The sequence below is a fragment of the Ambystoma mexicanum genome, chromosome 2q (genome assembly GCF_040938575.1).
Source record: "Ambystoma mexicanum isolate Mex_15411 chromosome 2q, UKY_AmexF1_1, whole genome shotgun sequence".
Taxonomy (NCBI): domain Eukaryota; kingdom Metazoa; phylum Chordata; class Amphibia; order Caudata; family Ambystomatidae; genus Ambystoma; species Ambystoma mexicanum.
Window position 1 is genome coordinate 176,406,660 of NC_090924.1, and position 72,089 is coordinate 176,478,748.

The following is a 72,089-nucleotide window of genomic DNA, read 5'->3' on the forward strand; positions in this document are numbered from 1 at the left end:
GCAAAGGGACCTCGTAATTAGGCACTAATAGGTTAACAGCGCCACAGCCTTTTACGGCGCCGTTAACCCATTAGCGCCTGGGTCGTAATGAGGCCCTTTGTGAGCTATCCTAAGCACGAATGGGAGAAGGGAGAGAAAGGAAGATCTAGTGCAAGCACTGTCCAGAGGGCCACCGTGAGGGTGTTTTGCAAAAGCCAACCTGAGGAGGAATCCTAACCTTGCTGTGTCAAGGCACACGCTGAACCAGACATCTTCTAAGTGAGCATGAAAATTATAATTCAGGTGCATGTAGCCTTCAGATCACAAGTGTAGTTATTGGTTTTAGGTGGGTTTCTACATATTAGGCATCCCAAAGTCTGTTCACTCCCCATTATACGGAACAGAATTTGTTGCCAAAAATAGTAATTGCCAAGAATAGAAGTTATTGCTTACAGAACCAAGTGGCTCAAGGTCGTTGCATAGTATTCTCTGCCAAGTTAGAGGTGGGCAAGAGTGCTATTGTAATTCTCTGAACTTTTACACAGATCGTCAGCTCGGCTAGGAGAGAGCAAAACCTGTGCTAAATATTGCTGCTGGAATTGTAAACGCAATGTATTATTTTAACAGAGTGTGAATTCAGCATGGCCAGGTGAACAAAGTCACATGTCACTTTAGTCCATTAAATGTGCTGTTTTATTTTATTCATGAATCTCAATTACTTAAATAATTGCTTGCAAAAAACAAGTCAGCTCTGGTATTTATGTATGTGCCCTGGTTTCTTGTGCTATCATGCAGGGGTGAAGTAAGTGGTAATTATATTTTATTGCATGTGGTATTTCACTGTATCACATGTGGTAAAATGCAAAGCTAAGATTGACACTTTAAATTGTGTTCCTCTAAGAGGCTCTGAATGAATGTAAATGTTTGGTTTACATTGTAAATGTACTCTGAGATACTGTCAAAAGGGTGTAATGTGATATTGTAAATAAAATATTGCAAGGGCATACATTACTCATTTAGAGTGTACTATATTCAGTCTTTGCTTACTGTAAGCTGCCCCATTTTAGGAACAATTATTAGGCAGTACTCTGAAGTTAGGCTCACCACTATACCATGAAATACCCAAAATACTACCAACCAATAATACCACCAACCAAAAATACAGCCAAAATACTTCTAACATCTTGATGCGTTGGCCGGGAAGTGGAAAAGTCATTACTGGGCGTGGTCTTGCATCATAAAGCATAACCATATTGTGCACTCATTCTCTTAGTTAGATCTGTGAGGTAATGCATTGCTGTGTACACATTTGACTTTTGTTATACTTTCATTGGCAATAGTACCGCCATGTCTGAGATTCAGGCTGAATTTTCAGATTACCTCGAGGCAAAACTCTATGCTTACACAACCTGTTCATCTGAAAATCTTATAACATGGAAAAATAGGATTAGCACTCAAGTGGAAAAAGAGGCATCAGAAGGTGTTTTCAATGATGGAAGTATTGTGTAAACATTCTTCCTTAGATTGTTCCGTGCGTCAGAGCGCAAGGAAGAGAAGAATTGCATTATTAGGCTGTGTGCAAAACTTTGGTTTCTGCTACACATATCCATGAAGCTGCAAAAGAAAGACTGCAAGGGCATTAGCAAGTCGCAAGATGATTTAGATGCAGAACGAAAACGGTTGCTCCAAATGGAAGAACATTGAGAATTATACACGCAATTGCATGCCAAATGTAACAAGTTTACTGCTCGACTGGCTCAGAGAGATAAATAATTTGCTCAAAGTGAGCAATAATGAATCCATTCAAAAACAGTATTAGATGATCTAAGACAGGACAAAGAGGTCACTATTTCAGAAATTCAAACCCTTACAAAAGATAATAGTGAAAGAGATCAGCAATAACATGCCATGGAGTAGGAAATATATAAAGTACTGGATGAGAATGATGAAAAAGCAAAAATAGTTGACTGTTATCAGACACAAATTGAAGAATTGCAAGGTATAGTTACTAAAGTCAGGATGCAAATTCTCATTTTTGCCATGAAGCACAGCAGCTTCATGCACATTGCAGAGAATGGAAACAGAAAATCTTTGATCTTAAGTCTAAAAAAAAAGAGCAATGCACCAGGTTCACTGAAGCTGCATTTGGTCACGGGGCTAGCCAGTAAAATTTACCAGCAGCTGTCCACATGGCAAGGTCTGATCATGACCAATTATAGGATCCGAATCACCTGCAACTGCTCACACACATTCTCACCCACAAGAGAACAGGAATCAGTGATAAAATGGCACATACCAGAATGCACCATGTAGTCCTTTAAAAATGATGAAATCTATCAAGACCTTGATTAGACCATTCAAAAATGGAGGAGATTGTTGCATAGAAGATCATTTGGAGATGGTCCATGATATATTCAAGACCCTTCAGATTCCCAGGGAACAAAATGGACGGTATTTTCACCTCTCTCTATTTGCAGATTGTGCTGGTAATATATGTGGTCTGAATGAACAGGAAAAATGTTCATGGGCAGACTTTGAGAAATAAATAAGACACCAATTCTTGCCCTATCAGTCTATACAGCAAACTAAGAAAGCTGTTTATAGCATGGCTGCACAACAGAATGAACCCCTTGGCCAATTCTTTCAAAACTTAAAAAGAGCATTCTCTTGTTTTGATGTGACCGTTAACCCTTAAAACTGCATATTTCTATGGGATCCAAAAAGAAATTGTCTCCCAATTAATCCGTGACTTTGACAGGGAAAAACCATTAGAATGGATAATTGAACAGACAACCAAACTGTATGGGGTGATATTTAATCAGAAAGAGGAGAGACCTAGAAATAAGGAGACAAAATCAAAGTGTAAGGAATCCATACCAGTGATTTTGGAGGTAAAGTCTGTAAAGATGCTGCAAGAATCAGCCCAAACTCAGGCAAAGAATGACATGACACCTAATCAAAGGGTCGTGGCTCCACAAAGAACACCACCCCAGATGCCGATCTTTCCGTCCATTGATCCCAGCGAAAGAAGTTCTTACATTAGTCCTTGTTACCTTTGTAGTTCTCCCAGACTGGGGTTTCGCCATTATATGCCAGGCCTAAATAACAATAAAAATCAGATGTACAACTGCCCATACCAGACATTAGGGGCCCAGAGTAGATTTGATCCAAACACAATGGTCTACGGCCACCAAGAAAGACCAAGGTATGTGGATAGATTCATTGAAAATGGAAATCAGCATAGGGAACAGTTCCCACCAAATGAAATGCAAAATAAAAATTATGTACCCCACCAATATAGTCAGTCCCCACCACGGGTTGACCATGGTCAGAGGATGGTCACCCCATGTACTCCACTTCCTGTGTCAGGAGATTACAGGGAAAAAACAAAAAGAAATCAATCTCCTGAAAGGTACCAGAACAAGCCTAATCAAGGTGAATTTAACCATTACCGGCCAGTCCACAAACAAATGAATTCCGAGATATTGGCAGTTTTCAGTGCTTTAAAGCTCAAGTTAAAATGTTGTCTGAGCAAACAGGTAAATTATGTGCAGTTCAAAAGCAACAACAAAGTGAAGGTGCAGAAAGTCATAGGACTGATCTTGCACGTAGTGACAACAAGTGACTAGCTAGTCGCCTATGCCACGTAGAAAACGCAGATGCCCATGAATCACCTTTGAATACAAGAACTGAATTGCTTGCCGATTTAAACATACGAAAGAAAACAAATGAAAGTGAGACAGGGAATTATAACACACACAAAAAGGGAGTGTGGTTTAACTTGGAGTTCAACCAGACCATTTAGGTGTGTGAAGATGAAGAGCAAAAAGGAGAAAATGAACAAGAAAAAGCCAAAGAACAGAGAAGTAGATTTAAAAAGAATATCTAATGTGAAAATGAAGCACACAATGAAGAGTCAGGATCAACAGACATTTATCCTTACTTGATAACCAAAATAATGTTGATACACCCACAGAAAAAAACTATTACCCAAAAAGCAGGTGCAGGTCTGTCACATGAGGAGTATTCTGAACCACAGATATTCTAAGAGACACAAATGACAGGCCCCGTACAAAATGCAGATAAGTGTCACACATCAGAAACGTAAATACTGTCATGTGACAATTGTGAAAAGATACACCCAATAGGTTCCAGGGTGGAGTTAAGTAGAGAGGAACCAGACAATGGGGAAAGAACAATGATACATTGGGTTGTGAACACTGGTGGTCCCAAATCAGAAGGGCAATTAGTGGCTATACTTCAAATGGGTTCTGAGCCCAGGGAAACATGCAAAGAAATTCAAAAAGAAATGGGCAAAAAGGAGGGTAAAATGTCACTTGATATGCCACTGTGCCTAGCAAAGAGCAAGGCTTATTTGCGAAAAGTAAGTCCTGAAATACTTAACAATTCACACTTTCTATGCATACTAGAAGAAGTTGAGGATAGATAGTATGCTCCCATCACTGCTGAAGTGAAATGGAACGCGTTTGCTATGATTCACACAGGTTCCTAAGCACCAATAATATCAAAGGAACTGATGCAAAGTATCAATGAGGTGAGATCCCCACAAAACGATGTAAAGGTGAGGCAAAGTGAAGGCCCTGTGCACACTTTCAGTTGGAAAGAAATACCTACTGAAGGTGTCACTGAGGTTGACATAAAGATAGGGAAGCATAGGGTGAGACAGGAAGTGTTAGTCACACCCATTAAGGAAATATCCTTCCTCATAGGGAAACATTGCCGGAGGAGACTGTCGCCCCTCATTGATGGGGTAAATGGGGTAATGTGATCTTTAGCCAAAAAAACATTGAAACCTAAGAAAATAATTACGCAAAGCAACAGCATAAAATAATGCCACAACATTGCTAAATCAAAAAGTGCTGTGGGAGTATATCCTGAAAATGGCTGTGTGCCTAGCTTCACTATTATTCTCATGTGTCAGGATCTTTGGAGATTTTTTTGTACCCTAGGAATACCTGGTAAACTGAACTAGATGAAAATACATTACATTTTCATCTAACTGAAGAAACATACAAACCAAATATGACTCCATTGTCATGACAGGAAAAATGCATTTCAACAATTGCAGAAATACACATGGGAGAAGGGCAGCTATGGATCCCTATTAATGTGAATGTGCATCCTGAAATGATTCAAGCCACTTTGGCACTTGAGCAGGAAAGGAGTTTCATTAATAAAAAAGTACTCAGGCAAATATTTGACAGAGAGGATATCCCAAATTATAAAATAAAAAAATCAACACATCTTTGGCCTAGATGACCCTGAATTGGAACACTGAATTGTAGGAAGATGTATACTAAAGATTACAGTTGGCTCTAAAAGCATTCATCACAATGTGTGGATCGTGAGCGTAACACAAAACACATTCTATCTGGGAAATGACATAATGCACAAAAAGTGTGTGGTGTTGGACTTTCTAAATCAAAAGGTCTGGTGCAGATTGGGGGCGGCTGCATCTCAATTTTAGAGCCAAGCTTACCATTGTGCCCAAGTGATGCCATATGCACTTGAAGTGAAAAAGGATATTACCATTCCCGCATTTACCACACAATTTACTGAAGCATTAAAATACAGGAAAGGACAACAGATGAAAGATTCTGATGCATTTGTGTGCCTAGATGAATCCATAAAGCAGCCAGGATTAGAATGCAAATATACACCTAGATATTGGGGATGGACCCATTCAAATCATGGTGGACAGTCAAGACATTCATTTGTAAGAAAATACAGTGTTAGGAATGGCAGTACAGAAATCTTACTACACTGCTGATTTCAGTAACCCAGTGGTCGGGAATATTCCTGAAAGCTATGTGACTGCACAGGGTGAATCACCAGAATCATTGGATTCTAAGCCGAAGAGAATCTTTAAAGTTCAGTCTGTGTACCTTTATGAGCCAAGTGAAATGATATGCTGTCATCAGGATGATTGTATCCTATTCGAATTAGGTGAATCTAAAAGAGAAAAGCAGTATATTAAAGTGCAGGTCAATATTCAAAAATATTTTAGGGTAGCGGCTCTCCAAAGAGACATGCCCACATGGATAGAGGAAAGCACATAATCCCTCCTTTGGAGTATTTCCCAGAGTTCTCTAAAATGCCAGAGCAGATTCAGGCTACAGATGCGTGGACAAATGAAGAAGAAAAAAAGACCAGTTGAGGAAAATATTTATGAGTTCAAACAAGTTTTTGCCAAAGATGCCTATGATTGTAGGCTGACCGATATACATGTTGCCACACTACCAGAAGGACATGTTAGGGAGACGGTATTTGAATGACAATTTAGGTTGCCCCAGGCATATTTAGAGTCACTGACTAAAATTATAAAACATGTAGTATCTAGAGACATCATTAGGCCCATTCATAGTACATCAAATACTCCCATATAAGGTGTGCTAAAACTCAATGGCCAACAGCGTGTGTGTTCACACATCAGAGAATTGAACAAGAGGGTACCTGTTTCACAATGGCTACTGGCAATTATTGATCAGGGCATTGCAGAGGTTCATATGTCAAAGGTATTTACCACCTTGGAACTTTCAGCTAGATACTGATGTGTGCCAGTAGCTGAAGACATGAAAAATTTAATTGAATTTTCATTTGACAAATCACAAAATGCATGGTTCCGGATCCCTTTTAGGTATGTCAATAGTGGGAGTGAGTTTAGGATATTCCTAAGCAAGGCAGTCCTAGATGGAGCTAAAAGAGGAGCAATCGTTTTTGTGAATGATGAAGATTTTAAAAGCCATTTCAATAAAATTAGACATGTACAGCTACAGATGGCTGGGGCAAAAGTAACTCCACAGAAAGCCCAGTGGTGTAGAAAAAGAGTAAACTTCCTAGGCCATGAAGTGACAGAACATGGCTTAAACCCACAAAAGAAAAAGGTGGAAGCAATTCAGAAACTAAAAGATCCCACTAATTTGAAAAGTTTAAAAAAGTTTGATAGGAATGACAGGCTAGAACAGAAACTGTATTGAAATTTATGGAGAGATTACACAACCTTTGACTGGGTGACTGAAGCAGGGTGTGCCCTGTAAATGGGAAAGGAACAAAGTGAGGCAGTGGCCAAGTTAAAAGACTGTGTAATGAAAGCACCATGTTTGGCATATTCAATACAAAAACAGAATGTCTTTGTAGAAATAGGATACACAGCAGCAGAGTTACACCAAAAGCGTGATGCAAATAACAAAGACATTGTCAGAGGTAGAGACCAAATTTAGTGGATGTGAAAAAGCACTTTCTGACCACTTTCTTGGCATTGCAATATTTGTGTCCCCTAATTTAAGAGGAGCAGGTGATTGAACAAATCACCAGCCTCTTTTCTCAAAGTAAACGGATCAGATCATGGAATTTGGCCCAGACCAGAATCACGTCATGGACATTAGTAGTACAGTGATTTCCAGTGGAGGTGAGATATGAACAGAACAAAAAAAGCCCAGTTGCTGAAGGGCTAGCAGAATTACATGACTGTGCAGCTATTTGTGCAACTGAAGACACAGAAATAGAAACCAAAATCAGTCAAGTTGCAGAATTGGGTGCATTTATAAGGCAATATCTACAGCGGTGGAAAATGAACTTAAAGAAATAGTTTTAGACGCTGATTCTGAGGACGCGCAAAATAGTTTTGTGGTATATTTACCCAGCCGGAAAGTGAGGGGAATGCTTGCATATAACAAGAAATCACTGACACATGCCAAAATGATTCAAGCTATAGACAAGCTTGTTTCAGAAAATGACATGATCATCCATTGGAGGAAGATTCATGGTCATTTAAAAACACCAGATGAAGACAAAGAAGGAATTGACAAGATTTGGTTTATCTCAGAGCATAGAATCTGACCATGGAAGTCATTTCACTAGTTCAGTAATGACATAAATGTTGGAAATCTTGGGCGTGAAAAGGTAATTGCACATTTCATGCTGGCCCTCCTCTTCAGGGGGAGTGCAGCTTTGTAATAGATCAATAATTGACATGATAAAAGATTTTGTAGCTGAAGCATGATCTAGCTAGGATCTGCCATGCCTTTGGTATTAATGCTCTCAGGTCGACATCATCGACATCGACAAAAGTCAGCCCCCACGAAATGTTGACAGGTAGGAAAAGGGTTTTGCCACAACACCTAATTTACAGAACAAATGAACAGTTCCTTGTAAATGCATCCATAATCCATGAATAAGTGGAAGAACTGAGAAAGCATTTGCAATATGCTTTTGCATTCGCGCAGCGAAATTTGGAAATCGCCGCTGACAGTGCAAAGTCATATCATGATAGGAACACATCTGTGAGAGAATATGAAGTAGGTGGCCAGGTATATAAGTTTAATTTTGGAAAGGTAAACATAAAAACTCCAAATTCCTTGCATCATGGTGCGGCCCATTTGAGATTGTAGATAAGGTTTCACCTGGTGTCTATAGAATCATCAAAAAGGAGGGAGAGTTAACAGTGGAACAATTTGTCCATGTTAACCAGATTAAGCCCTCCCGCCCAAAACATGAAGGCAAAAGCCTCGAACAAATTGGAGAAACCGGGGAGTGAGAAATGTAGTTATATTCTGGAAATAAAGTGCTTGCATATCAAATAGATTTACCATAGCAAGTATGTAGGTGTTAATATTTTGAGAAATATCAACTTGGAGTATAAAGGGGTCAAAAGGGGAAATACATTAGGTGGGTAACTCCGTATATCTTTATAATGATACGTCAGAAAAGGAGGGATGAAACAGGTAGGTACATAAATGGAAATATGAGTCCAAAGTGTTCAGGAAATAAATAAATAGATAATTAACCTTTTAACTGCCATGTAGTTCTCCCCCCCCAGTGCCAAAGCCTTTTTTGGTGATTTTGGTATTTAACCATTCAAAGCCTTCTAACATTTTCTCCTTCATTAACTCCTTAAGTGCCAAGGACGAGCTATCTCGTCCTTGGCACTGGGGAGGTAATCCAAGGATGAGATACCTCGTCCTTGGCACTTAAGGGGTTAAGTAAGGCGGTATAGCAGATAAGGTACATATTTCAATATTAGATTGGTAGATTTGGTGAGTATGATTAGTGTGGCTGTGATTTTGGATGGAAAAGAATTTTGTAGCAATGTTTAGTTAATTTGTATTATTTTTCCATTAGATGCTGTGTTGAGATGAGTTGTGTTTGAAATATATGCAAGGAAACGTGTTGTGTTATATTTTTGTACTTAATCCGTGTTATTTTCAGATGGTCCTGAAGAGGTGTCCTTGCTGCATTATATTGCTTTTTTGTGTATAATCTGTATTTGAATGCATAATTCCTTTTTAATTTCAGATATCCAATGAAAATGGAAACATTTATGGATTTGTGTATTTGATTCTTAATTTGTATTTTTCTCTTTATTTTAGAAATTAACAGATTATCCCAACAGCGCTCTGGAAGTTGGAGTGCGCCGGATCTCCGGACGATGCCTCTGGAGTGGAGTGCACTGGAAAAGACCCCCTGGACCAAAAAAAAATGGATGAAGATGGTAACCCCAGAAGGAATTCTCACTTGCAGAGGATGGAGGTTTACTTCACCAAAGACCATTTCCTGGACAAGAGTCTGAATGGATATTCCGACTTAACTCTCGTTTTGGTTTGGAGACTTTTTAAACATCATATTTTGTTTTTATTAGTTTTCCAAATATTGACTTTTCAGTGTTAGACTGATACCACTGGTACAACTATATGGACTCATTGTTGTTCTGAAATTAATGTTACCTTTCTTTTTAATGTTTTATTTATAAACAAAACATCAGAAAGATACAAACAATTCTAAAAACTAAAATAAGTGATTTAAAAAAGCAGAAATCAAACAGGAGATCACTAATAAAATAAAATCTAAAAGTGATCAGAAGATGAATAATGTATGTATATACACACAATTTTTCTTTTTTTTAAATATGTGAACATTATCAATTCCATGTTGTTTAATTTTATACCTTTGTTTGATTGAGTTAACTGTTAAAAGCAAGGTACAATCGAGTTTGTTTGTGTGCCCAAGATCACATGGAAGTATTGAAGCCTGGATTACTGCATGTTTGTTTTTTTCTGCAGTGATTTTAGTTATGTCCCAGCAGAAAAAAAGGAGGGAATTGTAGGAAGAGGTGATTCTGAATGTCAATGGTGATTCCACATTTTAGTTCGGGCTTCAGATTTCAATAAAGATAAAAGATTGATTCCTGTAGTGAGCAAGAGTGTGAGACTCAGGTGTGAGACTCAGGCTGAATCTAGCTAATACCAGTATTTGGAATGCCAGACAAATGAAGGTTTTGAATTTGGCATTGCATAACGGGATGTTATCACTTTGTACACCTACACCAAAGTTGTGGGCTGAGTTGCACAGAAAAAAAATTAGACAAACTTTCGCTAACCACTAATGCCCCCTAATAATATTCAGAACAAGTCAGTTCATAATTTTCATATAAACTTGGTGCAGATTGATAAACCCAATGTGCAAGGCATTTGAGCTGTGCAAGGTTGGCTTGGAAATTCAATAAATAAATGTGCAAAATTAAGGCTGCACTGTATTTAATCGAAGACGTGACAAGTCAGAATTGTGGAATGCAAATCCATTTCGCTCAAAACTAGCTTATTGTTTAAAAGACTTTCAGAGCAGGAAACATCACTGAGATATTGCTATGTGCTTCCGTTGCTATCATTCTAATCAGTCAGGGTGAACACGGTCAGAACATTCGAGAGGGTTGGCTGAGTTTCAAGGAAGGTGGTTCTTCCTGGCATGTTACATCACAGAAAAAGGCTGGCACCCTTACATTTCATATAGGTGCAACTTATATACATGGGCAGGCTTATTGAGAGAGCTTTAAAAGGCTGGCAGGAAGAGGTTGGCTCTAGCTTATGCTCCTGGGCTGGCAGTTGTCTCAGAAGAGTTTGCATTTTCAGGCACTCTTAATCTCAGGGTAACCCTGAGGACGTGTGATAAGTGCTGACAGCAAGGCTGGGGAAAATACTTTGTGAGCTATCCTAAGCATGAAGGGGATAAGGCAGAGAAAGGAAGATCCAGTGCGAATGTTGTCCAGGGGCCACTGTGGGGGTGTTTCGCAACAGCCAACCTGATGGGGAATCCTTAACTTTGCTGTGTCAAGGCACACACTGAACCAGGAATCTTCTATGTGAGCATGAAATGTATAATTGAGGTTCGTGTAGTTTGAGATCACAAGTATAGATATTTATTTCGCATGGGTTTCGACATATCAGGCATCCGAAAGTCTGTTCACTTCCCATTATACTGAAGTGAATTTGTTGGCAAAAATAATAATTGCAAAGAATAGAAGTTATCGCTTCCAGAGCTAATGTTGTTGTATAGTATTTTTTTCCAAGTTAGATATGATATGATCGTGTATTTACATAGCGCCTATACACAATGTGTTTCAAAGAACTTAAGGTGGGAGAGAGGGCTACAGTAATTATCTGAACTTCTAGATGGATCATCGCCTGGGGTGGGAGAGAGCTAAACGTGTGCTAAATATTGCTGCTGGAATCGTAAACGCATTGTATTATTGTAGCAGAGTGTGAATTCAGCATAGGCAGGTGAACAAAGGCACATATCTCTTTAGTGCATTACATGTGCTGTTTTATTTTAGTCATGAATCTCAATTACCTTTAAATTGCTTGCAAAGAAACAAGTGAGCTCTGGTATTTATTTATGTTCCCTGGTTTCTTGTGTTATCATGCAGGGGTGAAGTAAGTGGTAATTGCATTTTACCACAGGCAGTTTTTCACTACATCACATGTGGTAAAATGCAAAGCAAAGATAGTCACTGTAAATTGCGTTCTTCTAAGAGGCTCTGAATGAATGTTCATGTTTGTTTTACATGGTAAATGTATTCTGAGATACTGCCAAAAGGGTAAAACATGGTATTGTAAAAATAATACAGCAAGGGCATAAATTGATAGTTCAGAGTGTACTAAGACCAGTCTTTGCTTACCGTTAATGACCCCGGTATAAGACCAATTATTAGGCGGTACCCTAAAGTTAGGCTCACCACTATACCACTAAATACCAAAAATACCACCAACCAAAAATACCGCCAAAATACCTCTACATGAACTAACCACAATAAAAAAATATCTATGATATGTTTGCATGGGTTTGTAAAGTGCAATCCTAGTTGCAAAGTAATGGAGTACTGTACATGGGGTGCCTTCCCATTGGGTTACAAGAAAAGGAGAGTTTCTAAATGTAGGTAGCAGAAAAAAAATACACACACGTATATAGAATTTACATTACATGGACACTGATGGCATATCCAATTTCACAGCACAAACTAACACATAGACAAGACACTGCCAATATAAAAAAAAATGAAAATAGATGTTTTCTGTACTCAGTTTGCAAAGCATTTAATATGATACATCCATCACAATGTGTCTATATAAAACACAAATCTAATTCACAAATAATGAATCTGGTGTTGTGGAAATGCATCTTATAAAATGTCACCTTAAAATGTTTCACTTGTTCAGGGTTGATGATGGTTAGAGAGTGGAGATCCGTGAGGCAAGGGGCTAGGCCATGGAGAGACTGAAAGGCAGGCAGGAGATATTTGAAGAATAAGTGAACATTTCATTGATAGCCAGCCAGCATGCTGATGGTATGCAGAGGTGATTGACGATCTGGGTAAGTTGTAGAGGGTGTATACAGAAAAGCTGAGTATTTTGATTAGGTGAGTGAAGGAGTGAATGGGTAACCAAAGAGTTAGCTGCAGCAATATTTAATTTTTCTGAGGAGCACAGTGGAGATTGTAATTTTAGCTGAATGGGGGTGGTGTTTAGGCTGATATTCCTGATATTTAAAGTTTTGCCCTTTATCGAGCAGCAGTTGGTAGCCTTGGGTGGTAATATGAAGTGGTTGAACAGAAACAAGATAGGAAACAGGAACCTGAAATTGCCACGTGATGCTAAAAGAAGGATGACTTCCATCTCAGAGCAGTTCAGCATTAGACAAAGTATAATGCCATCCAATGGTTAATGTTGGAAAGGCAGTTGGTGATGTGGCCACAGATGTCTGGGGTATAAGAAGAAATTAAGAAAAAAGGTATACGTGTTGTTTGCAAAAGGTTAGCAAAAGAAGTCGTAGGATGAGATGAGTTTTCTCAGAGAGGTGGTGTATAGGCTTTAACTATGTGGGCCCAAATGTGATGGCACCCGATCTTCTGGGCCGCCGCTACTGACCTGGAGGATGGCATCTCCTACCCCATTGGTGGATGGGATCCTGGCTTTATGGTCACTCAATGGCATTAGCCTGGATGCCACTGTGTCATGCATGAGGGAGCATGGAATCTCTGTCTGTGTTCCCCACACATACCCTTCACAGTATCTGGGGTGCTGCTTTGAAAACAGGCAGAAGCAGCAAGGCATTGTTTCATATCAGCAACCCAGAGCATTGTTTCCATATCAGCAACCCAGTAAGAGTGAGGGCTGGAATCTTAGTTTCACATCACAAACACTTCTTGTTCTGCTGCTTTCCTGGCCAGCACTTCCTTGCTTTTATTCCACTTATATTGGTCTTGTGTTTCCACAACATCATTATCTAGTGGCCAGAACTCCTACAGCCATCTACTTCCAGCGCTTGTCCTGCCCCGTGCCATGGGTGGCTCTTCTATGCTTCGTTGATTTGGGGACCTTGCCCTGCCTTTTCTTGGACATTCTTGAACATGGTCAGTTACTGTTTTTTGTAGTCTTCAATGCTGCCCACTGTCTGACCAGAGAGAGGCAAGATCCACAGCAGACTCATTCAGATACAAAGGTGAACATGGAGCACACACTGATAGTTTGAAATGCCTATTCACCTGACCCGACCTTAATGTGGATGGCTTGCAAGGCCTCCAGGATGAACTACAGTCACACCGCACAGAGGTGGCAGAACTTAAGTCTGCTATGACATGTTAGAGGAAGCCATATCCACATGACCTATCATCACTTTTTCAGAAAGTGCTATCAACCAGTCCAGTGCCGTGCATTTTGATTGGGGTTTCAGAAAACTAACCAAATTCTTCAACCATTGCACTATCCAATTTATGTTTTGGTCTAACCATTTTATTACAGATAGAGCCAAGATTGGATACATTTTGGACCCTCAGACTGGTAACAATCTGGCACTGTCTAAGTTCCCGACATCACCAATGCAGATCAACTAAATGTAATGTCCTTTGTCAGAACTCAGAAACAAAGGCGAAGGAGAAATTGCGTGTGCCTGTACTGTGGCATCCCTGCTAACTACCTGAAATCCTGCCTGGTTTGTCCCATGAAACATACAGAACACTTGAAGGCCTGTTATCTGACTGGAATGGGATGGCCACCAACCCATGGATAGAAATCCACTCCTTTTGCCCTGATAATACAACTGTATTGGGCTGCCCCTCAAGGAAAATGTATGGAGACCTTTACCTGTGAAGCATTAGGGAACTATATGGATCATACATTCGCCAAGCCTCCCCAGGGATCCCATGTGAGCTGATAGTCCAAACAGACATTGTACAGGGTATAGATGACTCCCCCCCTTGGCCTCAGGACCTACTGTGAACCATTCCATCCCGTACGCCATGTTTATCAATCTGATAAGGAAATTAGTGCTTTTTACATTATCAAAACTACATCTACCCCATTGTTTTAGGCCTACCCTAGTTAATGGTCCTTAATCCTGCCATCAAATAAACTACTAAAACAGTCTTATTTGGATTTGAGTGTACCATCAGCTGTTGTCAAGTTGATTCTCAGTGCTGTTGCTTAAGCTTCAAGCTCTGAGGGTTGGAAGGGGACCCGGAACCAGATTTTTACATGCCACTCCCTACCCCCATAAACATTTTTTACCAAAATATTTTCTTCTGAACTTGAACAAATAGCCTTGATCCTAACCTGCTCATTCGTCTCTGAGAGGCAACTGCAACTGGATTAAAACATACCTAAATCTTGAATATATTCTCTCACTGAGAAAGAGCCAAACGTGCTGAAAGTATATATTCTAGAATGCTTAGGCGTGGCCAGCGGGCGACCGATGGAGACGTGAGCCCACGGAGCTCCTGGAGCCACCAACTATATCCTGGATAATCCTGGGGATTCTGACCTAAGACACCCTTAAAATAATATATAAGGGTAGGGGAAATCTAGCAAATGAGTTGCAGTAAACCTGAATTCAAAACGAAGAGCAGAAGAAAAGATAACTGCAGTGCGAAAGAAGTAACGTAGACACCGCCAAAACTGAAACAAGATGGCCCACAGCAACGTGGCATAACTTCCCAACTGACAACAACAGAGCGAGCGGCAGCCCGTGAGAGGCGGTGGGGAGGGAAGTGCCTGCACTCCGGACAGAAGTGTTGTGGCCCCTCCTGGAGGCGAAAAGATGCTGACACCGAGCGAACGGACGGCGGGGAGGCGAACAGCGCTGAGGCCCAAACGGACGTGCCCTGCTGCGGGGGTGCAGTTTCCCTCCCCCCCGGCTGCTATCTCCGCAATACCACTCCAGCAGCAACCCCAATCCAAGGTGAGCCGAACGACCGAGGGCGCTCCGCTTAGCGTCAAGCACCTGCTGACCCAGGACAGCGGACGGCGGTGCGGAGAGCTGAGACCTGGATGTCGAGGCCCACAAGGCGGTAAGGAGAGGGGAGGGCGATGAGCAGTGGAAACACAGAGACAGAATAGACTATCCGAAGATCCCTCCCTGCCTGCCCATTCCCCGCCGTCTATCGCATAACCTACATCAAACCTCCTTGTCACCTCTCGATGGTGACCCTCCTCAAGGGACCTGCCCCCGATTTCACTGTGTGCGGAAACTGAACGAGGGATAGGCTGGACACATACAGGCTGCCCGCCACGAGAGCCTCCCGTGTAGAGGATGAATCCTGAGAAATAGTGCCCCCCGAGCGGCAAAAAGACACAGCGGCAGACATAGAGGGGCTGAATAATAGAAGGAACCCCAACTAGGCCTCACCTTCTCCCTCCCAGGCTCCAACCAGCCCACGGTGAGGAGGTGAAATGGAAACCTCTGTCTAGAACGACACACAGAGAAACACAAGCACACTGAATTAAAACGCAGGGGAGGCAGGAAAGAAAGCCAAAAACAACATCCAGCCACGTGGAGACCTTGAAAGTGGCAAGTAATCCCCCACCTAGTGCTGCACTAGGCACAGAGACAGACATGGGTAAAGATAAGGGCAGAAGAGGCACAACACAAAGCAAAATGGAGCAATATGCAGTACCCACAATGGCCATAGACCCGACACAGGAGAAAACCATTGCTGCTGAAGACGAGGAAGCCAAACCCTCCCTTAAAGACATTATGAATGCCATAGCCAACTCCAGAACCTCCATGGAAATAAAAATAGATGGCATCAGCACGGAGGTATCCCTCTTACGCCATGATCTGCAAAAACTCACATCTCGCACAGGAGAGGCAGAAACTCGCATATCCAATACAGAAGATGGTCTCCGGAACATAGGGCAACAGATGACCAGAGTACTGGAACGTGTAAAAATGCTAGAGGAACGGGTGGAGGAGGGAGAGGGCCGCTCTAGGCAAAACAATATACGAATTTTGGGGCTCCCCAAGAAAAGCGAAGGCCCCTCCATGGAGCTATTTACTGAACGACTGCTCATAGACCTGTGCGCCCCGAGGACGTTTTCAAAACTCTTCTCCATTGAACGTGCCCACCGAGTCCCAAAGGGCAGGCCAGCTCCTGGGGCCCCACCACCGCGCAGTGATTGCCAAGATTCTAAACTATAGAGACCGAGAAACAGTACTACAAATGGCAAGAACCAAAGGTCCTATAACGGCTCTAAAATTGCCTTCTTCCCAGACTTCACTAGGGAAGTACAAAGAGCACGACGATTCTTCGACCAGTTTAAAAAACGACTACAGATGAAAAACATCAAATATGGCCTCCTGTTCCCGGCACAGTTAAAAATCTATCATAATGGCACAACTGTGCATTTCAATGAGCCTAAAGAATCATGGAACTGGGCGGAACGTAACCTGGAAGGAGACTGGGGCCCGCTGAACAGACGGGAACGCGAACGGATCCGACACGTCTGAATGGGCTACCGAACGCACAGCCAATACAAGAGCAAGAAGAATTACTACCGAGAGAAGCCGACTGATGTAAATAATTACAATCAGACAAAACAGGACCACCGATAACTACAATGAAACCCAAACCAAGGAACCCACCAACAATGCACCATCAGATCTCCCCACAAATCAACAGTATGGTGGCCCAAAACAGGGCCCCCCCTCCAGAAAAAGTGTCAGAAAAAGTGTCAAAACAGACTGCGAGAAACACGGACACAGTTACACAAGTGTCCTATCCAGCATCCCTAATGCTGGAATAGCAAGAGACACTAAACAAATTGACTAATTGTTAGAAAGTTGGTTGAATGGGCGACAGATGCTTCAGTTGGGGAAGGAGTATAGGGAGGGGGAGTTGGGAGTTCAGTTAAAATTGTTATTTTATGTTCACAAAACATGCACGGCACACCTGCTCATATCAGAAAAAAAAGGCAAAGAAGAACTCCAGACTATACCAACAATTGATGTCACACACGGAAACCATGCTTTCTGAAACACAGAATAACAAGAAAAACACAATGCCTCAAACAGAATCCAACACTAGAAAGCTATCCCTCCTAACGTGGAACGTAAATGGCCTAGGCAACAGCATCAAAGGAAGACTGGTCACACAATACCTAAACAGCATCAAAGGAAGACTGGTCACACAATACCTAAACCGGCAGAATTCAGATATAGTCCTCCTAACAGAAACCCACCTGGCAGGCAGAATATGCCAGTTCTTTAAGAGAACTAAATATCGCACAGCAGTGCATGCAGGATTCTCCATGGGATCGAGAGGAGTATTAATATTGATAAACGAGAAAATTCCCATTACGGTATCCAGCATCCTCCAAGATACAGGAGGAAGGTATGTACTTGTGCAGGGCACCTTATAGAACCAAACCTTCGCCATACTAGCGATCTATTCACCCCCGGCTCTCATGACGACCCTACTAGAAGATATCACACCAATAATAGCAAATAACACCGCTGACACCTTAATAATAGGTGGAGACTTCAATGAAGTAATGAATATTAATATGGATCGGACACGCATAAGAGTAAGAAACCCAGCGGTACCAACCAAACTAGCTACCTTTGCAACAGCACTAGGATTAAGAGACGCATGGAGAGATCTCCATCCAACTGAAAGACAATACTTGTTTCTATTAGGTGCACACGCATCACTGTCTAGGCTGGACTACTTCTTTCTTCCTGCTGTGAATATACATAAAGTAGTGGAAGCAACCCTACTCCCACGAGGGATATCGGACCACTCACCCCTACTGCTACAGCTGGAAACTGAAAGGCCACAGCCCCCACCAATCTGGCGACTGAATCCATACTACTTAGGCCTTCCCGAACTAGTGGAAGTAATTCAAGAAGCAACAACCACATACTTCGAGATAAATCAAAAGTCGGTATCCGATAATGGGATATTATGGGAAGCCTACAAAGCAAGCTTGATGGGAGTGGTCCTGAGCTGGACAGCAGCATACAAAAAACAGCATAGAAAAGATGTAGAAGATGCAGAAACCGAGGTGCAATATACAGAAGAACAATACATTAACTCAGGAACAATTGAAGACAATAGAGCCCTGATCCTAGCGCAAAAGAAACTACAGAACATAACCCTAACTTGTGCAAAGCAGGCACATAGAACAATGGGAGCCAGGCTATACGAGACCGGGGACAAAGCCAGCAAGATGCTAGCATGGCTAGAGAAACGAGATGAAGGGCACCTTCAGGTCAGAAGAATAAATAAGGAAAATAAAGAGCAGACCTCGACTGACTCAGAAATCGCAGAATGCTTCGCTGCCTACTGTGAAACAATATACGCTGCCCCGCCAACCCCAATAGACGCCGCCATACTGGACGAAATCACCCTCCCGTCCCTGGACGATACTCAAAGACTGAATTCAGAAGCAGAAATCACAGAAGAAGAATTGACAATGGCCCTATCCCATCTACAAAACAGGAAAACTCCCGGCCCCAATGGCTTCCCAGCGGAAAGGTGGAAAAAAAACAGGGAGTAGTGAGGTAGCATCACACATGCTCAAGATGTTGCAACACGCGAAGAAAACAGGGACTTTCCCTCCAGATCTAAGAAAGGCTTGCATAGTGGTAATACACAAAGAAGGTAAACCACCAGATACATGTAGTTCCTATCGACCGATTTCGCTTATAAACACATAGGCTAAAATCCTAGCAAAGATACTCGCAAATAGGCTGCAAAAGGTGATAATGACCCTCATCCACCCAGACCAATGCGGCTTTATGCCGCAGAGATCCACGAGGGTGAACATCTATAGATTACACGTTGCCATTGAAAGAGCACCAACACTAAAAGAGGCACTTGCGCTTCTCACAATTGACTTTGAAAAGGCATTTGATTCCGTCCATTGGAAGGTTCTGTGGGTCATAATGAACAAAATGGGATACAGCGATCAATTTATGAGCTGGGTCAAACTCCTACAGCGATAAATTTATGAGCTGGGTCAAACTCCTATATAAAGCCCCGACAGCTGTGATTAGAGTAAACGGATGGTCCTCACGCAGTATTAATTTAGGGACGGGAACAAGGCAAGGATGAGCCTTATCCACAATGCTGTTCGCGCTAGTGATTGAACCCCTGGTAATAATGCTGAGGGATACACAGTCACGGAAGGATTCCACTGGGCCCAGGGGTGGGAAGACAGGGTGTTCCTATACGCTGATGATTTGCTCATCTATATGAGCAACCCGAAAGAATCATGTCCTATTGTCACTCAACTACTGAATAGATACGGGACGTTTAGTGGGCTGAAGGTGAACTACCACAAATCCATATTATTCCCAATTAAGGGATCAAACGAGGCAATCCCAAATAACTGTCCATTCCAAGTAGTAACCACACAATTCAGGTACCTTGGCGTGCAAATCATGATTGATCTTACAGAATATGTCCCCAAATTCCTTTACCCGATCATAGATAGATTCACTAATGATGTGAAGCACTGGATGGCCCTCCCCCTAACTATACTGGGCAGAGCGGCCTTGTTTAAGATGCTAGCTCTCCCGCGCTTTCTATATATCCTGCAGAATGCACCGCTATCCATACATAAAACAGAATTCTCCAAAATTGATGGAATTCTTAGGAAATTGCTGTGAGGAGGTGGTCACCCTCGAATAGCCCTGCACACGTTGCAACGCTCCACGTGGGAGGGAGGGATCAGACTCCCCCATCTTCAGACATATTATTGGGCTTCCCAGATGACAATAGTAAATGACATCCTACACAGCGACCCAGAGCAACCACATATTCGAGCGGACACACGAGCAAGACAGGGATCCTCCCTACTAGAGAGCCTATACCAACATACACCACGACAAACCCCAAACACAATCAAAGTACATACAACACGGATATGGAGAGATGTACATAAAGATTTAGGCTGGGAGGGGAAAATCACACCGGTGCAACCACTGTGGAGGAATAGGCATCTCCCTGAACTTAACAGGCTTCCGAGATGGGAAACCTGGGAAACAGCTGGGATCTCCAAGATTGGAGACATAATACAAGACGGTGCAGTGCTGTCCTTCCAATCCCTAAGAGAGAAGTTTGACCTACCCATAACAGAACACTTCCACTACAGGCAGCTGGTACACACGCACACAACATATACAGCAGATCTGACTGATATGCCTGAGTCCACACCAATAGAGAGAAACATTGTACTTGAGAGAACAAATAATAAGGTAACCTCCACAATGTATAACGCAATCTCCTCATTTGCAAAACCAGAGTTCCACGGTTTGAAAGCCAAATGGGAACAGGACGTAGGACTAATACAACCAGAAGATTGGGTTACGACTCTTATGTATCCCAGAGAAACAGCCATATCCGCCAGAATCAGACTGATCCAGCTCAAAATACTACACAGGATATATTATCCGAGAGAGGATTTATACCGATGGGGGAGAGCAACAAACCCCAACTGCCTTAGATGTGGGCGAGAGAGAGGGACCTTCTTCCACATTCTATGGGAATGCCCACAAATCCAAACCTTCTGGCAGAGGTGCTGTAACAGACTCTCAATAGTCACTGGCCAGGAAATACTAAGGGACCCCAAACTACTATTACTGGGAATAGAGGAAGACATTGCACTATCTCGATTTGAAAAGCTTCTATTCTCAACAGCCACAGGCATAGCAAAAAGAAATATACCTCAGCTATGGGGCTCACCCTCCTCCCCACAATATGATCAATGGGTAACGGAGGTGGACGCATGCATAATAATGGAAACAAGAGTATATACCACTAGAGGCTGCCCTGAGAAAGCACGCAAGATCTGGCAAAAATGGGAAGACAACTAAAGACAATAACTGACAAAGCATAACGTGTAATGAACTGCTATAAAGATTTGAATTATAACTTTCAAATGAGATTATGGTTTACATTCGATCTGCAGATTTACCTGGACAAATACCCATAGGTGTTTGCTATGCATGTAAATGTTTGGAAGTTTGAAAGTTTGTATGTTTAATGTATTGAGTGAGTAATGTATTTCAAACCAATAAAATATGTTTTAAAAAAAACAAATGCTTGGCACGTGGCTTCATTACTCATTCTAGATCCCCCACAGGAGAACGCATGATTTTTGTTCCTAAAAAGGAGGGATCCGTCTGGCTCTTTATAGACTACTAATTGCTAAATCATATTACCATCAAAGACTGATACTCAGAATCTCTGATAATGGACACATTGATGTATTTATGCTATATTTTCCAAACTGGACCTTCAACATCATGCCGGGCCACTCATGGTAATCCACCTTCAGAGATCCACTGGGACATTATGAATACAGGGTAATGTCCTTTGGGCTCTGCAATGCTTAGCAGTATTCCATCATGTTATGGATTCCATCTTTTCAGGTATGGTGGGGTTGTCAGTCTGGGTCTATCATGATGATTTGTATTTTCATCACCTTGCTTGAAAGATCATGTTACCCATGTTTCTGAGATTCTACATCAGCTAACTCTCCTATTAATAAATTATAGTCTTACACAACTCAAATTTCGATTCTGGGACAAGCCAAAAGTAGAGAAAGTATTTCCATGGACCCAGTGAAGGTGCAAGCCATTCAGGAATGGGAAATGCATCATGATCTGAAGTCCACTCAAAGTCTCCTAGGGTTTTCCAACTATTACAGCAGCTTATTTGGCAATTATGCACGTCTGTCTTTGGACATATCATGTTAACAGAAACAGCATCAGACATTTTGTTGGGACAAAAAGGCTGAGAATACTTGTACATGGCCAATCTATAAAGGCTGTTCTCCTGCAAGTCCAGCAGAAAAAAACGTACATGTACCACTAGCTACCCACCTCTAACACACCGAAAGGTGGCTACTTGTCAGAAATTTACCTCACAGTAGGAATTTCATAGGATTATATCTCCCACCATAGACAAGGAAATGTGTTTAGCATATTTTAATTGTTATATCAAACAACATGGTAAAACAACATAAAAAACCTATTTCCAGCGTTCGTTATTTGTAGAAACACAAATGGGCGGAAGAGACAGACACCAAAACATTTGCAATGTACAATTTGCATGATGTTAGTAATGGTGTATTTTGATCGCATTTTCAATTATACAACAACATGGTATAATAGCGTCACAACACTTGCTTACCCCTCCTGCAAGTCCAGCCAGCTTCATAATTGGAACATCCTGTGGCATAATTTTATAGGAAATTGACCCACATGAGCCGAATTACTCTGTCTTTGAGAGCTATATTGAGTATATGGGAGAGCAGTGGTGACAGTGGAGGGAGCCTGGCTGGGGTGGAATCATGTGTTGAGAAGGAACAAGTGGACAGTCTGTTTGGGAGAATTTTCATTTTAGAGCTTAATTCTTCCCACCTTAGAAACCCCCAGTTCTTGTGCTGGGCTTAGGACTTTTTAATTTTAACCCTGGAGTGAGTGAGACCTTTTTCTCGCTCTCTCGTGTGTTTTGACCTGATTTGGATTATGTGTCTCCACTGTGTTTGGAGTTTTACATCTATCCTTTGTATGGTTACACTCAGCACCGTCAGTGCAGTGTCACAGAGAAATCCTTTAGATTTCTCAAAAGGTTTAAATACCTTTTCTTGTGTGAACTACTGTTCACACAAGAAAAGGTACTTACCTTTTCTCTGTATAGGTCCAGCACACCACATTTTATGTGGAGTGCTGGGTGGTTACTTAGTAGCCCCTTATCCTACATTTTCATGTAACATTTTTATGTTACCCTCACTACTTTAAATGGCTGTTGGCAGTGGTTTAATTTTCCTACTATTGTGCTTTTCTACCCCAGGATGGCTCCTCAGCTGCAGTACAGCACCCATGTGTGACCATTTTGTCAAAATGGCCCTGACTTCTTTTTCACCATTTTCTGTTTGTGAGGTCTTTCTTGGGTTTTTACTCTGTGCATCAAAACGGATTTGAACCCTTTTTCTTGACTTTGGCAGGCTTCAGCCCTGAAACCTGCCTCTGGCTCCAGTGTGTCTGGAAGGACAGGATGTGAGGGAGGGTCCCAAAATCCCCTGTCATTTGTCTCTAGGATTGCCTGAATGCAACCAGTCCTGATTGGCTGGCTGTGTGATTGACAGCCTAGGTTGTGCATACATGGAGGAACCTGCTTAAAAGGCGATGGTTTTGGGACTGGAGGCAGAGTCAACCACTGGGAGAAATACCTGATGAAGAAATTGTGAACGAAGCTTGCTGCATCCTCCTGGACCTTTCAATTGCCCAGTGAAGTGCTGCTGATGTGCTGAAACTCCTTTTTCAATTCAACTGAGAAGCTCCGGAAGGGACAACTTCTTCACTTGGGTTAGTAGGACCAACTAACCGCGAGACGAACTCCACTGGACTATCTTCCCGACTGGCTACTTCTTCATTGCTGGAAGAACCCAGTGACAGGGGTCTAGTCATGCGTAGTCGAGTGACACATCTTGTCACGAGTGCGACGCGGAATTGGTCTGTGTGGCGCCGTTGGCGGTATGTACAAGGGGTGCGAAGTTATCCTTCCAAAATGGCGCCCAGTCCTTCGTGCGCTGGTCCAGTCTTTCGATCAGATCAGGAGGGTGTGACTCCTCCCCGTCAACACGGAAGAGTATTTCCCACATCAACACCGATGGACCAGCGCGTTGCTACGACTATCGTGAGCCACGCTCCTTGCCTCCTCGCGGACCAATTCACAGGCCAGCCATTCCCGACACCCAACTCTTACTTAGTCATTTCGGCACTTGCCTCCCAGTAAGTAAGCTCATCGATTCTCACAACTCTCCCCTTCTCAGTTGAACCCGCAGTTAACCTTTTTTCTCTCCCACTCGGTATTAGCAAAGGCAGACCCATTCCACCTCTTGAACTACAGTACCCAGACTCCTCCTCTTCCATGGAAGTCACGACTTCTCACAGAAGGAATTATATGCTAGGGTAGGTACGCTACTTATCTCCCGCTCTCTTAGATCAGTCAAATAGTACTCGTTACTTATATTTACCTTGTATATCTTCAGAACGAATTCCAGTAAACCCTTCTCAGACTGCCGAACGCCAGCCACCTTGTTACCAACACCTGAAACCTTTTAGAATTCCTCCCAAGGTACAAAATTCCTTTCCTCCCTGCTTTTTGAGTATCTTTTACCATAAAAGACAGAACACTTACCTTTCTGGTTTGTATCAACAGTCAGAGGCCAAAAACACAGACATCGACATCCTCGACTCCTTCGTACCTCCGGGGATTGTCTCCCGACGCTCACGAGCCGCGACAGTCCTCGTCAGGAACTCTCAACGATCCCCAGCAACAAGGGTTTTTCCCGACCAAGGGTTTCCCTGACGCCTCCACTCCACGCCTGTTTCCTTAGGCTGGGAGAGGGGGACTCAGGTATTTCCCTAATATCCACTTTGAGTTTGAAGACAAGGTAAGAGAGTTTTCTGTTATTCTGATTGTCCACCTTTACCGAGATTACCTTTGCCTTAAAGTTAGAAAACCAACTTCTTTGATCGTTTGTTTGGAGCTAGAAAGATAACAGTAGCAACGCCATTTAAAAAAGAAAAGACTTTGGTGATCTAGATATTGAAGACAATCTGAATCCAGACGCTATGGAACAGCAGATACAGCAATTAGTTAACGCTGTCCAAGCGCTCTCCACAGAGTTACAGCAATTAAAACAAGAAAACCTCACATTAAGACAAAAGGATCACCGAGCCGCCCATAGTGCGGAGGTCCCGCCAGGTCCACTCCCTTCGGGCCGTTTTGATGGTAACCCGCATATGGTAAAGGAATTTTTGGAATCCTGTACCATTCAATTCACTTTCAAGACAGCCTTCTTCCCAACAGATAGGGATAAAGTGGGACACATGATAGCCCAAATGACGGGCGCAGCTCTAGCTTGGGCAACCCCTTTAGTGGTTAATAACAACCCAATTCTAGATTCATATCCGGCCTTCTGTAACAGTGTCAAAAGCATGTTTGGTAGGCAAGAAATAGTGATAGCCTCTCAAGAACGTCTTATGGACCTAAAGCAGGGAAATCTCGATATCCTGGATTACGTTACTAAATTCAAACAGTATGCTTCAGACACATCCTGGGCGGATGATACCTTAGTCACGGTCTTTCGGCGTGGTCTGTCCGAGGAATTAAAGGACGAAGTGTCCCGAGTCCGGCGCCCCCAGAACATGGCGGAGTTCATTGCATTAGTCATGCAACTGGACTATCGCTCGCAAGAGAGAAATCGAGAAAGAAGAAAGGGCAAGAATCCTAGACCATTAGCAGATAACCACCATATCGTATCTAAAACCGCATCTCACGAAGAACCTATGCAGCTTGGGACTACTCGTGGCCCTCTTTCGGTGGAAGAGCGGACTAGGAGAAAGTCCCTAGGACTTTGCATGTATTGCGGGGCCAACAACCTCACGGTCAAGGAATGCCCTATAGCTCCACTCAGGAAGACGGGAAACGCCAGTGCCCGGTCGTGAAGGGAACTACAGGGCCGGGTTCGTTCCATAAATTTTGTTCCCCCATTGGAGCATTCTCCTCCACGCAAACTTCCTCCACAGACCGTTCCATGGTTGTAGTGGGAGTATCTTTATCCTGGAAGAACATTTGTCTTGAAAATGTCCCGGCTCTAATAGACAGCGGAGCCGCAGGAAATTTTGTAGATGACATATGGGCTAAGAACCATAGTATTCCCAGAATAGGGAAAACCCTTTCTATTCCAGTCGAGAGTGTGGATGGCAGTCCCCTTACTTCGGGTCCGATCACCGATCACACCTCTCCCCTCTCCATGTCCTTATCCAACCATAGTGAAACCATAGAATTGGACATCATAAGAACGGCTCACTATCCTGTCATTTTGGGCCTTCCTTGGTTAAAGAGACACAACCCGTATATAAACTGGACGGCTGGGACCCTCTTTTTAGGCTCAGAATATTGTGTCAGTAGATGCATGGGTCTTCAAGCAGAAAAGAGGGAGAAAGAGATCCAGAAAACCCCTCAGGAGGACTTGAAAGCCTCGGTAAACGAAATCTCCACGCTGCCTCCTCAATATAAAAAATACCATCTTGTCTTTTCCCAGACGGAATATTCCGAACTACCTCCACACCGCAGAGATGACTGTGCCATAGATCTCATCCCGGACAGCCCACTTCCCTTTGGCAGAATGTACATATTATCAGCCAAAGAGAAAGAGGTACTAAGAGACTACCTTCATACCAATTTACAGAACGGTCTTATTACAGAGTCCCATTCCCCTGCCGCTGCCTCTCTTTTCTTTATCCCAAAAAAGAACACTACGGAACTTCGTCCCTGTATTGATTTTAGGGGATTGAACAAGATCACTATACCCGACAAATACCCAATGCCCCTCATTCCGGATATTCTAGAGGCAGTCCGGGGAGCTCATATTTACACTAAACTAGATTTAAGAGGCGCGTATCATCTCATACGCATCAAGGCCGGCGATGAGTGGAAAACGGCATTTAGGACACCCTTCGGACATTATCAGTACCGGGTAATGCCCTTTGGGCTATCAAATGCGCCAGCTGTTTTTCAGCGATTCATGGATCACATCTTCGCCGACATACTTTTACACTATGTAATTGTCTATTTAGATGATATACTAGTCTTCTCTTCTACTACAACCGAACACAACCTACACGTAGGCGAAGTATTGCGCCGTTTACACCAGAACCATTTATTCTGCAAGATGGAAAAATGTGAATTCCACAAGACTTCGGTGGCCTATCTGGGCTACATACTCTCCGGTGAGGGCATCTCCATGGACCCAACAAAGGTGATAGCAATAAAGGAATGGCCAATCCCCAGTTCGGTTAAGGAAATCCAGAGATTCTTGGGATTCGCAAATTTTTATAGGAGATTCATTCCCCATTTTTCTTCGTTAACTCTACCTTTGACTCACTTGCTCAAGAAGGGTATTCCTTTTCAATGGTCCTCAAAGACACAAGAATCCTTTGAGGAAATGAAGACTCTATTTTCCCAGGCGCCCATTCTAGCCATGCCTAATCAACAACTGCGATTTATCGTGGAATCAGACGCCTCACAACATGCATTAGGGGCGGTACTTCTGCAACCCGACGATCGGAACATTGAAAGACCTATTGCCTATCTGTCCAAAACTTTGTCCCCAGCAGAACTCAATTATACAGTCTTGGAGAAGGAACTGCTGGCAATAAAAAGAGCATTTGAGGAATGGCGACATCTTCTACTGGGCTCATCGCAACCTATTGAAGTCAGAACGGACCACCACAACCTCCGGTCTCTTCAATATGCGCAGACATGTAATAGTCGACAAGCGCGATGGGCACATTTCTTTTCTCCTTTCAGAATCGAATTTTCTTTTATTCCAGGGAAATCGAATCTAAAGGCGGATGCCCTATCCAGAAGGGACCCGTTACAGAAATCTCCATTTCAAAAGGAACAATTATTTCCAACAGCACTCATTGTGTCAGTCATACGAAACTTTCTTACCCAAGTCCAGAGAGAAACAAAGAAAATGATAACCCCACAACCTGATCTCGCACCGCGCTTAAAGCTAACAGAACACAAAAAACTTCTATTTAAGGAGGAGCGAATGTTTATCCCCAATGTAGGATTACAAACAGAGGTATTACGGATGTGTCATGATTCGCAAGCAGCTGGTCACAGAGGGATCTATAACACATTAGAAGTAATACAGAGGTATTTTTGGTGGCCTAATCTAAAACAGGGTATCACGGAATATATCGCCTCCTGCCCTGTCTGCCTACAATCTAAAACCACCAGAAAAGCTCCCTTCGGAGAATTGGTAAGGATGCCTCTCCCTACAAGACCCTGGCAAATCATCACCACTGACTTCGTGGTTGACCTTCCAGAATCCGAAGGTTGTACAGCCATCATGGTTACAATAGACACCTTAACGAAATTAGCACACTTTGTTCCTCTCCCTTCAGTTCCCTCGGCTGCAGTAATGGCTAAAATATTCCTAGAGCACATCTTTTCTTTACATGGGCTGCCGGATACCATTCTATCTGATCGAGGACCTCAATACACTTCTAAATATTGGAAAATCCTGTGTGACACCTTAGGTATTTCCAGAGCCCTGAGCTCTGGGTATCACCCACAAACCAACGGGCAAACGAAACGTTTGAACCAAACCCTCGAAGGATATCTAAGATGTTATATCTCTTCCGCCCAAGACAACTGGAAGGACCTACTTCCTCTTGCTGAATTTACATATAACAACTCCGCTCATTCTGTTCTTCATACCAGCCCTTTTTTTTGCACTTATGGGTTTCATCCCTCTGTTTTTCCCTATCAAACGCCACAGTCTTCCCCTTGTCCTAACATCGATGGATTGGTAGAAACCATTCGACAAGGCCACGTTGATGCTCAGGCCGCACTGGTAGAAGCTCAGAACAGAAACAAGATACAGGCAGACAAACACCGTACCCCTTCGCCAGACATACGGAAAGGGGATCTAGTCTGGTTATCAAGTAAATTCCTCCCTAGGAGATTGATTCCTTCCAAACTATCCCCTAGGTATTTCGGACCATTCTCTGTGATCGAAAAAAGGGGATCCGCAGCCTACAGGTTACAACTTCCTGTCTCTTGGAATCGTATCCATCCTACATTTCATGTTTCTCAACTCAAACCAGATGTTCGCAGTCGTTTCCATAAAACCCCTTCGGGGTCACCCCCTCCTATCTTGACCAGTACTGGGCCCGAATATGAGGTGTCAGGTATTTGTGATTCGAGATACAGAAGAGGAATCCTCCAATTTCTGGTGGATTGGAAGGGGTATTCCTCAGCGGACAGAACTTGGGAACCTGCTTTGGCTGTTCATGCCCCGCGTTTGGTCCATCGTTTCTATAGGTGCCATCCGGGGAAGCCGGGGTTTGCCTCCCTTAGGAGGGGGCATACTGTCACGAGTGCGACGCAGAATTGGTCTGTGTGGCGCCGTTGGCGGTATGTACAAGGGGTGCGAAGTTATCCTTCCAAAATGGCGCCCAGTCCTTCGTGCGCTGGTCCAGTCTTTCGATCAGATCAGGAGGGTGTGACTCCTCCCCGTCAACACGGAAGAGTATTTCCCACATCAACACCGATGGACCAGCGCGTTGCTACGACTATCGTGAGCCACGCTCCTTGCCTCCTCGCGGACCAATTCACAGGCCAGCCATTCCCAACACCCAACTCTTACTTAGTCATTTCGGCACTTGCCTCCCAGTAAGTAAGCTCATCGATTCTCACAACTCTCCCCTTCTCAGTTGAACCCGCAGTTAACCTTTTTTCTCTCCCACTCGGTATTAGCAAAGGCAGACCCATTCCACCTCTTGAACTACAGTACCCAGACTCCTCCTCTTCCATGGAAGTCACGACTTCTCACAGAAGGAATTATATGCTAGGGTAGGTACGCTACTTATCTCCCGCTCTCTTAGATCAGTCAAATAGTACTCGTTACTTATCTTTACCTTGTATATCTTCAGAACAAATTCCAGTAAACCCTTCTCAGACTGCTGAACGCCAGCCACCTTGTTACCAACACCTGAAACCTTTTAGAATTCCTCCCAAGGTACGAAATTCATTTCCTCCCCGCTTTTTGAGTATCTTTTACCATAAAAGACAGAACACTTACCTTTCTGGTTTGTATCAACAGTCAGAGGCCAAAAACACAGACACCGACATCCTCGACTCCTTCGTACCTCCGGGGATTGTCTCCCGACGCTCACGAGCCGCGACAGTCCTCGTCAGGAACTCTCAACGATGCCCAGCAACAAGGGTTTTTCCCGACCAAGGGTTTCCCTGACGCCTCCACTCCACGCCTGTTTCCTTAGGCTGGGAGAGGGGGACTCAGGTATTTCCCTAATATCCACTTTGAGTTTGAAGACAAGGTAAGAGAGTTTGCTGTTATTCTGATTGTCTACCTTTACCGAGATTACCTTTGCCTTAAAGTTAGAAAACCAACTTCTTTGATCGCTTGTTTGGAGCTAGAAAGATAACACATCTCAAATGCTGCTAGAAGCTCCAGGAGTCTCTTAAGGACCCTCCAGAAGCTGGACGACCAGAGCTTGAGTCCCCTCACCAGAGTGCAGGACCAAAGGAGTGAAGGAAGCCCAACCGATATCCGAGATCCTCAACGGTGCTATTTGCCAAACTCTGAAACCGCAAATTGCTGCTGAACCAAAAAGAGCCTCTAGCTGCTGACGACCTCCCAAATACCGCTGCAGGAGCCCTCCAGACATCCTCCGTCTTGTCCCCACAAATGAGGATCAGGAACACGGGTCTGCACTGCTGTAGCAAGACAGAATCCAGCTGGACTACCCTTCTTCAAACCAGAGGTACTGTTTAGACTTGGGGTACATACCTCATTGTCTTTTAGCTGTGCTTTTCTCAGTTGAGATTTTCAGTGGCTTCCTTTTAGAGTTGATTTCAATTCTGTTTGTCACAGGCTACAGCTTGTGACCCTACAAGAGAGTTTTCTGCAAACTCTTTAACTTTGTGCAAGACTTTTATCTAAGAAGTGCCTCAGCTCCATAGACTGTTTCAAATTGACCTTGGCTGACCTGGCTCCCTGCAAACTCTTCTAGCCCATTGACTTTGATATTTCTGTCCCTCATAGTTGGTAACTTGTTTTAGACTGTTACTGCTGAGAAAGGCTTGTCTAGATTTCATTGAAAGATTTAAGTGTCCTCACAGATAGCGAGAAACTGTTTAACCTTTTCCTTCCTAACTAGTGTGATATATAAACACCATTAATGTCCTTGTGATTGAAGTCACCTCAGGGTGTAGGAATTGTGTATATTTACATTGTTACGTGAATTGCCTTTTTAAAGAACGCTTATTCAAAAATGTATATTAATTAAATAAATAACGATTTATAACTGAAACCTTGAGTGTGTTACTTGACTACTTGTATTTACGGATTTCATTTGTACAGCTGTACAGCTCACATTTACCCCTCTTGAGATAGGCCTGGCTGCTCAGTCACACTACCAACTTGTGTTGTACAGGCCTATACCAAAAGGTAGGTTACCTAATACCAAGCAGATAGGTTTTGTGCAGTCTCACACAGTGTGACTACACCAATTCTTACCTAGCACAGTCAAGTGAAGAAACAACTTGTTTAGGAATATAGTAGGCATGACTGGGAGGTGGAGAAGTTGTGGGTCTAGTGAGGGGGGGTGGAAGTTAATAGGTCATGTGGGAAGGAAGCAAAGCAGGCACAGCGGTTGTAGTCAATGCCCTTCCAGGCACAAACAGGCCAAAAAGGTAATTCCCACATCATCCTTTGCCATTGCCCCATTTAATGAAAGTAATCTAGCCTGGAGGATGTTCTTAACATCGGTCATATATGCAGACAACAGGTCTATAATCTCACTCATTTCCATTGCATGAATTTCACATAGAATAGAGACACGGCCACTGACTCTCGCTGTGCGTGCACCTGTCTGGCTGGGATTTGCAGTGCTACTCTCCGAGGGTCTGTAGGAGAATCTCCTGACCTTCGATAGGCATGCTGTTGGCCCACCAATGAGGCGTATTTGCTGCTTGTCAGTATAACTTTCTGGAGAGTACTGATGCACATGCTTCCTTCTACCGCGTGACAGAAATTCCTTTATCATAGATTCTGGACTCAAAAGCAATTGAGGGCATTAATGCACCACCCATAGAATGTAAACTTGTATGCCACGCCATGGATGGGACTTCTCCATAGGCACATATGTTCTGTAATGAGGAATGCAGCTGAAAATAATTGGGGTTCCAACTTTTATTTTTAGAAGGTCTGTAGGTGAACACACCAATTGAGAATGTTTGCGCCCACATCATGTATTCGGGAATTTCCGTAATTTTAAAATGGCTGGGAAACAGAACAAAATGGCACGGTTCTCTGAGTTTGTCATTCAGCCCCTACGCAATTGTGGCCCATACTTGGCGGGGGAGGAGGCCTTGCTTCGAACAGAGGCAGCTTGATACTTCAGGGATGCCTAATGATTCAGCAATGCCTTCTGGGTATTGATAATGTACACTAGGCAAGCTATAAACTATGGTCCACATCCATTCAGCAACCCAGCATTAAAGGTAGACAATTGGTCCCAGGTGGAATAATGTGTCAGCTGCTACGCAAGGGAGAAACCAGGATGCTGACGTTGTTTTGTACTCAGTATCTTCTCTTCACATGACCTTTTATTCTTGTATTAAAGATGTTAACCAGAGTCAGATTTCTATTTTATCATTACAAGTATCTTTCATCTGGCTTGAGTCATGATCTCAGAAGAGGAACACATTTTTTAATATCTTCTATGCCAATGTGAATCAATAAATCAAACAAGTTACTGGTGCACATAAAATAACTCCTATAGTTCGGATTTAACATGGAAAATGATGTTTGAAAGACATATGGCATGCATATGCAGTAATGAAACATGCGTGTGCCATAAATCGCAGAGTATGTTGAGCAACACTTTCTCCTTAAGTGCACACAGCTGCTAGAGCAAGATTATATATTGCGGAGTTTTTGATTATGGTTCAGTTACACTCCCCATCGGAAGAGCACTTTTTGAGAAGCGTAACTCTCGTGCTGTTTAGAAAACCGCTTGAAACATGTCATAAAAATATTCAATCAAATCTGAATGTGCTTATAGTGTTTTATGATGTTCTCAGCGTGTCTGCAAGGGGACCACGTGGTTTTATTTCCCATTTAAAACTACAGGAGGTATTTATGCTCTAAAATACTGAAGTAAACGATGCTGGATGGATTTACACCAAACTTGCATGAGAAGTTGCTGTTTGGTCCCATTGCCCTGTTATACGTTGTTCTCTGAAACATTGTCCAACTATTGTGGCTGTTTCATCCTTTGTGCCTGCTGACCCAAATTCAAATTGTAGTCACATTTTTATTGGCTAATCCAGTAGCACTGTTGTTATGTCCCCTGTTATTATGTTATGTTAGTTATATTATAGATTTTTTGTAGCATAAGTGCTACCAATTTGATTGTGTTTTAGGGATTTGGGACCTGCAGAAAAATAAGCTAGGTTTTGGTTACTTGGACCAGAGGTGCAGTACAAAAATGCCTTGCTATTGTGTTGATTTTATTTATTGAGCATTTGTATGGCGCCTATACATCAAGTGTTTCCAGGAACCACAAGACAAAGGGGAGAGGGGGCAGAGGAGAATAACAACAGTAACGGTCCCACTAGGCCTCATGACATTCCAATCGTACTAGTGCAGTAACAGGAAGGGCATGGAGAGGGGAAGAGGGAGAAGTGCAGGGGGGAGCGGGGCCAAGGCGTTAGGCAAGTGAAAAGGGAGGCCCATGGGGACAAGTGCTTGGGGGACAAGGGATGAGGGTAACTAGTGCAAAGGAAGGGGTGAACCAGACTCAGTAGCCTGATCAGGGAAGGGTGCCAGAAGGCAAGTGCGGATAAGGGGTGTTAGGCAAGAATTGATGTAGTAGCCTTGTGGCAGACTACACAACACTTGTCTTCTTGGTAATAGCTAACCCACCTTTTGCTATAGGCCTATACTACACAAGTTGGTAGTGTGACTGAGCAGCCAGGCTTATCTCAAGAGGGGTACATGTGAGCTGTAGAGCAGTAGCAATGACATGCAGAAATACAAATAGCCAAATAACACTTACACTCAAGGTTTTTGTTATAATTCATTATTTATTTATTTAACAGTAGTTTTTAAATAAGCATTCTTTAAAAGGGGGCAATATATGTAACAATCAAATATACTTTCAAATACTTTTCCAGAATCAACACAAAGCTAGTAGATACTTTTTAGAGATGCTTTTTACAAACTTCCTACACCCGAAAGTAACTTCACTAACTAGGACAATAATGGCATTTATATATAACTAATACACTTGGTAGATTCTGGGGTTTGCAGAAAAGAATGGTTAAGGGAAGGAAAAAAGGTTAAACAGATTTTCAGACCATGTGAGCACTTAAATATTCCAATGAAGTCTAGACAAAAACCCTTCCCAGCAATAATATTTTAAAACCAAGATAAGACATCTCAAGGACAGTAAATATCAAAGTCAAATCGACTAGAAGAGTCATCAGGGAGTCAGGACAGCCAAAGTCAATTGGAGCACAGTCTATGGAGCTGAGGCACTTCTTAGATAAAAGTCTTGCACAAAGTTAGAGAGTTTGTAGAAAAATCTCTTGTAGGGTCGCAAGCTGTTAAGCCTATGAGAAACAGAGTTGAAATCAACTCTAAAAGTAAGCCACTGCAAATCTCAACTGAGAAAAGCACAGCTATGTACCCTACGTCTAAACAGTACCTCTGGTTTGAAGAAAGGTAGTCCAGCTGGATTCTGTCTTGCTACAGCAGTGCAGACCCATGTTCCTGAGCCTCAGATGTGGGGACAAGAGGGAGGATGTCCTGTCCAAAGTTAGAGAGTTTGTTGAAGAAAAATCACTTCATGGTTACAAGTTGTTACACTTGTGAAGGGTAGGGCTGAAATCAGCTCTAGGAAAGTAGCTACGGCAAGTCTCAACTCAGAAGAGCAAAGCTAACGCTACTCAGGTAAGTACCCCAAGTTGGAAGAGTACCTTTGGTTAGAAGAAGAGTGGTCCAGCTGGCTTATGTCTGATTGCAGTGATGCAGATCCTGGGTTCCTGGCTCTCAGTCATGGGAACAAGAGGGAGGACGTCTGGAGAACTCACTCCTGCGGCAGCCATTCGGAGGTCGCCGGCAGCTACAGGCACTTTTCCGATCAGCAGCACTTCGCAGTTTCAGTGCTCGGTAAACTGCACCACCACCGATCTTGGACATGTCATACACCATTCCAACTGGCGGCTATTACCGCGTTGGCGGCTACACTGCCATTGAATGCTCCATCATGTTCAGTCTGAACGGCTAGCAACGCTCTAGTTGTTCAACCAACATGCCGCCTCTGGGAAGTACTTAGCGTTTCCACTTCTAGCGGTCGGCGTGTTGCAACCGTTCTGACAGCTTGCTTCATTTTCTGTGAATACGCTAGTTTCTCTCATAATTTCACTTCATACCAAAGCTCGTTTCTTTCTCTTTCTCTTCTGGTGCCTCACTGCTGTATTTTGTTTACTTACCTTTAGTTACCTCTTTCCGGCTTTGCTGGTCATCTCTCTCTATATGTTTCCTTTCTTCTTCTCTTTTCTTCCACCGGAGTACCTCCGCTCTCTCCGGCGGTCAGCTCTCCGTTTCCTTCCGCTCTAGTTCAAAGACATCAAAGACATTGCTCTCATATCTTCTCCTCTCTGCACCTTCACATCCCTCTCTCATCTGTTCATCCTTATCTCAGTGGAGGCTAAGTTTTTCCTTGCTAGTGCTTATCCTGCTATCTCAAAGAATTCCTCCTTCCTGTTCTACTCATCGCTCCATATGGCTGGTGAACCACTACTCGTACTTGTCCTGGTGTTGGAAGTGTGCCCTTCATATCTCATCACATCGCAAGGTTTTTTTTTCTGCCTGTGGGTTTTTTCCCCCATATTTGACAGCATGTTCCCGGGGTTGGAGCCATAGCGTTGTAATCAAACGGCTTCACTGTGACTTCTACCCGTGGCAGGCACATACTACAAAAGAAGGAGAAGGACTATCTGGCACACCGACACGGACTTCAAGAAAACCCCAGACAGACAACACTGGTGAGGAGAGTGGTGCAGGGAGTGGGGTGGAGAAGAAACAAAATGAGAAGAGTTGGGAGAATTCAGAGGACAAGGAGGACAGATTGCAACGCCAAGAGATCAACAGGTGCAAGAACTATGGACAGCAGTACAAGGACTGTCACAAGAGTTACAGACCGTAAAGGCCGAAATTGCTGTACTAAAGCAGTTGATTACCAATCGTGAACAGCAACCTCCGGAACTGCATCCGATGGCCCTTTCCTCAGGCAAATTTCGAGGGTACTCCTAAGAAGGTCAAGGAATTTCTTGAAGCATGTACTGTATGCTTCACGTTTAGACCTCAAGCATTTTCCACAGATCAGTCAAGAGTAGGGTTCCTCATCTCAAACATGACGGGCAATGCCCTTGCATGGGCTACCCCATTGGTTACCAGTGCCAACCCTATATTACAAGATTTCGGGGGTTACCAGAACCTTTTGAAACAGACCTTTGAAAGACCCAAACTGACTTTCACGGCATGTGAAGACCTTCTGGATGTTCGCCAAGGAACATCAGATCTTCTCTCCTACATTACCACTTTCAAGACACTAGCCGCAGGTGCCGGCTGGCCAGAACAAGCCCAGTATGACATATTTCACAGGGGTCCCAAAGAAGAGATAAAGGACAAGTTGGCTCAATCTCCTCGACCTCCAACTTTCACCGACTTATTGTCGTCAGTTTTGCAGATCAAATATCGTCTTCAAGAGAGACGAAACGAATGGAGACGCCAGCGAGGACATTTATACGGAAGCGACGTTCCAACTTCTTCCACAACCACTCCACCATTATCCAGTGAAGAGCCTATGCAGATCAGAAACACCCGAGCACCACTCTCTGCCGAAGAAAGAAGACACAGGAGAGAAAGAGGTATATGTGCTTACTGCGGTTCAGATAAACATCTCCTTAAAGACTGCTCTGAGTTGCCAACCAAACGATCGGGAAACGAAAAAACCCTGGGCCTCAAGGGACAAGTTTCCGGGAGTTAGCCATAAAGTCTAGTCCCTATGTGTCACTTTCCATTTCTGCTACAGGAACTCAAGAAGACTCTCGGTTGATGGTGGTTACTGTCCTTTTGGACATAAATCATCGACAAGTAGAATCACTGGCTCTTTTGGACTGCGGTGCCGCTGGGAATTTTGTGGATACTCTGTAGGTGGAAAAGGTGGGCCTCAGGAGGTTGGCTCACAAGGAGGGACAAACGGTCGAGAGTGTGGATGGTACACCCCTACAGTTACGATTTTCCAACATACTGAGATCCTCAGGTTTGACATCATAAGGGCAGCACACTTCCCGGTGATATTGGGAATCACTTGGCTTAGAAGGCACAATCCTTGCATAGATTGGGCGACCAACCAATTATGTTTTGAATCTACCTACTGTAAGCAGCAGTGCCTTCCCCTGACTACCTATAGCAAGGTACAGGCTACTTCCTCTCAAATAAAGGATCATGAAGGAGTATAGGCCCTGCCCCGATTCTGTGCCCATTACCATAGTGTATTCATGGAAATGAAACCTGCGAAACTGCCTCCTCATCGGCCAGAAGAATGTTCAATTGACCTAGAACCGAATGCATTGGTTCTCTTTGGCCGGATGTTTCCTCTTTCACAAAATGAAAAGAAGGCTCTACATGCTTATCTGGATACCAATCTACACAATGGTCAAATCCAAGCCTCTAAATCTCTGGCTGGTGCTTTCTTATTTTTTATCTCAAAAAGAGACTCTACAGAACTAAGACCATGTATTGATTACAGAGGATTGAACAAGGTGACTATCAGACACCGGTACCCTATGCCTTTGATAACTGATATCATTTAGGCCGTACAAGGGGCGAAGATATTTACGAAGCTCGACCTCCGGAATGCCTACCACCTACTTTGCATCACCGAGGGAGATGAATGGAAGATGGCTTTCCGTACCCTATTTGGGTTGTATGAATACAGGATCATGCCATTCGGTTTAGTCAACGCCCCTGCGGTTTTTCAACAATTCATGGACCAAATGTTTTCAGATCTGATGTATATGTTGGTCATAATTTACTTGGATGACATATTGGTGTACTCCACCGACAAAGACGAACACAACCAACACGTATTAGAGGTACCGGATCGGCTCAAAAAGAACCAATTACTAGCCAAACCCGAAAAGTGCTTATTTGGAGTGTCCTCCATTCCTTACCTGGGGTTCATTTTGTCTGAACAAGGTATCTCCATGGATCCCCGCAAGGTTTCAGATATTATGGACTGGCCAACCCCTACTTCGGTCACGAAAGTACACCGTTTTCTAGGACTGACAAACTTTTACAGAAGATTCATCCCCAAGTTTTCAGAGATTGTACTTCCCATCACGTCATTACTCAAAAAGAACTCTGGTACATTTGCATGGTCCTCCAGGGCTGAAGAGAGCTTTCGTCAGCTCAAGGCTCTCTTTTGTTCTGTGCCCATTCCACAACAACCACACCAATCAAAGTCGTTCAATGTAGAGACTGACGCTTCATCAGCCGCCATCGGAGCTGCGCTACTCCAAGAGAAGGAAGGTGTGGAATACCTTGTTGCTTACCTCTCTAAAACGCTTTCTGTCAGCCAGTTGAACTATTCTGTCCTTGAAAAGGAATTATTGGCCATAAAACAGGCCTACGAAGAATGGCGTCATCTCCTCTTAGCGGCTCGTCACCCGTTTCTGATCCAAACAGATCACAAAAATCTTTGAGTCCTGCAGACCATGGAATGCTCTAATTCCTGTCAGGCTCGTTGGGCACATTTCTTCGCACAATACAATTTTCAGATCACTTATCTCCCCGGTTCACAGAATACCCTGGCGGATGCCCTTTCGCGAAAGGAATCTAACACCCAAATCACATCGCACCCAACTGAGTTGATGTTCTCTAGGAACAAGATCTTGGCGCAAGTTAATACATTCTTACAGGAAGTTAAAGAGGCATTGGGTTCTGATCCATCGATGCTAGTCAAGCCCACCTTACTCTCTTGCAAAGAGAAGGAAGGACTTTGGTTTCACAAGGACAGATTGTACATGCCTCCAGGACCTTTACACAAGAAGATCATAGGGTGGTGTCATGATAGTAAAACCGCTAGACACTGAGGTCAATCCAACACATCAGATCATATCGGGAGATCCTTCTATTGGCCCAATCTGAGACAACATGTGGAAAAATACTTGCAATCTTGTCCTGTATGCTCATGGCTAAATATCTCACTGGCAGGCAGTTTGGCCTCCTTACACAAGCAGAAATACCTACACGTCCATGGGATCACATATCCACAGATTTTATAGTCGAACTACTAGTCTCTGATTCTTGTACCTGTATCATGGTTACGGTAGACACTCTAACCAAGATGGCTCATTTTTCTCCCCTGCCAGGTTTACTGCCTTGTCATCTGGGTTCCACCCTCATACCAATGGACAGACTGAGAGACTGAAAGCTACACCTTGAGCAGTACCTCAGATGTTACAGTAACCAACACCAAGACAATTGGGTACAGCTGCTCCCTATGGTGGAGTTTACATACAATAACTCCAAACACTCTACTATAGGAATCACCCCTTTCTACTGTACTTATGGTCTTCATCCACAATCCATTCTTCCCATACTTCCATCACCCAGCAGTTCACCGGCTGTAGAATCCACCTTGGCTAACATTGCTGAAGCACACACCACCGCTAAGCTTAGTCTGGAGAAAAGCCTTCGATCGTACACAATTCAAGCAGACTGTCACCAGCACAAGGGCCCGGACTGTACTGTAGGAACTAAGGTGTGGCTCTCAACTAAATTTCTGTTAAGGTGGACGTCACATGGACGTTGCGTACCTGTGTTTCCTGAAGACGGCCGAACTGGAGAAGCCAGACTGTAGCTGCAGGAAGTCAAATGATGAAAAGATGACGTAAGGAAGCAACCTCCACCCAGTCCTGATAGAACAGGTATGGATGGGGATCCGCTCCTGACGCCACGGAGACACTTCCCTGCGGATTATCGTGACGCCAGGACAGTGCAAGCACTGACAGGGAAGGTAGATGATTCAGGAATGTCCAGATCAGAAGACTGAAGATAGAACTCCAAGGTACGGTGAAACTTGCCAGTGAACTTTGTCCAGATGATGTTGCAGGAGTATCCTGGAGCTCCAATGATGAACAGCTGAAGGCAGGAGCTGGTACCCCGGCTGGAAGACACAGGCAGAGAATGGTGGGGGATACCAAAACAGGAGAAACAGAGAACAGTAAACAATGAAGGCAGGACCCTCTGGAGAACTGGTACTGACGGGAAACTGATGCCAGAAGGAAATGGTCAGGAGACAAGGAAAGGGAACCCAGGGGGGATGGCTCCAGGGAAGAAACGGGAACCAGGGGAATAAGGAGCCCAGAGTAACTCAGGGGGCTGGGTGAGAGACCAAAGGTCAGGAATCCAAGGAGGGAAAAACGGGAACACCACAGGGGCTCAGGACTGAGACCAAACAGGAAACCAAAAACAGGGAACCCAGGCCAAGGCTAAGCTAGCAGGAACCAGCAGGGTGGAGAGCGCAGCGGCGAGTCAGGAACGAACCGCGTTAAGACGCGATTCCTTCCCGTACTCGAGCGCAACAAGAAGCTCTCGGCATGGAACCAAGGCTTGAAGCGCATGCCGCACCCCGCATGCGCCGACGTCCCCTGACAGCAGAACGAAGCTTGAAACGCAAGCCCAAGCTGCCAGGGTCTGGTTTCCCCGACGTGCATCCGCGTCTCTTAGGAACGAGCATGGATGGGCGTCGGGGAACCAATCCGCCCGCCAGCCGGAATCTGGGGTAAAACCGCCAGGATCGAAGGCGTTTACCTGAGGTAAGTATCCTAACAATTTCTACCTCAATGGGTATGCCCCTCCAAGTTATCTCCCTGTTTTTTGGGACCTTTCCCATCTTGGCTAAGATCAATCCTGTTGCATACACGCTCAAGTTAACTCACAACCTCAGTTGTATTTACCCTGTCTTTCACTCTTCTCTTTTGAAAATTTATATACCTGATGAAACCCGCAAACCTGTGTCTAACCATAAGGAAATGTATGACAGAACACAAGAAGAGAATGAAGTCTCTAAAATCCAGGACTCTCGCTATTACAGAGGTAGACTGGAGTATCTTATTTCCTGGAAGGGGTACCCAAGATTGGAGGATTCTTGGGAACATGCTTCCTTTGTTCATTCTCTTAGACTGCTTGCTTGATTCCTCCAAATATATCCAAGCAAACCCGGGTACCAAGAGCTAAGAGGGGACATACTGTCATACCACGGTCCAACTGGTGGCTATTACCGCGTTGGCGTCTACACCGCCATTGAATGTTCCATCACGTTAAGTCTGAACGGCTAGCAACGCTCTAGTTGTTCAACCAACATGGCCGCCGCTGGGAAGTACTTAGCATTTGCACTTCCAGCAGTCGGCGCACTGCAACCGTTCTGACAGCTTGCTTTGTTTTCGGTGAATACGCTAGTTTCTCTCATAATTTCGCTTCATACCGAAGCTCATTTCTTTCTCTATCTCTTCTGGCACCTCAGCGCTGTATTTTGTTTACTTACCTTTAGTTACCTCTTTCCGGCTTTGCTGGTCACCTCTCTCTATATTTTTCCTTTCTTCTTATCTTTTCTTCCACCGGAGTACCTACGCTCTCTCCGGCGGTCATCTCTCAGCTTCCTTCCGCTCTAGTTCAAAGACATTGGTCTCATATCTTCTCCTCTCTGCACCTTGATCCCTCTCTCATCTGTTCATCCTTATCTCAGTGGAGGCTATGTTTTTCCTCGCTAGTGCTTATCCTGTTATCTCAAATAATTCCTCCTTCCTGTTCTACTCATCACTCCATACGGCTGGTGAACCACTCCTCATACTTGTCCTGGTGCTGGAAGTGTGCCCCTCATATCTCATCACATTGCAAGGGTTTTTTTTTCTGCCTGCAGACTTTTTCCCCCATATATGACAGCCTGTTCCCGGGGTTGGAACCATAGCATTGTAATCAATGGCTTCACTGTGGCTTCTACCAGTGGCAGGCACATATTACAAAAGAAGGAGAAGGACTATCTGGCAAACCGACACGGACTTCAAGAAAACCCTAAAACAGACAATACAGGTGAGGAGAGTGGTGCATGGAGTGGGGTGAAGAAGAATCAAAGTGAGAAGAGTTGGGAGAATTCAGAGGACAAGGAGGTCAGGACACCGGTTGGGCTTCCTTCACTCCTTGAGTCCTGCACTCTATTGCGGGGACTCGAGCTCTGGTCGTCATGCTTCTGGAGGGTCCTGGGGAGAAACCTGGAGCTTCTGGCTGGCTTGCAAACGTTGCACTCAACTACAGATTTCTCGACCCCTGGCACTCAGTTCCTGCAGCAGCAAAGAAGTACGGCCAGTCGGGGAAGATGGTCCAGTGCAGTTCGTCTCAGGGTTAGTTGGTCCGACTAACCCAAGGGAAGAAGTTGTTCCTTCCAGAGCTTCTGTTGTTGATTAGAAAAAGGAGTTTCAGAACAGCAGCAGGGCTTCACCGGGCAATTCAAAAGTAGAGGAGGATGCAGCAAGCTTTGTTCACGGTTTCTTTGTCAGGTGGTTCTTCCCAGTGGTTGACTCTGCCTCTAGTCCAAACACCCTCACCTTTTAAGCAGGTTTCTCCCATTCATGCACAGCCTAGCTGTCACTCAAACAGAAAGGTGGCTGTCCTGCAAGGACAGACAATCAGGACTGGGTATATTCAGGCACTCCTAAAGACAAAGGACAGGGGAGTTTTGGGAACCTCCCTCACATCCTGCTCTTCCAGACACACTGGAACCAGAGGCGGGTTTCAGTACTGAAGCCTGCCAAAGGCAAAACGAACAAAGAGCTCAAACCTTGCTTGGCGCACAGAGTAACATCCCAGAATGACCTCACAAACAAAAAAAGAAGACCAGGGCCATTTTAACAAAATGGTTGCCCATGGGTGCTATACTGCAGTTGAGGATTCAGCCTGAAGTAAAAAGTACAATGGTAGGAAGATTAACCCACTGCCAACAGCCATTTAAAGTAGTGAGGGGGACATAAAACATGTTACATTAATAGGTCGGATAGGGGCCACTAGATAACCCCCCAGCACTCCTCATAAGATGTGGTGTGCGGGACCTATAAAGAGAAAAGGTAAGTAAAGTCAATTTAACTTTACTACAAGAAAAGGCATTTAAACCTTATGAGACATCTAAAAGCTTTCTCTGGGACACTGCACTGAAGGTGCTGTGTGTCACCATACAAAAGGTAGATGCCTATGGAGTTTGTCAGACTCCAAAAACAAAGGAAACACATAATCCAAATCAGGTCAAAACAGGCGAGAGAGTGATAAAAAGGGCTCACTCACTCCAGGGTTAAAATTAAAAAGTCCTAAAGTCCAGAAAAAGAGCTGGGGGTCTCTAAGGCTGAAGGGAATTAGCACAGAAATGAGAATCCTCCCTAACAAGGGATCAGGAGGAAGACTGGCCAAAGTAGGTACTGGCCCCAAAAGGCTCATGGGGGATACAGGCAACCAGACATTGAAGCAGGTGGAAGCTAATAGTGTAAGGGAAGAGGGAAGGAGGAGGAGAAAAGGAAGATCTTGAGAAGCTTCCAAAACTTAAGGAGATCCGGCTAAACACAGAGAGGGGCCGGGAGGCCATTCCAGAGGAAGGGTCCTGACGAGGAAATAGATCTACCCCCACTCTCTGCTTTGAGAAAGTTAGAGCTTGAAGACCGAAGGACTCTAGTGGGGAGGTATTTAGGGTGAGGGAGTTGGATGTAGTGAGAACCCCAGCCCCAGAAAGCCTTGCGGATGATGCAAAGGGTCTTGAATTTGATCCTTGTAACCACAGGGAGCCAGTGGAGAGATTTTAATGTTGGAGAGATGCAGTCCCTGGACTATTATGGATTAGGGCTTACAGTTGGTTGGAGTTGTCTGGGTCGGGACTCCCTACCTTCCGCGCACCTTTCTATAGGGTCAATTGGTGAGTCATCTTGCAGCCTCGCTGCTGGTTCGTCTGGGGCCAACTCCAGGGTTCCCAATTGGCTGAATGATTGGGTGGAATGACAAACCTGTGGATAATGGAAGGCGCTGGGGGGATTCAATAGCCCAAGGATATAGCAGTTATGCTTAGGTATTGGTTTATGGTCAGATCCGAGGAGTCGTATTGGTGTTTATAACTTTTTGCTTTATTGGTGCTTTTGCAATTCCACAAGGCGATTTAGAAACATCATAGTGGCGGAAAATGCCAGATGGGTCATAAATCTCCCCCCCATCTCACCTGGGATCGCTCCTTGCTCTGTTCTGTGGGCGGATTCCTCTTGTGGGCGGATCGGGTCTTGTATAGACTCGCTCGAGTCTCGTCTGGCTGCAGAGCGCGTTCAGAGTTCCGGGAAGGTCGTTGTTCCAAGATGTCCAAGGAAGTAGGTAGCGGTCGCTAAGAATGGAGTTTCCAGGAGTCGAGTAGAAGGAAAGGAAGAAGGAAGGAGGAAGGGAACCAGGATCTCGGAGAGAAGAATCGCCGAACAGCGCACACACGTCGGGTCACTACCTATTGATAGCGTTGAGACGCACGGGGCCGCGGGGCGTGGCCAATTTATAGGACGTGCCGTATGCGTCGTGAAAGCTGGTGTGAGGCTAATCGCTTGTTGCGGCCATGTTTGGAGGAACAGGGAATACAAGCCCCGGCGCGATAAGGACCAGGAGGTCCAGAAGGGGCAAGTTCTACGGGTCATGACAGCATGCCTCCTCTGAAGACCTGTTCCACCAGGTTTGCCCTGGTGTATGAGATGGAATCTTCTAAGCAGTTGAGGGGTATTTAAGTCAGAAACTGGTTCCCAGGTTCTCTCGCTGGGAGGGTATCCTTTCCATTCAACCAGATATTGAAGTCGACCCCGCTTATACCTGGAATCGCATATTCGGGACACTTCATATTCTAGCTGATCATTCACAACAACAGGACTGGGCCTGCAGGATTTTCGGGAGGATTCGGTGTAAGGTTTCAATAGGGAGGTGTGTAAAACTGGGTGTATTTTCTTCCAGGAATCGGGTAGCTTGAGTCGGAATGAGACAGGATTGATGACCTCCTTTATGGAAAATGGTCCATAGTACCGGGGAGCCAATTGGTTGGGCCGTAGATGTCGTGGTAAAAGTTTCGAGGACAACCAGACTTGATCACCAACAGAATAGGAGGGCGCTGGTCTTCTCTTGGAATCCGCATAGAGCTTAGTGCATGTTTGGGCCTCTTTCAAATGTTCCTTGGCTTCCTTGTGAATGTTGATGAGAGTCTGTATCCAAGAGTTGAGAGTAGGTACTGGAGTGGGATGTGGAAGAACAGAAGGTAAAACGGACGGGTGAAAACGTTGACTGCAATAGAAAGGGCTGACCTTGAGTGCAGAGTGATCGGAATTGTTGTATGCAAACTCGGCCAGGGGTATGAGGAGAGACCAGTCATCCTGAACCTTGGTGGCAAAACAACAAAGATATTGCTCCAGAGTTTGATTTACACGTTGCGTGGCTCCGTTGGTTTGTGGGTGATAACCTGATGAGAGTGCACGTTGGATTCCTATAATGCGACAGAGATGTTTCCAGAATTGTGAGACATATTGAGGTCCTCGGTCCGATATGATCTTGGAGGGAAGTCCATGGTGACGGAAGACATGTTCCAGGAAGATTCCAGCAAGTTCTGATGAGGATGGCAACTTATACAAAGGTGTGAAATGAGCCATATGGGTGAACAAGTCTATGGCTACCATGATGGTCGTGTACCCTCGGGAAGGTGGTAACTCCACAATGAAGTCTGTAGCAATAAACTCCCATGGTCTTGTTGGCAGCGATGGTTGCAGCAGTAGACCCACCGGTCTCTTGTTATCATGTTTGTTTTGACTGCAGACAGTACAAGCCTTGACGTACTGTTGTACGTCGGTCTTCATTTGAGGCCAACAAAACTGTCATTGTATAAGATGGAGGGTGTTAGTAATACCACGATGACCAGAGTGAGGGGTATCATGGCAGACGTTTATTATCTTGTGTTGTAATTTCTGTGTAGGAATGACCAGTGCATTGTCCTTGAACAGATATTCTTCCTTGACTCTTAGATTCCATGGATTCTTCCTTGAAATCTCCTTCCCGAGGTCAGAGGACTGGGTTTGAGCTCGGATTTCTTCCAGGAGGTTGATTGCCTGAGCTACAAAGATAGTTTGGGGAAACATCTTAGGATAGGCCTTATCCTCAGTGGTTGCGTAGTCTGGATGTCGAGATAAGGCGTCAGCAATCATGTTTTATGATCCAGGGACGTGAGTGATTTGAAACTGGTATTGGGCAAAGAAGTAGGCCCAACGGGCCTGATGACTGTTCCTGCACTCCAAAGACTGTAGTATTTGGAGATTCCGATGATTTGTGCGGACCTGAACTGGATATCTAGCACCCAGAAGTAGGTGTCTCCGTTCAGTGAAGGCTTGACAGATGGCCAAGAGTTCCTTTTCCAGGATGGAATAGTGAGTCTCACTGGGGCTCAGGGTTCGTGAAAGGTAAGCAATAGGGTGTTCCAGTCCATCCTCAAGTTCCTGTTTCAAGACCGCCCCTATGGCAAAGTTAAAGGCATCCGTTTCCACTAGAAATGGGCGATTAGTGTCAGGTTGGGTCAGGATGGGCGCTTGCGTGAACTCCGTCTTCAATCGTTGGAATGCCCGATCTTGCGAGGGGGTGTCCTTCTTCAATAGGGCTACGATCGGCTGAACAATCTCTGAAAAGGTAGAAATAAACTTCCGGTAGAAGTTGGCGTGTGAAAACAAAGAAATTGATATGAGGCTGGGAAGCCCAAAGGAAACACACCAACACAGGTTACAAAGGACATACAAAGTGCTTTATTTAAAAGCTACAACAGTTACCAAAAAGTCAATTGACAAACGGATAGCTATTCAGCTCTCAGAGTAACATACCGAACTTCAATGAAGGTTCGATGCATTAGTAGAGAGACCGTACATTGGAATATTTGGGCTTTTTATACTCTTTATCCAGCCCTGGCCAACCCCCTCGCGGGTTAACCATTATTGGGACCAGGCCTAGGGTTCCTTGCCAGGTCAATCCTATAATTTATGCATTTTGATCAGTTTCGCTGATATAGTTGTGCATTTACACATAGGTCAGGGATAGGACAAGGTCTCAGTTCGCGACCCCAACAAGTGGCCTGCAGGCATATTATTTATTCATGTGTGCGGAGGTCACAACGGCCAGAATCTCACTCAGAATGTCATTCGGCCTCCATTTTGATGTTCAGGGTGACTTCCACATTACAAGAGAACCTAAAATGGCGGCTAAATCCAAGATGGCGACTTACACAGTTTTTCGTTAAGGTCAAGACCTTACCGCGGAGTCTATTTACATGATATTTTAGACAACTTGGCGTAGGCCAACACACATTCAAATACTGTGATAGGAGGCAAAATATCATTTCAATTCCAACAGGCGAGCCCCAGGAAGGATTGCACCTGTTTCACAGAAGTGGGAGCGGGCCAAGCCAGTATGGCCTTTGCCTTTGAAGGGTCCATGCCAATTCCTTCTGGGCTTAGAATGAATCCTAGGTAGTGAACAGAAGTAACGTGGAACAAGCATTTTTCGGGTTTGGCTAACAGTTTGTTTTCACAAAGTCGTTGTATTACTGCCTTTACGTGTTCTTCATGTTTTAAAGGATTTTTGCAAAAAATCAATATGTCATCCAGATAGACAATGACGAAGAGAAACAACATATCCAAGAACACCCTGTCCATAAAACGCTGAAAGACTGCAGGAGCATTGGCTAGTTCAAAGGGCATGACTAGGTATTCAAAGTGACCAAAGGGCGTTCTAAAGGCTGTCTTCCATTCGTCCCCTTCCCAGATTCTAATTAAATGGTAGGCACCCCGGAGATCCAGCTTCGTGAAAATTACGGCTCCTCTCACTGCTTCCAGGATATCCGAAATCAGGGGCAGTGGGTATCGATCTTTGAGGGTGCATTGGTTTAAGCCTCGATAGTCGAGGCAAGGTCTGAGATCCTTGGTGTCCTTCTTGGGAACGAAGAACAACGAAGCACCCGCTGGAGATTTCGAGGGTCTTATGGTGCTGTTTTCAAGATTGGTGTCGAGGTATTCCCGAAGGGCCTTTTTTCAGGTTCGGAAAGGTTCACCATTCGGCCGAAAGGAATTACAGCTGAGGGATCTGTATCTATGGCACAGTCTTCAGGCCTGTGAGGGGGTAATGCTTGGACTATGGTGGTAGAAAATACATCAGCATACTCCTGGTAGGTCTCTGGAACTTGTATGATATTGGAAACCATGAGTGGTGTTTCTTGGTCTCTTCGAGGTTCTTTAGGAGTTATCGAGGAAGGGTCCAGGGATAGACAGTGGTACATACAGAACTCCGAGCCCAGGAATAAAGAACCTGCTGTCCAATTGATATACGGATTGTGTTTTTGTAGCCAGGGCATACCCAAAACCATGGAATAATGGGCTGACTTAATGATGTCGAATGTAATCCGCTCTCGATGATGATTTATGAAAAGTTGGATCTCTTTAGTCTGCAGGCTTATGGGTCCTGAAGAGAGGGGTCTTCCGTCAATTGCTTCCACCGGCTGCATGGTGTTTCGTGTCTTGTATGGAATTTGATGACTAACAACCCAGTCTTGATCAATGAAAATTCCCATAGCTCCGCAGTCCACCAAGGCCAGAATGGGATAGGTCTTGTCTTTGAAGGGCGAAAGGAAGGCCTGTAGAATCACCAAACTACTTTGTCCAGGAGAGTTCAAGGATGGAATTGATGTGGAGCAAACATCTCTCTCCCGACACCTCGCTCCATCTAGGATCGGGAGCTGGCGTTTTCCGAACGCCGTGGAGGGGCTAGAGGGCATTCTGTAGCAAGATGTTTATCCAAGGCACAATACATGCACAGGCCTGTGTGGATCCTTCTCATCCTTTCTTGAGGGGAAATAGGCCCACGGAAGGCTCCGATTTGCATGGGTTCCGGATCTGTGTCAGGGGTTGGGTCTGGATCGGTTTTAACAGAGGTCTCAAGGGAATTCTTTTGAAAAGGTGTCTTGGTCTTTCTTCTTTCAGCCCTTCTCTCCTGGATTCGAAGGTCTATCTGTAGGGCTAAATCCATAAGAGCCTGGAAGGAACTAGGACGAGCTACCTGGGCTAATTCGTCCTTAAAGTCCGCGTTTATACCCCTGCAAAATAGAGTGAAACTTGCTTCAGAGGACCAATCCACTTCCTTGACCAGTTGTTTGAATCTAGTAACGTATGTTACCATATCCTGGGTACCCTGTCGAAAATCAAGTAAACGTTCTTGAGCACTAAAAACCTGTTCTGGGCGGTCGAACATAGTCTTGAGTGCCTGAATGAATCCATCATAATCATCCAGGAGGCCATCCCCTGAGTTAAATAAGGGCGTAGCCCAGGTTAACGCGTTCCCTGTGAGGTGCGAGATAATGAAGCCCACCTTCGCCCTTGAAGTTGAAAAGTAATAGGGCTTAAAGGTAAAATGCACCAAGCAGGAATCCAGGAATCCACGTAAGGATTTTACTGATCCATCGTATATGTCCACCACTCCACCAAGTAACACACTGTCCTTGTTAGCGGAGTCGCGCGATAACACTAGCTGCCTTAGCGCAGCATTCTCAGCCTTTAAGTTCTGTACTTCAGTTGTGAGCTCTTGCATGCCACGCATAAGGTCCTGGACTGCTTTCTCCATAGCAGTATCGATGTCGGTTGTGTGGCATCTCAAACTGTCATAAATCTCCCTCCGTCTCACCTGCGATCGCTTCTTGCTCTGTTCCGCGGGAGGATTCCTCTTGTGGGCGGATCGGGTCTTGTATAGACTCGCTCGAGTCTCGTCCGGCTGCAGAGCGCGTTCAGAGTTCAGGGAAGGTCATTGTTCCATGATGTCCAAGGAAGTAGGTAGCGGTCGCTAAGAATGGAGTTTCCAGGAGTCGAGTAGAAGGAAAGGAAGAAGGAAGGAGGAAGGGAACCAGGATCTCGGAGAGAAGAATCGCCGAACGGCACACACACATTGAGTCACTACCTATTGATAGCGTAGAGACGCGTGGGGCCGCGGGGGCATGGCCAATTTATAGGACGTGCCGTATGCGTCGTGAAAGCTGGTGTGAGGCTAATATATATCAAGGTGTGATATCAAGGAAAACATCACCTTCGTGGGACTTGAATCAATAGCATTAGACGCAAGAGGTGGCGACAGAGAACTGCTGCTCCGCCAAAAAGAAGCCCGACTAATATGCAAATACAGAACCATCACCATTGGATTAAACAGTGACCATGATTTCCATGTGTTTTTGTGAATGTACCTGTACTTTCTTCCATCCAATCCTGGGATCCCCCCCACGTCTCAGATAGTGCTATATCTTTAGGCCTAGCTCAATCATCCCAGCTTATATCATTTTTCACCACCAACTGGGCTTGCCCACTCAGCCTGACCCCCCCGTACTAAAGTGCCCCCTGTTCGCTCCAGGGCTCCTCCCCCTCATCCCTCCCCCGGAGCCTGGCTTGCTACCAGCCCAATGCTAGTTTATCCTGCTTGCATTTACATTAACCCTCCCTGGGTCTTGCTTCCTTGACCCACGTGATTACACAGGTTGGATGCACCTCGTACATATCTCGAAGCATCAGCTTTCTCCGGCCCATTACTATCACCGACTCCTTAGAGACACACTGGTTTATCCCCTCTTGACATGAGTCCTTCCCCCCCTTGCAATTAACATGTATGTGTTCACTCCTTCACCACTGGGGCCACCCCCCAATGGCATTTATATTCCACCCTGCTTCCTCGCCTAAATCTTACAGGGTTCACCTCCAACATTGCTCGCAGCAATTTTCCCTTTTTATCATGTTCCACCACCACGCATTGTCAGCAACAGGCTGGACTATTTACCCTTATCAGGCATTCGCAGGAAAACCAATCAGGGCCACCCATTCAACTTCCAACCAGCTCGCTTCTTCCGCGACCAATCATATTAAGCTGTGCATATTAACCAGGAAGTTCTCTAATCCGTTCCCACCTACTCTTCGGGAAACAGGATCAACGCTCCCCTCCGCCAATCACGGCACCAGGGCCATCCCAGCTTGCCCACCACACCAATCAGGTGCCCCGACCACGCTACTGGGCTCTCCATGCCCCTGCACGACACGGGACCACCTCGACGACCGCACCTCTCCTGCGGTCCCGGTTCACCCGACTTTACCTCCTCATTCCCTTGCCCGCACCCATATGGCATTAGAACCGCGCCACTGGGCTCTTCCTTCATCCAGTACCAGCGACAGCTCTGACACCCCATTATTATCAGAGGGGCTACTGCCCTTGCACTCGACCACTGCCACTGACCGCATCGGTCCAATTTTGCCCCAGCACCTCTTAAGAACCTAGGGACTCCCAGCCACATTCCCCGAGTCCGCCGTCAGCTGCGCTGACTACCTCACTTGCACGGCACTCCCACAACTTCTATAACTGGCCTCACAAGCCCCCGCACTGCCTCCCATGCAATCATAACAGGAGCCCCTGTCCCAATGTTTGCCTCTGGCTGCATCCTCATTCCACCATCCGCACGGCACTCTTGCCGCTCATCCGACTCTCCCCACTCAGATCCGCTCCTGGACCACCTTCAATTGTGTTCTCCAAGCAATTCTCGGTCCATCAAACCTCATCCATAATCATTTTTTCACAGATCAGGCTAATCAGCCCCACTGGCACCCGGACACGGGAGGACCAGCTATCAGCCCTAATCAGAGCGCACCACACTACTTAATTGGGTAAGCTCCACTAGCCTTCAACCCATTGCCTTACTAATTCAACTGGCTCTCTCCCTCAACTAACGAATTGATCTCCCTCTTTCTCTCCCTTGGTACTTTGCTCGTGTGCTATTTTAACAAATGTGACTATCTGTTATCAATGTAAATATGCATTAACTGATCACCATTGTACTTCTGTTATAAACCACTTCACTGTCACTCACCTTCACCACCTAACGGCTCAACCTCTTACCTTGTTCTTTACCATGATTGAATTTTAATTATCTAATGCTTAATCATCTCATGCATTACCATCTCATTCATAACTACATGTATTCATTATTTGATTTCACTATCAATGTTGACATTTCTAAATCCACCTGTGATCCATAAAATTGTCACTGCGCCAATCTCTGCACTAAACCACAATTCACACTTCACAGCCCTGAAAAAGACTTAGGTCGAAACGCGCGACGGCTGTTTGCACTCACCAATGTTCAACAACTGGCATTTTCCGCCACTATGATGTTTCTAAATCGCCTTGTGGAATTGCAAAAGCACCAATAAAGCAAAAAGTTATAAACACCAATACGACTCCTCGGATCTCACCATAAACCAATACCTAAGCATAACTGCTATATCCTTGGGTTATTGAATCCCCCCAGCGCTTTCCATTATCCGCAGGTTTGTCATTCCACCCAACTATTCTGGATTAGTGTTACACTTCGGGCTTCCCTGCGTGCTTCCTTGCAGAATACGACTCCTTTACAAGCTCCTCTGTGGAGCAGATACAGGTTGCCATGGCGCCTGCACAAACTACAACGGAGTCCGTGTCATCTGACACGTCCTGTACGTGGACGACGTACGGCAAGACACTCCCCCATACAGCTTTAAAACCACCGTCTTTCAAGGGGCTCATTGCTGCTAATTAGCGTTACAAGCTACAGCGGTTACGTCCATTTACTCCTTCGTGTTTCCTCCGCACGAATTCCTAATCTGTTTAACTGGTCCTGACCTTTGCCTGGCTTCTGGATTGGCTTTCTACTGACAGCTACGTTTCTGACCCGGACTTCTCCTGTTTTGGCTTGCCTCCTCCTTTAATCCTGTCGTACTCGCCTGGCTTTTGACACGGAACGTTATTGGATTATTCTTCCTGCTTCCTGCTGCCTCTTGCGGTACCTCATCCCAGCTAGCTGCTACCAGACGCGGAACGACTTTGCCCTCCTCGCCAGTGACTTGGGCTGTACCGAGCTTCGGCTTCGAGTAAGTATTCGGCCGAATTATGGCTGAAAATCAGCTGTTCTGCTTCGGCCGAAGGTTCCTGGAATACTTGCTCGAAGCCGAAGTTAAAAAAAAAAATGTTTTTTTTTTTTTTAAGTTCTCTTTCTATGATTGCCAATCATCTCTCAATGTGAGAGACAATAGCCAATCCTAGAAAGTAGGACAGTGGGAAAAGCATCGGTAGCCAGTAAGCTGATAGCTTTCTGGCTGCTGCAAGCAGCACAAGAAAAGACCCTGCACCGAGGCCGAGATTGGAAGAAGACGACCAGAAGAAAGACGGACATCGAGGTGGCATCAGGTAAGTCTTTTGTTCGTATATTTATAAAAATGTATAAGTGTGTTGTGAGTCCAGCTCTTCTGATAAAGCGTACTCTCCATGTCTGTGCCATTCTGTGTGCTGTGGTGCCCTACGGGAGGTGGGGTATAGGGGGAGGGGGGTGAGGGGGGGTATGGCATAAAAAAACCAGTATCACCTTTCTCACGTACCATGCCCAACCACAGGGAACGCCTCTGTGCCTCTGTCGCTGCTGCTTTCACTCTGCTTTTAACCTTAAAAAACCGAGCAACCGTGTTTTTTCATTTTTTATGCTGCGACCAAAAACAACTGGAGTACCTTTAGCAAGCAGTGTGTTAGGGGAACAGTGGTGGGATGGAGAGTACGGGGTCAGGGGATCTGGAAGGACCACGCCTCCTACCCATGGAACTTCTTACTAGAACTGCTCCATTTGGATTGGATTGGGCCCCTACATGCACCCCTCCCCCACCCCCCAATAACATGGTGAAAGAAGAATGCACTGGCACAGTTTGAACTGCGTTTACTTGCAATACAATGGCATGGCTTGCATTTGGGAAAACAGCTTTCGACCTGCATTAGCATTCTATAATATGTAGTCACTGCCCACAAGAGTACATCGCAGAACTCTGCCCCGCCAAGCTACCAATGTCACTGCCAAGTTGTATTCCTATTTTAAAGTTCGAGGCTTATCCTGTTTCTTTGATTTAGCAAACAAATAGCAGCATGGAAGCATGTCTAGCTCTGGGAAGTGATGTGTGTCAGGAATGCTTGGAGCCTTCAACTAAAGCTCCAATGGTTGGCACGGTGCTAGGCAAAGGGCAGAGATGAGCTGGCATTCACACAAAGCAAAAGGCTGGCAATATAAAAGCAAAGGCTAAGCGTACCCTCACCCAGGACACGTCTTCCTTTAAAACCATCACAGTAAAACCGTCCTAGTGGGCATAAGGCAATACGAGAAATACAGGCTGTGAAGGGCATCGCTTGCAAAGGGGGTACATGAGGGGCCGGACAGAGCGAGTGGCAGAGGAAGAGGGATAGAGATAGAGAGAGATGGGGGAGGGAGGATGGAGTAAAGCACAGATAGGCAGAGAGAGAGAGCGAGAGACAGCGGGAGAGCGAGAGACAGAGAGAGAAGCAGAGGGAGCAGAGAGAGGGGAAGTGAGGTACAGATAGAGAGAATAAGAGAGAGAGCTACAGGGAGGGAAAGCAGTAGAGAGAGAGAAAGGGAGAGAGAGGGAAACAAAGGGAGGAGTGAGAGAGGAAGAAACAGACAGGGAAACAGTGTGAAAGATTAAAATAGTGCGAGAGAGAGAGGGAGACAGAGGTATGGAGAGAGAGAGGGATAGAGAGAGAGAGAGAGAGAGAGAGAGAGGCACCTAGAGGGCGAGAGAGACAGGCAGAGAAGAAGACAGAGTGTAAGGAAGAGAGAGAGAGAAAAAGAGGTTGGAGATAGAAGGATAAGCAGGAGAGAGATAGTGGGACAGAGCAAGCCACTTGGAGTCCAATCCTAGCAGGATCATTGCAATGCTTTTATTTTTTATTTTTATGGTGCCCCCCACCCCCTCCGTTGTCCCACAATGTTCTCCCATGTCTCCCCCACCCCCTCCATTATCCCGCGATGTTCTCCCATGTCCCCCCACCCCGTCCGTTGTCCCGCGATGTTCTGCCATGCCCCCCATCCACTCTGTTGTCCCGCAATGTTCTCCCATGTCCCCCCACCCCCTCCATTGTCCCGCGATGTTCTGCCATGCCCCCCACTCCCTCCATTGTCCCGTGATGTTCTCCCATGTCCCCCCGCCCCCTCCATTGTCCCGTGATGTTCTGCCATGTCCCCCCACCCCCTCCATTGTCCCGTGATGTTCTCCCATGTCCCCCCCCCACCCCCTCTGTTGCGGCGCATCGCAGTATTGGCCAAATTTTCCCATAGGAAAAGGGTTAGCCTTGCTGAAAATGTGTAATATGGGGCCAATTTAAAAATTATTTCTAGGGCCTCTTTTGGTTGTGCAAATGCTCAAATGGGGTTGAAAAAGGACAGCTGAATGTGTGCTTCCATGATGCGCGCATTCACATGCTCTTTACTGTCTTGTGAAGCAGTATTTCTCATGTGCTGGACAATGTATTTGAAAAACCAACTATTGGGCTCACTATTTGGCTTCGGCCGAATAGTTTTGCTAACTATTCGGTATTCGGCCGAATAGTAATTTCACTATTCGGTACACCCCTACTTGCTATCAACCACCAGGAACTCTTCCACGCCTTATCTGGATGCGTGTGTGCTCAGGTACTTATTTGTATTGAATTAATTTCCCTACTGTCTTGATTGGATATTTTCCTTTTGCTGGATTTTGGGACACTGAGTGATCTACCCTGTCTTGTGAACTTGTCTTCAAGTGCATATAAACGCTTTGCAGATTCTTCCCCAACCCGGCACTACTGCGACCCTCGTGCCGCTCTGGTTTATTTCCCTATACTAACATTCCTGTTTGTTGTTTTCTCCTATCGTTGTCTCCTGTTTCCTGGACTATTATTCATCCTCAAAATACCCATATTTCAGGTTGGTGTCATTGGTTCAATACTTTAGGAAGTCTCTTTAGAATTCTTTCCACTCACTGTGGTTATTCGTATTTTTTGTAGATTCACCCTGGGGAAGCTCCACTCCAATACTTACCTAGGTATTTTCTGTATTAAACTGCTGTTCTGATTGCTTGGTTTATTCTCAACACTGTATAATATCTTTGTATTCTTTTGCAACATTGGTATTGGCGGTGTGTGTTCTCCCCGCTCTTTTATTCAATTAACATCTCTGTCTGTCCCAATCGAAACAGCAGAGTGGTACATTGTAGAAAAGAGCCCCTCTTTGAGGAAGCCTGAGTCGTGTACTCAGGGGAGCTGGGATAGAAGGCTGAATATTGATTCTTGTACAACCATCATCTACAAGGTCACTCATCCACGTCTTGGGCCTACTTCGGAGTGGTGAGTAACAATTAGTTGAAGAGGGCGTAGGTAGGAAAGAGGCAGATTAAGGGAAAGGCTGTTACAGTAGTCCAGCCTGGAGAGAACCAGATCTCTGGACACATTGAGTTTCAGGGGGAAGGTGAGGAAAGCGAGCATGCATCTGAGGAAGTGTAGCTGAAAATGAGATTTCTTGATTAGGTCAGCGATATGGGATGTGAAGGAGAGATAGGAGTCGAAGATGACACCCAGGTATTTTGATTCACATAAGTGTGAGGGGAGGGGACCCAAGGAGGGTGGCTAGAGAGAAGGAGGGAAGGAGGGATCAGGAGTCCCAATGAGAAGGATCTCAGTCTTACTGGAATTAAGGCAGACATCGGTAGCAGCACACCATGACTGAATAACAGTTAGACAGTCGGGAATGCGAGAGGAAGGAGAGGGGGAAGAGGAGGGAGGCTTAAAGGAGAGCTTTGAGTCATCAGCATAACAGTGAAAATGAGGAGATATGATACGATATATTTTATTTGTCTTGCACTCATACACAAGTGTTTCAGAGCATGACAAGGCAAGGGAGGGGAACAAGGGAGAACAAAAACAACAATCTTACTAGGCCCAGTGTAATTGAGAACGCGCAAGTGCATGGGAGAGGGAGAGGGGAAATGTGCATGGAAGGGGGGAGAAATGGAAAGTGCTGAGCAAAGGAAAACAGATAAATAATAAATACATAATAAAAGCAACAAACAGAGGTAGTGCAGCCAGCAAGTGGCAAGTGCTGGGTTAAAGGCAACAGACAGTGTGTGTCTGGTAAGTGCAGAAAAGGGGAGGGCGACTGTATGGTTACAGATACAGACCCCAGTGCAAGGGATTGCCAGGAGGCGGTGTGGGTGGGTGTCAGGGTGAGCAGGTACCAGGGCCCTGAAGTCAGAAGGTAGGCCAGGTGCACAATGCCAAGAGGAAGGTCTTGCAGTGCTTCCGGAACCAGAGATGGTTCTCCTCAAGTTTCAGAGTGGCAGGGAGGCTGTTCCAGAGGGGGGCCCCAGCCGATGACAGGGATCTCCCCCCAGCTCGTTTATTTAAAAAATGATTGACCCTATGGGAGTTAGAGGTAGAGGAGCGAAGTGCTTGAGAGGGGAGGTATTTACGGAGGGACAGCGGAAGGTATTTTGGACCCAGGCCCCAGACAGCCTTGTGGACAATGCAAAGGGTTTTGAAATTAATCTTTGCATCCACTGGGAGCCAGTGGAGAGATTTCAGGGCTGGAATGATAAAATCCCAGGGCTTTAGGCCAAGGACAAGTCTCACAGTCCTGTTCTGGATAAGTTGCAATGGGCGGAGAGTAGAAGGAGGTAGATTTATAAAGAGGATGTTACAATAGTCCAAACTAGAGAGAGCCAGGGCTCGGGAGACGGAGATCTGAGTAGGTGCAGTAGCAAGTTTGACTTTTTAGAGACATCAGAGATGTGGGCAGAGAAGGAAAACACGTAGTCAAAGATGACCCTGAGGTTCTTAGCCTCGCAGGTTGGGCCAGAGAGTGAGCGTAAAGGAGGGTGAAGGTGTGCTGATGAGAAGGATCTCCGTCTTGCTGGCATTCAGGCAGAGATCGTTGGTGGCACACCAATCCTGAATGGCAGATAGGCAATCAGAGATGAGAGAACGAGCGGAGGTGGCTGAGAGAAGCCTGAAAATGAGTTGAGTGTTGTCAGCATAGCACTAAAAATTGTAGCAGAAAATGGCAATGTGGTGGGCGAGAGTTGCCAGGTATTGGTTGAAGAGCCAGGGTGAGAGGTTTGACCCCTGCGGAACACCGCAGGTAGAAAGTGAGATGGATGAAAGGAAGGACCCAAGTTGGACCTGGGAGGGTCAGTCAGAGAGGAAAGAGGTCAGCCAAGACACGGCCAGATCGGTGATGCCCAGGTTGTCACAGAGATGGTTGAGCAGTATGGTATGGCTGACTGTGTCAAAGGCAGAAGAGAGATCAAGTAGGATGAGGACAGAGGGGATGTTAGAGTCAAGGTTGGAGAGCAGATCTTCACAGGTGTTCAGGAGAGCAGTTTCCGTGCTTTGGAAGCTCTAAAGCCAGATTGATGGTCATGGAGACAACCAACAGAATCAGAGTGAAGATTAAGTTGCGAGTTGGCACGCTTTTCCAGGAGTTTGCCCAGAAAGGGAGTCATGGAGATTTGGCAATAGTAAGCCAGGTAAGAAGGGTCGAATGTGCGTTTTTTGCAAAGAGGGTGCACAAGAGAGTGCTTTAGAAGGGAGGGGAAGGTTCCTGAGGCAAATGAGATGTTGTAGAAATCATCCAGGGCAGGGGCGAGGGTGTCAATGTGGTCCTTGATGGTTTTGGAGGAACAGGGAGGAACCTGTTTTGATGAGACTTTCATAGATCAGACTTGTCTAGAGTCCTCTTCAGGGGAGACAAGAGGAAAGGATGAGGAAGAAGGTGGGGGGTGGCTGTTGGAAGACCAGATTTTGCAGAAGGAGGGCGAGGGGATGAGAGGGTGGACAGGATATCCTGGGTTTTAGAGATGAAGTGAAAGGCAAGGGCCGTGGAAAGGGCCTGGGAGGCGACAGGAGAGTAGAGACTGCAGCAGGATTGGCCAGCTCCTTGCAGATTTTAGAGTCTGGCCGAGTTGTTAGATGCCGCTTAGACACAGGCTTGGATGTGGGCTCTCTTCTTAGTGTGGACAGAGAGTCGGAATTGCCTTTGGAGCAGTCGACAGGCCAGTATGTCAGAGGATGAACAAGAAGCCCTCCATTTCCTCTCAGCCACCCTACAATTACGTTTAAGTGTAGCTAGGTCAGAGTCATACCAAGAATTACATTTGGCTTTGGGCTTCAAATGGATCCTCATGACAGGGGAAAGAGCATCAAGAGTATCAGAAATAAGGGAGTAGAGCATAGACAAGGCTGTGTAAGAATGTGAGTTGGAGGGGGAAAAGACGTTGGAGGTGAAAACCTCAACTGACACGCTTCATGGGCCAGATGTCAGAGAAGGTAGGTGGCAGTGTTGGGGTAGGCCAGGCCTGAGGGGAAGAGAGGGAAAGATGAGAGGAGAGGAGGGAGTGATCGCTCCGGGAGAGAGGAGTGGTCAGAAGGTTAGGGATGTGGAGGTCAGAGGAGATCAAGACATCAAGTGTATGCCCAGCAGAGTGAGTCTTGCCAGAAGGGAGAATAGAAAGGGAGAAGAATCATAGAGGTCACGGAAGAGTACCAAGGAGGAACAAGGAGAGTCAAGGTGGATATTGAGGTCACCAAGAAGGAGGAGTTCAATGGTTGAGGCCAGGACGGAGGAGGAGAGGTCCGCCCACTCAGAGAGAAATAGAGTGTTCTGAGAATGAGCCGGTAGATAGTAGCCACGGTAAGAGAGTGGCTAGGAGAGAGAGCCATCAGGGAGGAGAGTGTCAAAACTCGTAAAAGAGTTGGCCGTGAACCGTGTCTTGGTAAGATCAATGACATCGAGGTCAAGTTCTTCCGGGAGGTGGCAGATGTCAGAGGAGTGTTTGACAGCAGAGCAAGAGTTGAGAGTGGCAAGATGAAGAGGATTGCCAGACTTAAAGTCCCTGCGGGGAGGGGTACAAATCAGAGGTACACCCTGAGGAGGTGAAGAAGGAACCCAAGGTGGGGCAGAAGAGGAGGGAGTAGAGGGCAGAGTAGCCAAGGAAGAGCAGGATAGGACAGCAGGAGAAGAAAGCAAATTGATCAGGCGAGGAAAGTGCCTATCAAAGAGGAGGAGATTGGCCTGAGGGCCTTGCACCATGATGGTGCCATTAAGGTAGACATTAATGATGACTTTAGAGGAGTAGAAGGGAGCCATGAGAGCTTCCCACTGAGTGCCACCATTAATGGGAGAGGAGGAGACAGGGCAGAGCACCGAGATCATATCAAGAGTCCATAGATTTGGTGAAGGAACAACAAGAGGATGCCAGTGAGAGTCTGTCTGGTGGAAGCGCTGGAATAGGTGTCAGCGATAGGGAGACCAGGATTGGTGGCCAAGATATCCTTTTTGAACTTCTTTCTACCAGACTAAGTGAAAAGGGCCGGATAGTCAATGGAAAAGCAGTTGGAGAAGCTAGGAGAAACAGAAAGTGCCATAGCTGTGGTAGCGTGAAAAGGGGAGGGAGAAGCAAGGGGGTGGGGGAGTGGAAATCAGGTAGGAGTGGAACCAAGAGAACAGTGAAGTCACTGGACCAGCAAGCTACAGGGAGGAACAAAACAAGCAAATTGCAGAGTAAGTTAAGAAAACACAGCAAGATTTGCCTCTTAAACCAAAAGTAAAACACAGCAAGGTTTGACTCTTAACCCAAAAGCAAAACACAGCAAGATTTGACTTTTAACCCAAAAGCAAAACTCAGCAAGATTTGACTTTGAATCCAAAAGCAAAACACAGCAAGATTTGACTCTTAACCCAAAAGAAGAAAAGGAGAGAAGGTGGAGATTGGGTGGGCGAGAGGGTCAAGGTAAATGTTGAAGAGGAACAGCAAGAAGATAGAGCCCTGATGGATGACACAAGTAGAGCAAGAGATAGAGGAGAGAAACTGGCCCAGTTGCACTTGGGAGAGCCCATTCAGGAGGAAAGAGGTTAGCTAATACAGTGCCCAGTCCGTGATGCCCAAGGTATCACATAGCCAATTTATGAGGATGGAATGATTGACCGTGTCAAGGGCAGAGGACAGATTGAGGAGGATGAGTGCAGAAGGAGATTTGGAGTCAAGGTTTGTGTCACAAGTCTCTCCCATTCTCACCTGTTTTTGTTGTTTGCTTGAGACCTTCTTTGGTGGCTTCTTTCGCACGGTCCGGGATTTGTATAAACCCGTGTGCTGGTCTTCGGATTCCAGCGTGAGGATGACAATCCAACTCCAAGATACGTTCAGATCTCCAGGACGGAGACCAGGAAGGAACAATGTCCGAGCTCGGAGACACGGAACGCCGTGACCCGAGCGCGGGCGAAAATCCAGGAAGTTCGAAGGTACATTTTGAGGAAAGGAAGGAAGGAAGGGGGTTCAAGGAACCGGGAAACAGGATTCAGATGAAAGCCCAGAGAGAACTCCGGTAACACACGTCCAACTACAGCAAGCAGTAGCGTTGTGACGCGCAGAGCTGTGGGGGCGTGTCTGTTTAGTAGAACGCAGAGCGTGGAGCTCAAGGACTGGCAAGCAGCATTCCGTATCAGGCGGCCATGTTGGAAGGATTACTGCATTCAATCCCCTATGGGTCAGGTACCACAAAGTCCAGAAAAGACGAAGGCGACGGTTCATGACAGTGTGCCTCCTCTGAAGCCCAGGTCCTCCGGGTTTGCCAGGATGGATAAGATAGTATCTTCGAATCAGCCTGGGGCATTCATGTTTGACACGAGTTCCCAAGTGTGCTCACTGGGAGGATAACCTTTCCACTCGACCAAATATTGTAATTGACCACGTCGGTACCTAGAGTCACAGATTCTGGAGACCTCTTATTCGAGTTGGTCATTGACAATCACTGGGGTAGATCTTGGAGCAGTTCGAGAGGGCTGAACATATGGTTTTAACAGAGATGTGTGGAAGACTGGATGGATCCTTTTCCATGATTCTGGTAGTCGAAAGGCCACTGGATTGACGATTTCTTTTATAGAAAAGGGCCCGTAATACCTGGGAGCCAATTTATTTGGTCGTAGGTGACGGGGAAGGAGTTGCGAGGATAACCAAACTTTATCGCCTACTGAATAGGAAGGCCCAGGTCTTCTTTTGTAGTCAGCATAATGTTTAACGTCTCTTCAAGCCTTTTCTAGGTGTTCCTTTGCTTCTTTGTGCACATTAATTAGTGTTTCAATCCAGGAATCAACCGTAGGAACTGGGGTAGGGTGTGGATGAATGGACGGTAGTGTCATGAACTACAGAACATGTCCCTTTTGGACTTCCTGGTCCTTGTCACAACGGAGCTTGCACTCCATAATACTCCCAACATGGTCGTCCAGCGTGAAACCCCTTTCTCGCTCCACGCGCTGGACGTAATGTATTCTATTAATAGACCACGCCTTCTGCGGCTCCGCGCGTCTCAATGCTATTGCAAAGTAGCAATCCGACGTGTGTACCGTAGCTCACGGTATTGTTTCCTTGTACCTGTCTATCTACCCATTCCTTGCCCCTTCCTTTCCTCCTATTTCCTGGACTCGTGTGCTAGTTGCACCTTTCCTAGTTTCCCGGATTCCTGGACCCGCGTCCGGAAACCGAACGCACTCTGGAGTCGGAAGAGACTCGGGCAGCCTTGTTCAAAACCAGGTCCGTCCGCAAGAAGGCAGCGACCAAGGACTCCAGCAAAGAACGGACCCAGGTGAGAAGGGGGGGAACTCCTTGACAGGTAGGACTGAAGGATGAAATCCTTGACTACAGAAGAAAGGACTGGTTTTGATAGCTGAATGATCCGAATGGTTGTATGCGAATTCGGCCACAGGTATTAAGGGTGACCAATCATCTTGGATCTTGGTGGCAAAGCAATGAAGATACTGTTCCAGGGTTTGGTTTACTGGTTCAGTGGCTCCATTGGTCTGTGGGTGATAACCCGAAGACAAGGCACGTTGGATTCCCAGTATACAACATAACTGTTTCCAGAACTGGGATATGTACTGGGGTCCTCAGTCAGAAATGATCTTGAAAGGTAGCCCATGAAGCCAGAATATGTGTTCCAGGAAAATTCCAGCAAGTTCAGATGAGGATGGCAGTTTGTATAAAGGTGTAAAATGAGCCATATGAGTGAACAAATCAATGGTAACCATTATAGTTGTGTAGACCCTGGAAGAGGGTAGTTCCACGATGAAATCTGTGGCAATGATTTCCCAGGGTCTTGTTGGTATTGCTGGTTGGAGCAGGAGACCTGCTGGTCTTTTGTTATCATGTTTGTTCTGATTGCAGACTGCACATGTCTGGATATGGATCTTGATATCATCCTTCATCTTTGGCCGCAAAACTGTCTTTGTATTAGATGGAGAGTGTTGGTGATGCCACGATGTCCTGAATGGAAAGTATCATGGCGTAGGCTTGTGATCTTTTGTCTCAGTCCAGGAGTGGGAATGACCAAGCGATTGTCCTTGAAAAGGTATCCGTCCTTTGTTTTGAGATTCCATAGATTGTTTCTCTTAAACTCCTTCCAAGGTTCAGAGGACTGGGTTTGAATTTGAATATCCTCCAGGAGTGTAATTGCTTGGGCAACAAATATTGTGTGGGGATACATCTTAGGCAAGGTCCGATCTTCAAGGATTTTATAATCAGGACGTCTGGATAAGGCATCGGCTATAATGTTATGTGTTCCAGGGACATGATGGATTTGAAATTGGTATTGGGCAAAAAAGAAGGCCCAACGGGCTTGACGACTGTTTCTACATTCTAGGGATTGCAGGACTTGAAGATTCCGATGGTCCGTGCGGACTTGTACCGGGTGTTTGGCTCCCAAAAGAAGATTACGCCAATCTGTGAAGGCTTGACGGATGGCTAGCAATTCCTTTTCCAGGACGGAATAATGAGTTTCACTGGGGGTCAAGGTGCGAGAGAGATAGGCGATGGGGTGTTCTAACTTGTCGCCAAGTTTCTGTTTCAGGACTGCCCCAATGGCGTAGTTGGAGGCATCAGTTTCGACAAGAAAAGGTCAATCAATGTCGGGTTGAGCTAGGATGGGAGCTTGTGTGAACTCCGACTTCAACTGCAGAAACGCCGAATCTTGGGCTGAGGACCATCGAAAGGGGGTATCTTTCTTTAACAAAGTAACAATAGGATGCACAATCTCAGAAAATGCTGGTATAAATTTCCGGTAGAAGTTAGCAAGCCCTAGAAAGGATTGAATTTGTTTTACAGTGGTTGGAAAAGGCCAGGATAGAATAGAATCAACCTTTGAGGGGTCCATTCCAATTCCTTTTGGGCTGAGAACAAATCCGAGATAGTGAACAGTTGATACATGGAAAAGACACTTCTCGGGTTTAGCCAGGTGCTTATGTTCACGTAGACGTTGTAAGACTGTATTTATGTGCTCTCATGTTTCAGGTGGTCCTTGAAGTATATCAGTATGTCGTCCAGATATCCAATCACGAAGAGGAACAGCATACCCGATGCATAAAACGTTGGAAGATTGCTGGGGCATTAGTAAGTCCAAAGGGCATAACCAAGTATTCAAAGTGGCCAAAGGGTGTTGTAAAGGCTGTTTTCCATTCATCTCCTACCTTTATATGAAAAAGATGGTAGGCACCCCTGAGATCTAATTTTGTGAAGACGACTGCACCTCTGACTGCTTCCAGGATGTCCGAGATGAGAGGCAATGGGTAACGATCCTTGAGAGTACACTGGTTAAGGCCACGGTAATCTAGGCATGGTCTAAGCTCCTTGGAATCCTTCTTGGGAACAAAAAATAGAGAAGCGCCCGCCGGGGACTTGGATGGTCGTATAGTTCCATTTTCCAAGTTGGTGTTCAGGTATTCCCGGAGGGCCCTCTTTTCGGGTTCTGACAAAATAAACATTCTCCCGAAAGGGATTACTGCTGAAGGTTCAGTATTGATGGCACAATCCTCAGGTCTGTGTGGTGGAAAAGCTTGAACAATGGCTGTCGAGAATACATCTATGTAAGTCTGATAGGCCCTGGGAATCCGGATAATGTTAGAAACAGTGACTGGACTTTGCTGAGTTTCTTGTGAGTCTTCAGAGGACCTTGGTAAGGTATCTAGGGATAAGCAGTGGGACATACAATGTTCAGAACCAAGAAACAAGGAGCCTGCTGCCCAATTGATGTAGGGCCTATGCTTCTGTAACCGTAACCAAGGCATGCCTAGAACCATTGGATAGTGGGCTGATCTTATAATGTCAAATTTAATCCTCTCTTGATGGTGGTTTATGGAAAGTAGGATCTCTTTAGTTTGGAGGGTTATGGGTCCCGAAGACAGGGGTCTCGCATCAATAGCTTCTACAGGTTGCATTGTCTCTCGAGTTTCATGTGGTATGTTGTGAGAAGTGACCCAATCATGATCTATGAATGTGCCCATGGCTCTGCAATCCACTAATGCCAGGCTAAGGTAAGATTCTTTCTGGGAAGGCGATAGGAATGCCTGTAGAATCACAAGATTATTTTATCCAGGAGATTTCAAGGAAGGAATTGATGTGGAGCAGACTTCTCTCTCCCGAAACTGTGCCCCATCTATGATCGGGAGCTGGCGTTTCCCGAACGCCGTGGAGGAGCAATAGGGCACTCTCTCACGAGATGTTTATCGGAGGCGCAATACATGCAAAGGCCAGTGTGAATCCAGCGCATTCTTCCTTTGGGGTAATGGGTCCACGAAAGGCCCCCAGTTGCATGGGTTCTGGATCCGAAGTTGGAGAAGCTGTGGGCTCTGGTCTGAGTGGTCTGTGGCAGCTTTTTGGAAGGTTGGCTTAGACTTCTTATTTTTTCCACCTTTCTTCCCTGGATTCGAAAATCGATTTGCAAGGAAAGGTCCATAAGAGCCTGGAAGGAGTTTGGGCAAGCTACCCTGGCTAACTCGTCCTTTATTTCTTCATTCGGGCCTCTTAGGAAGAGGGTGAAGCTGGCTTCTTGAGACCAATCAGCTTCCTTCACAAGTTGTTTAAAGCGGGTCATATAGGTGAGCATATCCTGGGATCCTTGTTGAAATTCAAGTAAACGTTCCTGAGCGCTGTAAACCTGCTCTGGGCGATCAAACATGGATTTTAGGGCTTCCACAAACTCATCATAATTATCCAGGAGGGCGTTGCCCGAATTGACGAGGGGGGTTGCCGAGGTCAAGGCATTACCAGTAGGTGTGAGATCATGAAGCCCACCTTTGCTCTAGGAGTGGAAAAGTAGTAGGGTTTGAAGGTGAAGTGTACCAAACATGAATCAAGGAAGGCACGGAGGGTCTTTGAATCACCATCATGTTTGTCCACTACTCCTCCCAATAACACGCTTTCCTTAGTTGCACAGTCATGTGACAAGACTAGCTGCTTTGATGCAGCATTCTCAGCCTTAAGGTTCTGGACTTCTGTGGTTAGTTCCTGCATGCCTCGCATGAGGTCTTGAACTGCGACTTCCATCTCTGTGTCTGTATCGTTTTTTAGGCGTCTCAATCTGTCACAAGTCTCTCCCCTTCTCACCTGTTTTTGTTGTTTGCTTGAGACCTTCTTTGGTGACTTCTTTTGCACGGTCCGGGATTTGTATAAACCCGTGTGCTGGTCTTCAGATTCCAGCGTGAGGATGACAATCCAACACCAGGATACGTTCAGATGTCCAGGACGGAGACCAGGAAGGAACAATGTCCGAGCTCGGAGACACGGAACGCCGTGACCCAAGCCCGGGCGAAAATCCAGGAAGTTCGAAGGTAAATTTTGAGGAAAGGAAGAAAGGAAGGGGGGTTCAAGGAACCGGGAAACAGCATTCAGATGAAAGCCCCGAGCAAACTCCGGTAACACAGGCCCAGCAATCGGTAGTGTTGTCCTGTTTACAATGGTCTTCGAACTCCCGTTTCTCCCCACTCTCCTCACCAAGTCTTCCAGGTGTTGAAGTCTGTGCGCAGTGTATCTATCTTGGGGGGAAGCCACAGTGAATGCTGGTAAACAGTGGTCCTGTGGCTCCCTTCCCGCGATTAGACAAGTAGTGAAGGGAAAAAGCATTAACAGGCAGAAAAAACCCTTTGTCGAGAAGAACAGCAGATTGAACGTTCCACCGATCCCCGCTGGAAACAGAGTCCTTGGAGGTAAGTAACTGAAGTGTGCACGCAGTAGCGGGATCGGTACCAGATGGAGCTCCGAAGCAAATGCAATACTGCTGGAGGACGTAACCAGTGAACCTCGCCTGCGGAGAATGGAGCTGGGCCGGAAGCGGCCGAGCGAGGAACCGCAGACTGAAGGAAGGAGAAGGAGGCGGATATGGGAGAAATCCGCTAGCAGCTCAGGAGAGAAAACACAGAGAGAAGGGGTAAGCAAGGAAAAGGAGAGAGGAGGACGGAAGAGACTGAGAGAGAAACAGTCCGCGAGGGCGGCGGACAAGAGAAAGCAAGAGAGGCGGCCCGCGAGGCCGAAAGAGAAATACTAGCGTCTGACCCAAAGTAGCGAGGAAGCGTAGCTAGGGGGTTGCAATGCGGCGACCACTGGGGGAGGGGATGTTAAGTACCTCCCAGCGGTCGCCATGTTGGAAAACCTCTAGAGCGGCAAATACGCTAGGGGAAAGAAACATAATGCAACTATCCGCTCGGCTTCCCGACTCAGAGCTGCGAACGCGGATACAGCCGCCAAGTTGGGTGGCGGCAGATGACAAGTGTTGAGACGCGCAGAGCCGCTGGGGCGTGTCTGTTTAGTAGCACACAGAGCGTGGAGCGCAAGGACTGGCAAGCAGCGTTCCGTATCAGGCGGCCATGTTGGAAGGATTACTGCATTCAATCACCTATGGGTCAGGGACCACAAAGTCCAGAAAGGACGAAGGCGACGGTTCATGACAGTTTGAAAGCAAGTCATCACGGGTGTTCAGGAGAGCAGTTTCCATGCCGCTGGCTGCTCTGAAGCTAGACTGGTGGTCGGGGAGACAGCCAACAGATTCAGTGTGATGGATTAGTTTGGAGATGACTAACTTCTCCAAGAGTTTGCCCAGGAAGGGAATAGTTGGCCTGGCAGGAAGCACCCGCAGACAGCTTTTTCAGTATGGGGTGCACAAGAGACTGCTTGAGGGGTGATGGGAAGGAGCCAGTGGCAAAATAATGGATACAAAACTCAGCCACGGAGGGAGTGAGAGAGAGAATCGTGTCCTTGATAGTTCTAGAGGAGCATGGGAACACCTGTTTGGAAGAGACATTCATAGACAGACTGTCTTGATGACCTCATCCGGCGCTATGGGTGAACAGGAGGAGAGTAGAGGGGAAAGAGGCAGGGGGGCAAGGGAGGCCTGTGTACAGTGGGAAGAGGTAAAGGAGAGAGAGTTTTGGTGTTGAAATGGGTGGCCAAGGCCATGCAGAGGTCCTGGAAGGAAGCAGAACCGTGGAGACAGAAGTAGGATTGGCAAGTTCCTTGCAGATTTAAGGGTCTGTTTCTTGGAATAGATGGAGTCTGTATTACCTTTGGAGCAGGCGGAAGGCCAGTTTGTCAGAGTATGTACTAGAAGCCAACCATTTCCATTCAGCGAATTTGCATACCAATTATTGCACTTCGAGGCAGGCTTCAAGTGGATCTTAATGGCAGGGGCAAAGATATCAAGGGTGTTGGAGAAGGAGAGGTGAAGGTTAGCAAGGGAAGAGTCAGTGTGGGAGTCAATAGCAGGGGTGGGGGGATGAAGTAGGCAGCAAAAGCAGCTACTGAAACTCGCTTCATCGGTCGAATGACAGAGAAGGAGACCTGCAGTGGAGGCAGAGGCTTAGCCATGGAGCTTAGGAGCTCCAGATGGGAGGAGAGGAGAGCATTGTCAGACCAGGAGAGAGGGTTGGTGAGAGGATTAGAGAAGGAGATATCGGCTGTGATTAATGCATCCAAGGTGTGCCCGGCTGAGGGGGTTGCACCAGAGAGAAGAATGGTGAGTGAAAGAGAGTTGCAAAGGTTGCTGAACAATAGAGTGACTGCATCAGATGAGTCTAGGTTAATATTGAAGTCTCCAAGGAGAAGAAGGTTAGAGGTAGAAGTCAGAGGAGAAGAGGCGAGGTCGGCCCACTCTGAGAAGAAATGGGAGATCATCCCAGGGGTCCTGTAGATGGTAGCAAGAGTGAGCTAGTGGGAAGGAGAGACGCAAAGCTTACAAACAAGACATTCAAAGGACCAGCAGGATTGAGTGAGTATGACAGAAGCAGGGACCCATTCAGGGAAGACAAGAGCCACTCCGCCTCCAGACCGGTTAGATCTGGGCTTGAGAGGATCTTGTAGCCCTCAAGAAGGAGAGTGTCAAATGCAGTGACAGAGCTGGTATTGAACCACATCTCTGTGAGAGCGAGGACATCAAGGTCACAGTCTTCAAGGAGGTGACAGATGTCAGAGGAGTGTTTGACAGCAGAGCGAGAATTGAGGGTAGCTAGACGAAGCAGTTTGCCACCTTTAAAGGACTTCCGAGGCAGGGTACAGGGACAAGGTACATCGATCAGTGGGAGCGAAGAGGCCATGGGGATGGCAGAAAGAGGAGTGCCAGGTGAAGGGAAGAAGTTAATGAGAGACGGAAAAAGCCTGTCAAGAAGCAGGAGTTTGAGCTGGGAGCCCTGGGCCATGATAGTGCCATTCTTGTAGACATAATGATGCATCTGGATGATAAATGTGCCAAGAGCACTTCCTATCTGTTGCCAATATTAAAGGGTGATAAGAAAAAGGGTAAAGCATAGAGACCAGGTGGAGAGTCCATAGGTCAGGAGAGGGAACAGAAAAGAGGATGTCAGTTATATTCTGCCTGGAGACAGCATTGACATAGGTGTCAGAAATGGGCAATCCTGGGGTGGAAACCATGAGTGCTTTTTTAAATGTTTTCCTTCCAGACTTCGAGAGAGGGGTAGGACATGTGATCGAATAGCAATTAGAGTAGATTCGAGAGTTGGAGAGCACCATGGTTTTATTTATTTATTGCATTTATAATACGCCCACATCCGTGGGTGTCACAGCGTAGTTACAGACTATTTGCATGAATGAACAAGTTACAGTAGATACATTATTAAATAGGTACATTTTCAAGCCATAAGGTAACGCTAGATGCGCTAGAGGTGTTTGTCAAAGAGTTAACAATATATCAAGACGAGAGAGAGCAGTGTCTGGTCAGGACGGTGAGTCCTGAGGGTGGTGGTTGGATGGCTTAATTAAGTCAACAAGTTTTTAAGGATTTCTTGAAGCATTGATGGGAAGGCTCCAGTCTGGATTGCAGTGGAAGTGTGTTCCAGATTTTAGCTGCCATTACCGGGAATCTGCTGCCTCCTGCTCTAGAGCATTTGAAGTGTGGGGGTAGAGAAGTGTGCTTGTTTGCTGGATCTGAGTGCTCTGGGTGTCTTGTGTAATGTAACAGTGTTGATGAGATAGCTAGGCGTGTTTTTAGCTAGACATTTGTGGGTGACATATAGGGTTTTGTATATGAGTCTGGCTTTTATTGGTAGCCAGTGGGCTTCTCTCCTGATGGTGGAAATGTGGTCTGATTTCTTTAGACCAAGGAATGCTTGCAGTGCTTTGTTTTGAAACAGTTGCAGTTTAGCGAGATTGGCCTTGGAAGTGCCTAGTAAGATTATGTTGCAATAGTCTAACTTTGTGAGGATGATGGCCCGGGCTAGCGTGTGCAGTTATTTGGTGTAAGAAATTTCCGACTTAATGCAATCAGTTTAGAGGTGTAAGATGTGGACGATGATAGGGCATTCACTTGATTAGACATAGTGAGGTTGGCATCTAGATACACACCTAGGGCTTTGACTTGTTTTAGCACTGGGATTAGGGTGCCATCGATGTTTATTACTGAATAGTCTGGGTGTAGAGTATTCATTTTGGTTGGGGAGCCCACAATGAGTATCTTTGTTTTCTCATCGTTGAGGCAGAGACTGTTTATTGCCATTCAATTTTGGATAATAGCATAGATTTTGTTGATCGTGGTTGTATCGTGATCATAGTTGCCTGTAATGGAGATGAGAATCTGGGTGTCATCCGTGATATTCATACCCCATTGCATCCAAGGCAGCGAAAAAGAGCTTTGTGTACACATTGTATAGCTTTGGCGAAAGGCAAGATCCTTGTGGTACACCTAATGGGACTGGGATAGGGTCTGCTGCTTCCTTAGCAATTGTTACTCTGGAGGTTCGATCAGCGAGGAAGGATTTAAGCCAGGAGGTTACTTCTTGTGAGAATTGGAAGTCCTGAGGTAAGGTGGCAAAAAGTGTATCATGGTCAACTCGGTCGAATACCGCAGACAAATCTAATAGTAGCAGGATGCACAGTTTGCCAGCATCTCTTATGGAAACCATCTGGATTTTCAGGTCCAAGAGGGGTTGCAGGCGGGGGGTTGGGGACAGGAACGGGTACTGCACAGTGCACGCACAACTCACCAGGTGGCCTAGCAGCAATCAGGTGGAGAAAATGCGACAATGAAAACAGTAAATCAAAGGGGAAGATGGAAAGGCCCTAGGTTACAACAGGCAGTAAGGGGCACACACACATTTCACAATTTAGAGCAACAGGATTCAATTATCAAAAAAGAAAATCAAAATGCCAAAATGTTAGTAAAGCCAGCAGTTTTTAAAACATCAGTATTCAATAATCAAAAGCAACCCAGTGATGCAGCAGTCAGACATGGAGTGAAAGATGAGGCTAGAAATACGCCAATGGCAGAAGACACGGATATTAAAAGGGAGAGCAGGAACAGGGAGATAGGCGAGAGAGAGGAATAGGGGGGAGACAAGGAGCTAAACAGCCACAGCAATTGTACAAATGTGCAAATTTGGCTTTCCCATAGGAGAGGAAAGAGCATACTTTCCAATACAAACAGCAATATGCAGGTAGGCAGGTTCTAGTTTTTAAACAGATGAGTAAAAACACACACTTTCCAAAATAAAAACCAGTAATATGCAGGTGATAGATTCGAAAATTCCTTAAAGTGAGTAAAAACTCACACTTTCCAAATGCAAAACCAGAAATATGCATT